Genomic DNA, 70987 nt, shown 5'->3' with positions numbered 1-70987 from the left:
TGTAGATTGCTTTGATCATGTTTATGTATGGGCCTTGAATTCCTGATCTTTCCAAGACTTTTATCATGAATGGGTGTTGGATTTTGTCAAATGCTTTCTCAGCATCTAACGAGATGATCATGTGGTTTTTGTCTTTGAGTTTGTTTATATACTGGATTACGTTGATGGATTTCCGTATATTGAACCATCCCTGCTTCCCTGGGATGAAATCTACTTGGTCAGGATGGATGATTGTTTTGATGTGTTCTTGGATTCAGTTAGCAAGAATTTTATTGAGGATTTTTGCATCGATATTCATAAGGGAAATTGGTCTGAAGTTCTGTATCTTTGTGGGGTCTTTTTGTGGTTTAGGTATCAGAGTAATTGTGGCTTCATAGAATGAGTTGGGTAGAGTGCCTTCCACTTCTATTTTGTGGAATGGTTTGTGAAGAACTGGGATTAGATCTTCTTTGAAGGTCTGATAGAACTCTGCACTAAACCCATCTGGTCCTGGGCTTTTTTTGGTTGTGAGACTATTAATGACTGCTTCTATTTCTTTAGGGGATATAGGACTGTTTAGATCATTAGGCTGATCTTGATTTAACTTTGGTACCTCGTATCTGTCTAGAAACTTGTCCATTTCATCCAGGTTTTCCAGTTTTGTTGAGTATAGCCTTTTGTAGAAAGATCTGATGGTGTTTTGGATTTCTTCAGGATCCTTTGTTATGTCTCCCTTTTCATTTCTGATTTTGTTAATTAGGATGCTTTCCCTGGGCCCTCTAGTGAGTCTGGCTAAGGGTTTATCTATCCTGTTGATTTTCTCAAAGAACCAGATACTCGTTTGTTTGATTCTTTGAATAGTTCTTCTTGTTTCCACTTGGTTTATTTCGCCCCTGAGTTTGATTATTTCCTCCCTTCTACTCCTTTTGGGTGAATTTGCTTCCTTTTGTTCTAGAGCTTTTAGGTGTGTTGTCAAGCTGCTAATGTGTGCTCTCTCTAGTTTCTTTTTGGAGGCACTCAGAGCTGTGAGTTTTCCTCTTAGAAATGCTTTCATTGTTTCCCATAAGTTTGGGTATGTTGTGGCTTCATTTTCATTAAACTCCAAAAAGTCCTTAATTTCTTTCTTTATTCCTTCCTTGACCAAGGTATCATTGAGAAGAGTGTTGTTCAGTTTCCATGTGAATGTTGGCTTTCCATTATTTATTTTGTTATTGAAGATCAGCCTTAGTCCATGGTGGTCTGATAGGATGCATGGGACAATTTCAATATTTTTGTATCTGTTGAGGCTTGTTTTTTGACCAGTTATGTGGTCAATTTTGGAGAAGGTATCATGAGGTGCTGAAAAGAAGGTATATCCTTTTGTTTTAGCATAAAATGTTCTGTAGATATCTGTTAAGTCCATTTGTTTCATAACTTCTGTTAGTTTCACTGTGTCCCTGTTTAGTTTCTTTTCCATGATCTGTCCATTGGTGAAAGTGGTGTGTTGAAGTCTCCCACTATTATTGTGTGAGGTGCAATGTGTGCTTTGAGCTTTACTAAAGTTTCTTTAATGAATGTGGCTGCCTTTGTATTTGGAGCATAGATATTCAGAATTTGAGTTCCTCTTGGAAGATTTTACCTTTGATGAGTATGAAGTGCCCCTCCTTGTCTTTTTTGATAACTTTGGGTTGGAAGTCGATTTTATTCGATATTAGAATGTCTAGTCCAGCTTGTTTCTTCAGACCATTTGCTTGGAAAATTGTTTTCCAGCCTTTCACTCTGAGGTAGTGTCTATCTTTTTCCCTGAGATGGGTTTCTTGTAAGCATCAAAATGTTGGGTCCTATTTGTGTAGCCAGTCTGTTAGTCTATGTCTTTTTATTGGGGAGTTGAGTCCATTGATATTAAGAGATATTAAGGAAAAGAAGTTGTTGCTTCCTATTATTTTTGTTGTTAATGTTGGCATTCTGTTCTTGTGGCTATCTTCTTTTAGGTTTGTTGAGGGATTACCTTCTTGCTTTTTCTAGGACGTGGTTTCCGTTCTTATATTTGTTTTTTCTGTTATTATCCTTTGAAGGTTGGGATTTGTGGAAAGATAATGTGTGAATTTGGTTCTGTCGTGGAATACTTTTGTTTCTACATCTAAGGTAATTGAAAGTTTGGCTGGGTATAGTAGCCTGGGTTGGCATTTGTGTTCTCTTAGTGTCTGTATAACATCTGTCCAGGATCTTCTGGCTTTCATAGTCTCTGGTGAAAAATCTGGTGTAATTCTGATAGGCTTGCCTTTATATATTACTTGACCTTTTTCCCTTACTGCTTTTAGTATTCTATCTTTATTTAGTGCATTTGTTGTTCTGATTATTATGTGTCAGGAGGAATTTCTTTTCTGGTCCACTTTATTTGGAGTTCTGTAGGCTTCTTGTATGTTCATGGGCATTTCTTTCTTTAGGTTTGGGAAGTTTTCTTCTATAATTTTGTTGAAGATATTTGCTGGCCGTTTGAGTTGAAAATCTTCATTCTCATCTACTCCTATTATCTGTAGGTTTGGTCTTCTCATTGTGTCCTGGATTTCCTGGATGTTTTGACTTATAATCTTTTTGCATTTTGCATTTTCTTTGATTGTTGTGCCGGTGTTCTTTATGGAATCTTCTGCACCTGAAATTCTCTCTTCCATCTCTTGTATTCTGTTGCTGATTCTTGCATCTATGGTTCCAGATTTCTTTCCTAGGGTTTCTATCTCCAGCGTTGCCTGACTTTGGGTTTTCTTTATTGTGTCTACTTCCCTTTTTAGGTCTCGGATGGTTTTATTCAATTCCATCACCTGTTTGGTTGTGTTTTCCTGCAATTCTTTAGTGGATTTTTGTGCTTCCTCTTTAAGGTCTTCTACCTGTTTAGCAGTGTTCTCCTGTATTTCTTTGAGTGAGTTATTAATGTCCTTCTTGATGTCCTCTACCATTATCATGAGATATGCTTTTAAATCCAAGTCTATCTTTTCAGGTGTGTTGGGGTGCCCTGGACTGGGCAAGGTGGGATTGCTGGGTTCTGATGATGGTGAGTGGTCTTGGTTTCTGTTAGTAAGATTCTTACGTTTACTTTTTGCCATCTGGTAATCTCTGGAGTTAGTTGATTTAGTTGTCTCTGGTTAGAGATTGTTCCTCTTATGATTCTGTTAGCCTCTATCAGGAGACCTGGGAGACTAGCTTTTTCCTCTGAGTTTCAGTGGTCAGAGCACTCTCTGCAGGCAAGCTCTCCTTTTACAGGGAAAGTGCACAGATATCTGGTGTTCAGACCTCCCTCCTGGCCGAAGACGAAGGCCCACAATAGGACCCGTCCCAGAATCTGTGTTGCTTTGGCCCATCACAGAAGCTGTTAGCTTCTGTAGTCCACACTCTCACCTGTGCAGACTACTTTCGGTGGAGTCCCGGAACCAAGATGTATGCTGCCGATGCTGAGGCAAAGCCCTCCAGGGCGGGGAGGACACCTGTCCTCTGGCTGGGAAGGTGCCTGGATGTCTGGAGCCTGAAAAGGGGGCTGCCTCAGAAGCTCTGTGGCTCCCGCCTGTCCCAGAAGATGTTAGCTTCTGTAGTCCACACTCTCACCTATGCAGAATACTCTCGGCGGAGTCCCGGAACCAAGATGTCTCAGGAGGGAGATTTTTAATGACTGTTTCTATTTCTTTAGGGGTTATGGAACTGTTAAGATGGTTTATCTGATCCCAATTTAACTTTGGTACTTCATATCTGTCTAGAAAATCGTCCTTTTCATCCAGATTTTCCAGTTTTGTTGAGAATAAACTTTTGTACTAGGATTTGATGATTTTTTGATTTCCTCAGTTTCTGTTCTTATATCTCCCTTTTCATTTCTGGTTTTGTTAATTTGGTTATTATGTCCTCTGATTAGTCTGGCTATGGGTTGATCTATCTTGTTGATTTTCTCACAGAACCATCTCCTGGTTTGGTTGATTCTTTGTATAGTTCTTTTTGTTTCTGCTTGGTTGATTTCAGCCCTGAGTTTGATTATTTGCTGACTCTGCTCCTCTTGGGTGTATTTGCTTCTTTTTGTTTTCGAGCTTTCTGATGTGCTGTCAAGTTGCTAGTGTATGCTCTCTCCAGTTTCTTTTTGGAGGTACTTAGAGCTATGAGTTTTCCCCCTAGCACAGCTTTCATTGTGTCCCATAAGTTTGGGTATGGTGTGCCTTCATTTCATTAAATTCTATAATTTCTTTAATTTTTTTGACATCTTTATCATTGAGTAGAACGTTATCCATCTTCCATGTGTATGTGGGCTTTCAATTGGTTTTGTTGTTATTGAAGATCAGCTTTAGTCTGTGGAGATTTGATAAAATGCATGGGATTATTTCAGTCTTCTTGTATCTGTTGAGGCCTGTTTTGTCACCAAGTATATGGTCAATTTTAGAGAAGGTTCCATGAGGTACTGAGAAGAAAGTATATTCTTTTGTTTTAGGATGAAATGTTCTATAGGTAACTGTAAAGTCCATTTGGTTCATAACTTTGGTCAGTTTCACTGTGTCTCTGTTTAGTTACTCTTTCCATGATCTGTTAGTTGCTGAAAGTTGGATATTGAAGTCTTCCACTATTATTGTGTGAGATTCAATGTGTGCTTTGAACTTGAGTAAAGTTTCTTTTTATGAATGTGAGTGCCCTTGCATTTGGACCATAGACATTCATAATTGAGAGTTAATCTTGGTAGATTTTTTTTGATGAGTATGAAATGTCCTTCCTTATCTTTTTAAGTAACTTTTGGTTGAAAGTCAATTTTATTTGATATTAGAATGGCTACTCTAGCTTTGTTTCTTGTGACCATTTGCTTGGAAATTTTTTTTCAGCCTTTTACTCTGAGGTAGTGTCTGTCTTTGTTATTGAGGTTTCCTGTATGCAGCAAAATGTCAGGTCCTGTTTGCATATCCAATCTGTTAGCCTATGTCTTTTTATCGGGGAATTGAGTCCATTGATGTTAAGAGATATTAAGGCAAAGTGATTGTTGCTTCCTGACCCATCCCACCATCCTCATTCTTTTTAACCTCTTAATTGAAATAACAAGAAATGTGCCCCCACAGGTTACACTGACACCATTAACCTCATTATCCAGTATTATGTTTGCTAGAATGGTCTTGTGATAACTGAAAATTCCCACACTCTATCCTGAAAAATACCTTCAAGTGTGGGTGCTTATACATTTTTTAAAAGAAACATACCAAGACAATATGCCATGCTTGTTTATGCCCATCTGGTTTTTCTCCAGTCTAAGTTCAATCAGTCAAGACTCAAAATGATAAAAAGGCTTTCTCATAGTTTCATCATAGAGGGAGTTTCTATCATAAACAAATCATTTTATGATGAAGGAAAGTTCGAGTAGAGAGTCTTCCCATATTGATGGTATCCACAAGGTATAGAAAGTTGTTGATGCTAAGACAAAATATCAGACAAGGACAATTATAAAAATGCTTATTTTATCTTGGTTTTAAGAAGACCAGTTCATTGTAATGGGGAAGGATTAACGACAAATGCTGGAGATCTGACAGTTTTGTCCTTTCTTGAGTTTTATTCAGTCTAGACCCCAATTCTGAGATGGCACAATGAAATACAAAGCAGGTCTTTCCTCATCAGCTAAATATCCCTAGATAAGCCTCAGAGACTTTCCCATAAGTGATTTTCTTAGGTGATTACAAATCCAGCCAGACTGACAGTAAAAATCAGTCACCACCAAGTCTACCTCTTGTTAAACTGACTTCCAGAAGCACCCTTTTAAATTATAATGTTCTATCCCTGGCCCTAAAAGGTTTGTGGTCACCCCATAAAAGAAAAATAATTCATTCTAATTTCAAAAGTCCCCAATGTCTTAGTACTTTAAACATTTTAAAACTTCAAAGTCTCTTCTGAGACTGAAGACAATCTTGGAACTATGAGCTCTTAGGGGAAAGAAGTTTTAAAACTTAAAATACAATGATATATATTAAACATTTACATTCCAACCTAGGAATAGAGTATGGACAGACTGTGCCAAAAGCAAAGCCAAAACCTAGAAGAACAATCACCAAATCCTGAAGATCTGTGTCAGCACCTAGGACTATTGGTGAGATTCATTAGCCTTGTGTAAACCCACTCCTCCATTTCTATTGCTGGTTCTACTTCCTGACTCCTCAGTAGACCAGCTATGGTCCTGACATCTCCCAGAGTGTTTGCTGCCACACAGGGCTCATATTCACAGCTTCCCAGCAACAATAATGGGGCTTCCTTTTGGGGAATGTGTATGTGCTATACATTGCCTTCCTTGTAGAAGGCAATTTAAATTGTATCAACATATCACCTGGCCTTACTGGGCTTGGAACAAGCCTCCATTACTAAGGACTTGCATTTGCATACTTGCAAAACCAGCACCATATGAAGGATTATGTCACATTCTGCTGCTTAACTTAACATGTAGACTGGGCAGAACTATAATAGCCTGTGTGTCCTGGTAGTTGAACCAGGAAAAAAATGCTTCCCTGGGCAATTATTTTAAGCAAGATATCACTTCAGACTCTCTTTTCACAGAACTTCATATATTTACAAGTTGGAGTCTTCAATGGGTAGGTTCTATCCTCAATATCCTTCCTATTGACCCAGTGCAAAATTCATGGTTTATTCTTAATTATGCTAGCCTTTTAAACAATTACAGTGTCCTCCACCATGGTGCATTCTTTTTCTTCAACATTAACCTGCTACATGGTTTTCTCAACAGACTGTACATTTTTTCACCTCTCTCTCTCTCTTTCTGTCTCTCCCACTCTGTCTCTCTCTGTCTATTTCTCTTTCTCTCCATCTCTGTCCCTCTCTCTCTCTGCAAGACCAGGTAAGAGTGGAGAGCAATAATCATGATACACTGAATTCAAATTTCCTTGTTCTAATAAAAATATGTCCTTTAATTCAACCTCACATAAATTCTTTGGACATGGGCAGAACTCTAGTTTAGTTCTTCATAGAGAACTCATCCCTTTCTGAAATATAATGGGCAGAGTCTTTATTTTATGGATTTCTATGGGCATTGTAACCTCCCATCCTGGGAAAAAAATGGCCAGCTAAGCTCTGTTTATAGCACTGTAGATCTTATCTAGATCACAGTCATACTCTTCTACACAGGGTGAATTCGTTCATGTCTTTGCAAGGAGCTGCACTGCAAGAAGGCTTTCCCACATTGCCTGCATCTATAAGGTTTCTCTCCACCGCGAATCTTTCCTGGTACCAAGGTGAACTATGGTAAGTGAAGGCCTTACCACATTGCTTGCATACATATGGTTTCTCTCCACTATGATCCCTCTCATGGTCCCGAAGGGAACTATGGAGAGTAAAGGCTTTACCACACTGACTACACACAAAGGCTTTAACTTCACTATGTTTCTGCTCATGTCTCTGAACCTGATCCATAGAAGGAAAGGCTTTCCCACACTGCGTACATACATAGGGTTTCTCTCCACTCTGAATCCTTGCATGATGTTGAAGGGAACTGGAAAAAGTAAACACTTTCCCACATGGCTTACATACATAAGGTTTCTCTCCATTGTGACTTCTTCCATTGTATTGAAGAGAACTGTAAAAAGTAAATACTTTTCCACATTACTTACATACACAAGGTTTCTCTCCATTGTGAATATTTTCATGGTATTGAAGGTAACTGTTTTTAGAGAAAGCTTTGTTTACATACAAATAGTTTTTTTCCAGAGTGAGTTTGTTCATGCCTTTGAATCTCACTCGAGCATGAAGAGAGTTTCCCACAATGCTTACATCCACGGGATTTCTCCCTACTATGGATCTGTTCATGTCTTTGTAAGGATCTGCACAATGTAAAGGCTTTCCCACACTGTTTACATCCATAGGGTTTCTCTCCAGTGTGGGTCTTTTCATGATAATAAAGAGAATTCTGTGTTGTGAAGGCTTTACCACATTGCTTACATACATAGGGTTTCTCTCTACTGTGCGTCCTTTCATGGTGATGAAGGGAATTGTGTGTAGTAAAGGCTTTACCACATTGTTTACATACATAGGGCTTTTCTTCACTGTGAATCCTTTCATGGCATCTCAAGCAATTGGAATGAGTGAATGCTTTTCCACAGTGTTTACAGTCATAGGGTTTCTCTCCACTATGGATCCTTTCATGATACCGAAGAACACCATGAACATAAAAAACTTTACAACATTGCTTACACTCATAGGGTTTTCTGTCCACTGTTCATGTCTTTGCAGATATCTGTACAACATGAAGGGTTTCCCACATTGCTTACATTCATATGGTTTTTCTCCTATATGAATTTTCTCATGGAATCAGAGGGAAGTGCGTGTAGTGAAGTCTTTTCCACACTGCTTACATTCATATGGCTTCTCTCCAGTATGAATCCTTTCATGACATCTCAAGAAACCAGAAAGAGTAAATGTTTTCTCACAGTACTTACAGACATAGGGTCTCTCTTCATGATGCATCTTTTCATGGCATTCCAGGTCAGCAGAATTAGTAAAGTCTTTATCACATTGTTTACACACAAACAACTTCTCTCCAATATAAGAACTTGGATGAATTAAAAAGTGAAGTGGAATAGGGAAGTCTTTGGAACATTCCTTACACTTACACGAACCATCCCCCTCGTGTGTCCTCATTGGTCTTTCAACACCTGCAATGTTCCTGAATTCTTTCCTATGCTGTTTGCACACATCCAGGTCCTCTGACGCATGAGTTCTTTCATGAATCTGGAAGAAGTGCTCACTAAAAGCTTCTGCACACTGCTTACTTTCATAACATTTATCTTCAGTTTGTGTTTTTATATGCCTCAGAAGACACTGGGGAAAACTCAAGTTGTCTCTACAGTCCTTACATTCATACAGTCACTTTGCAAGTTCCTGATATTCATATGGTTTGTGTCCATTTTGAACCCTGATAAGTACATTTAAGGATGAATTGAAGACATTTCTACAAATATCTCTTTCACATGGCTTGAATTCATGAGGATTATCTTTATACATAAAAGGATTGAGAACCCAGCTGAAATTTTTACACATTGACTATCTTCTTTGTGTTCACAAAGACTCTTTTCCACTTGACTTCTGAAAAAATACAAAGTTTTATTATTATTTTCCAATAGGATAATATTTTTAAACATGAATATATGAACATTCTACAGTATGGCTTCATATACTTATTATCAATAGTGATAGTCCTACAGAGTTTTTCTTTTTCCTTTTGTTTTGTTTTTTTAAGGTACATAGGTCTTTTGAGACACAATATTAATCTGTGCCCCAGTGGTAGACAAGCCTATCCTTTTCCAATCTTTGGGCGGTGAAGGCAGAAGAATCAAAAAGTTAAAGCCCAGGTCAGGTTCATAACCAGTTTGAGGCTAACCTAGGCAACACAAAAAACTATCACTAAATAAATAAATAAATAAATAAATAAATAAATAAATAAATGGGATAGACAGGTAGATCAGCACTTGGGAGCATATACTGCTCTCCCCTGAGACCTGAATTCAGTTCCTAGCATTCATGTCAGGCTGTTCAAAATCACCTGCAACCCCAGGCCCAAGAAAACCTGACATTACTGGCCTCTGTGAACTCACATGGATATATTCATGAATATATGTGTAATTTAAAATAAAACAAACCTGACATTCCTGGCCTCTGTGAACTCACATGGATATATTCATGAATATATGTGTAATTTAAAATAAAACAAACATGGTGGTGGTGCACACCTTTAATCCCAGCACTTGTGAGGAGAGGCAGGAGAATCTCTGGGTTCAAGGCCAGACTGGTCTTCAGAGCAAGTTTCAGGACAGCCAGGGCTACACAAAGAAACCCTGTCTCAAAATAAATTAATAAATATATAGATAGATGATACATAAATACATACACAGATAATACATGAATAAATAAAAATAAAATTAATGTTTAAAAAGGTAAATATCACAGAAACACTTTAATGCTATAGACATTTAAAATACAAGAATATGTTGAGTTGGAGGATTTTCTGAATATGAGCCTATGTGAATTTTTGGAGACAGTTTTCTAAGACTACATTAATTGGGGTTCAGACTATATCTTTTTTTCTTAAATTCCTTCTCATTTAAAGAGGAATATGACTTCAGTGTTTATTTGAGGACAACTTACTTTAGATTTCTCAAGGAACAAACGTTGTTTTGAAAGTTCTGATATAGCTGTCTCTTGTGAGGCTATGCCAGGGCCTAGCAAACACAGAAGTGGAGTCTCACAGTCAGCTATTGGATGGGTCACATGGCCCCCAATGGAGGAGCTAGAGAAAGTACCCAAGGAGCTAAAGGGATCTGCAACCCTATAGGTGGAACAACAATATGAACTAACCAGTACCCCCAGAGCTCATGCCTCTAGCTGCATATGTATCAGAAGATGGCCTAGTCGGCCATCAGTGGAAAGAGAGGCCCATTGGTCTTGCAAACTTTATATGCCTCAGTACAGGGGAACACCAGGACCAATAAGTGGGAGTGGGTGGGTAGGGGAGTGGGGGGTATGGGGGACTTTTGGGATAGCATTTGAAATGTAAATGAAGAAAATACCTAATTAAAATAAAATAAAATAAAATAAAATAAAATAAAATAAGAAAGTTCTGGTCTTCCTGTTCCATTCAGACCCAGAAAAATAATTGACTTTGTATGGAGTCATACAAATGTATGAAACTCTAGGTAATTTAATAACAAAACACGGAATATGGTATATTGGCCAAATTTCTGTTTGTACATTTCACAACATATGGGTGTGAACTGGTGAGCAAATCATACTTGGTTACATCGTAGGTGACCTCCTACCTCTGGCAGCCAAGTTCCTCAATGTTTCCTGCATCCCATCTTTGTCGAGCTTCTTTTGAGAAGGACTCAGCAGTGCCCACTCCTCCATACTGAACTTTACAGCCACATCCTCAAAGGTCATGGATTCCTAAAACATGCCACATATTTCCAAGAGAAGGGGAAGTGACAACAACGGTGATCAAAACTGAGATCATAAATCACATGATGCTGGCAACTGCCACACAAAACTTCTCACATTAGATGGAACCATATGGGACAAGGACAGCCAAATAGGATCACTTACTATGTTGCTAGATAACCCCAGGAAATACAAACTGGGCCTGCTGTGTTGCTTCTTTTTAAAAACAACAACAACAACAAAACATTTAATTGCAACTGGTGGTAGTAGTACATTCATTTCATCCAGTACTTATGAGGCAGAGACAGATGGATATCTGTGAGTTCGAGGTCAGCCTGGTCAACAGAGTGAGTTCCAGTACAGCCAGGGCTACAGACACACACACACACACACACACACACACACACACACACACACCACACACACACACACAAACTTGTCTTGAGAAAACAAATTGATTAATTAATAATTAAATATTTATTTGTAATTATGTGTTTGTGCCTCTACTTGGGTATGTGCAGATGAGAAGCCACACACATCAGATTCACAAGGACTTCAAAGTGGTTGTGAGTAACCCATCAGGTGTGCTTCAAACTGAAGTCTGGCCATCTGGAAAAGAAGGATGAGTTGTTAAGCTCTGAACCATCTCTCCAGGCCCTGTTAGATAACTCTTAACCAAGTCCCACTACTCACCACTTAACATACACAAGAATCAACACCAAGTAGCCTCAAACTGTCTTTCTTATACATTCTTTTTATTCAAAAAATAAAAACTAAAGTATCTGTTGGTTTATTCTGGAGTTTGGGGTACATATGCCATAGTGTTTGTGCAGAGGTCTGAGAGCTAGCTATTTTTCCACAATGTGTGTTATCAGAGGCAGGTACCCTTACCACTGAGTCATCTCATCAGCCTTTTTCTTATAAATTCTTGAGAAAAAAAACCTCAAAACTAAGGCAGAATCTGGTGCTTCTACTAGAATGGACTGAATGAGGCCATGAAAGCAGCCTTCTCCTCCAACTTGAGTTAACAACATATTTTTGTTTGATGCCTGCTTTCTCTCTAGATATTTGCAAGTTTTGAACATACCTAGCAAAAGGATGACAAAATAATCTCAAGATGATGAATCCCTAAAGATCTGCTCTGAACGATAATGCTTAACATTTCTTGAAGCAACTTTGTGCGGAGGAAAACAAAGGCGCTGTGAAAACGCAGAGAAACGACTTTAGTAAGTCTGTATCTAAAATCTCAATTGTCAGCCATGTGTTAAAGACCACAAAGTGGAATATGAATGAGAATTTGCTATTCAAATAGAAAAACATTAGAGCTCTTGTTGGAAAATGTAAAGGGCCAAGGAATAATGAGAATATTTTTAGCAAGAGCTCACTGTTCCCAACAAATTATCTCTTACATATACTCATAAAATTATTTCCCAAAGCACAACTTTGTCTTGTAAATCAAACCAAATTCGTTATTTTAATCAAACAAAAGAAAACCTTTTGGGGCTGGGGATGCATCTCAGTGAAGCACTTGTGTGATGTGTAGAGCTATGGGTTCAATCCTCAATACAAACAGAAAATAACATGTTTAGGGAAATGTTCTATACGGACTCAAGGTCAGCTAAAAGTCAGCAAAAATTAATAAGCATTGTGCCACAAATGAAAGGAATAGTGCTTTCCCACTAGAAACAAAGATAGAACATATAAAACACATAAGTTATTTGCAGAACCTGCCCCTGAGGCCAGTAACAAAATCTCAGCCAAACAGCAAAGTTTTCATTTTAATCAAGAATAGTTTTGAAAATACACGTTCATTGAATTAACTGCATATTTTAATCACATTGCATGCACCCAGGAATCTAACTCACTTAAATGAAATTAAAACCAGCTGCGATGGCACTGCCCTGTAATGCCAGCAAACAGAGATGACATTTCAGACAGGCAGACATTCACTGGAGATATGCAACACACATGCCTACGAACCCCACTTAGGGTACCCAAAAGTATGGATACCACTGAAGTTCAACCTGCATACCTCTCAGCTGCCCAAAATCTGCATCTCCCAGAGCATATAGAGTCCACTGAAGCATCTTGGACTATGGAACCTCAGAGCCATCTTACCAGGCTTTTGAGAGGAATCTGTTATGATGCTGATGCTGGACTGGAATTTCCTGGTTTCTGTCTTTGCCTCCTGAGTTTCTGGGACTGCAGACAAACAACCTCATGCCTAGCTGGTGCACAACTTTAATAGGAGTACTTTAGGGTAAAATTGTTCTCACTCCTTTTCATTGATGGTTGGTTGGTTGGTTGGTTGGTTGGTTGGTTGGTTTTGAACCAGGGTCTTTGCAGCTTGAACTAGACTCAAACTGAGGAGGAACTTGAAGTCCAGATTTTCTGCCTCCCCATCTTGGGGCTGGAATTACAGGAATGTGTCAACACACTCAGCCATTTTGTTTTGTCTTGTTCAATAGAGTTTCGCTATGAAGATGAAGCTGGTTTCTTGTGCTTACTTTGTGGCTCAGGTAGTATCAAACTTAGCATTCTCCTGCCTCTTGTATAGCAGTTTCCTCCTAGATTGAAACGTTCCATCCTGCAGGGAAGCTCCTTAAGCCCAAAGCAACTCAAATAACTCCAGGGAGTCCATGAAGCTGTTCAGATTCACCAAGCCCCTGCTTCCCAGGAGTTAAGCAATAAGACCTCAGAGAATTATTCTCAGACAAGCCAAAATGAAGACTTTAATACCAGGCTAGGCAGCCACCAGGAAGGAGCGGAAACTAGTGGTGCTACCTGGAAGAGATTTAGACCAACAGAGTCATGTGGAAGGCAGGAGTATTCTCCAACCTGGTGAGCTGCCCACAGGCTACATAGTGTGCCCAGGTTCCCAGTTTTTGTGAGTTCTCATCCATGCTGTGGTGGCCTGTGGTTCTGCAGCTGTCTTTGAATCATATCTACTCTGATCTTATAAGACACAGACCAAGTGAGACACAGGTGGCAGACAACCTGACACCTAGAACAGCAGCCACAGGTTACAGACCATAGGCCACCTTCTCACTTTTGCCTTGGACACCTTGGACAGACCCCATGCTCGGATTGGCTGTAAATCTTGGATCCACAGTCTCCAAATGACAAGATACCTAATCTGGGAGAGATGAGAAAACTTTGAAAACATTCATAGCTGCTCCTACTGTCAAGATGACTCATACTCAAACCCGGTGGTGCTGTTACCTCTTCCTTAGCTCAACTTCTGAGCCCAATAGGACACAAAGATCTACTGAGCAATTTAGGGTCTCTGCACAATAACAACAAAAGGAAGTGATTCTAACTGTTTTTAGAAGGTTTTTTCTGGGCCTCCTGAAAGCCCAGTTCTCTTGAACTAGAGGCTTGGTAGCCTGGGACCCAAATAGCAGCTCACTGGCTAAGCTCTGAAGGAGGAGAAGGAGGAGGAGGAGAAGGAGGAGGAGGAGGAGGAGGAAGAGGAGGAAGAAGAGGTAGAAGAGGAAGAAGAACAAAATGTGGAAGAGCAGGACGTGGTGGAGCACGCCTTTAATCCCAGCAGAGGCAGGCAGATTTCTGAGTTCCAGGCCAGCTTGGTCTACAAAGTGAGTTCCAGGACAGCCAGGGCTAGACAGAGAAACTCTGCCTCAAAAACAAAAACAAAAAATATGGAAGAAGAAAAGGAAGAGGAGGAAGTAGAGGAGGAAAGCCGTTTCTTAAACGGTGTGCTTTTGAAATGAGATTCCAGCCATAAGCCCTTCACAACCCAGCTCCCATACCTGGCGAGAAGAGGGGAGGGTTCTAAGAGACAATGGTTTTCCTATTGCAAGAACATATTGGCAATGAATATCATGCAGTCACACCATGCAACAAGCCTCATACAAAAGATTTACTGGGGTTAGTCTGCCACTGACCAGGAAGAGACAGCAGAGGGCTGGACAGAAAGGAAGACTTTTATAGGGTTTTTAGAGCATGTTCCGTGAGCTTGATGGGAAAGTATGGAAGATTAGGAAATATCATTTGTTCAATAAACTTGAGCTAAGGGTGGTAATAGTGATTTCCAAGCCTCTGAACTTGAGGTCAAGCCAGGGGCACAATGTTTTTCTTTTGAGCTTGAGATCACAGGTCAGGGTGTTCCTTCCCTGGCCCTTTTACTCTACAATGGTGGCTTGGGGAGGTGAGAAATGTGGTCTCACATAGCCCAAGATGGACTCTTATCATCTATGATCCTCCTGCATCCACACTCCAAGTGCTAGAACAGTTGTGCATTAAAATGTCTAAGCAGCAAAAATAGGTTCCTTGGTTCCACTGTTACTAATGGTGTCTGTGCCAGGCTAATTAGGTCCTTGGCACCTTGCTCAAAGAATTTAAGAAGGACTACAGCTTGAGTCTGGGGAGATGGCTCAAGGGTTAAGAGGGCTTACTGCTCTTTCTTGAGAACCGCCTTCGATTCCCAGCACCCAGGTCCGGAGGCTGACAAACTGCCTGTAACTCCAACTCCAGAGGATCAGTCAGCTTCTGCAGGCATCCACACACAAATGACATATAGTCACTAGATAACAGGAAAAGTGTCTAATAAAAAAGGCCTGGAGCTGTGAGCATGAACGACACAAAAGCAGAAAATGGGATAGCTTTAGCGATGGCAGAGAAGCAGCAAGCTCTAAATTCATGCTGTTACTCCTGCCATCCTTTGGTCCAGCACCCATTATTACAATCCAGTCGAGCTCTGCTCTTTAGCTATGTAGTGAGTGACCTAGTTCAGCAGTCAGGTGACGCTCCATGGAGGCGGAGGCGGCCCGTGGTTCCAAGCGCGCTGCGGCGGTTGAATTCCGAATTCTAAACAGAGGGACAAGGGCTTCTGGGAGTTGTGGCCAGTGGCCGGCCAGTGCGCACAAGCTGGTTAGTGGTGCGGTTGCAACTGTCCTACACCTTGGGTCTCAGCCTTGCAAGCTGAGACTCACTCCTCCCGGAGAGGGGGAAGTAGCTGCAGGATCCCAAGTCGGACAGGGAATGGTGTAGGACCATAGCCAGCCACGTAAGATTTGGGTGGGTCTGTTATGAGGAGTTTCTGTTGACTACTGTGAGGTCATTTCACAGAGCACCCTGTGGTGATTGTGGCATAACATTAAACTGGGTTTGAATTTGAAAGACTGGTAAGGAATCACAAAGACCTTTTTTCAGTTGCCAAATGGGATACCGGATGTACAACTATCTACGCTGTGAAAGGACCTTCTAGTACTACAGCTATTAAAGAATAGTGAAGATGTAGATGAAAGTTAAGTTTCCTGGTAGACGTCGATTTCCACACTGGTAAGTCTTCTCGTTAGAAAATTTAGGACATGAAATGGCTCAAAGAATGTCCAGATAAAACAGTTAACAATCAAGTTGAGCTGTTAAGGACCACCTACTTTTAAACCAGATCATCTGAAATGAACTAAAAAAAAAAAAAAAAAAAAAACACTCAACGTTCTTTAGAAATGCAGGTTGAGGCTTCACCCACCCACCCCAAATAATTGCATCATATTCATTGAAAATTAGAACGAAAGGAAAAAATAAATCTCGGTTTCAGATATCTCTGTATTTTGGATAGTTACTAAGTAACTTCTTTTATCTATCAGTAAGAAGCAGAAACTACCCTTTACTGAGTAGAACCTTTAAAAATCTGCCCCAATACATATATTTCTCTGTTACTAGGTAAGACTGGAGGCTTCATTTGAGTCATGGCGTTTACCAATTACAGCACTCTCAACCGGGCTCAACTAACCTTTGACTATCTACACACAAATTCAACTACCCATGCATTTTTGTTTGGTGCTCTTGCTGAACTGATTGATAATGCGAGGGATGCTGATGCCACCCGGATAGATATTTACGCTGAAAAGCGAGAGGACCTTCAAGGAGGATTCATGCTTTGTTTTCTGGATAATGGAGTCGGAATGGATCCAAACGATGTCATCAATGTGATCCAGTTTGGGAAATCAGCCAAACGAACACCAGAGTCCACACAGATTGGGCGGTACGGGAATGGACTAAAATCAGGCTCAATGCGTATTGGGAAGGATTTTATCCTCTTCACTAAGAAAGAAAACACCATGAGTTGCCTCTTCCTGTCTCGAACCTTTCATGAGGAAGAAGGCATTGATGAGGTGATAGTCCCTTTGCCTACTTGGAATAGTCAGACACGAGAACCTGTCACAGATAACATGGAGAAGTTTGCCATTGAGACAGAGCTCATCTACAAGTATTCTCCCTTCCACACTGAGGAAGAAGTGATGACCCAGTTTACAAAGATTTCTGGGACTAGTGGAACCCTGGTCGTCATTTTCAATCTCAAACTCACGGACAACGGAGAACCCGAACTAGACGTAACCTCAAATCCAAAAGATATCCGGATGGCAGAGATCTCCCAAGAAGGCGTGAAGCCAGAGCGGCACTCCTTCTGTGCCTACGCTGCTGTGCTGTATATCGATCCTCGGATGAGGATTTTTATTCACGGGCACAAGGTGCAGACCAAAAAGCTCTGCTGCTGCCTGTATAAACCCAGGAAGTACACCTTCACGTCACACCGTTTTAAGACCAGGGCAGAACAAGAGGTGAAGAAGGCAGACCAGGTAGCACAGCTCGCGGAAGAGAAGGCCCGGGAAGCAGAGAGCAAAGCCCGTACATTAGAAATACACATGGGTGGAGACATCACCCGGGACTCCAGGGTGATGTTGCGTCAGGTCCAGAATACAGCCATCACTCTCCGAAGAGAAGCTGATGTCAAGAAAAGGATCAGAGACGCCAAGCAGCAAGCACTCAAAGAACCTAAGGAGCTGACTTTTGTTTTTGGTGTCAACATTGAACACCGTGACCATGATGGCATGTTTATCTACAACTGTAGCCGCCTGATCAAAATGTATGAGAAAGTGGGCCCACAGCTGGAAAAGGGCATGGTATGTGGTGGGGTTGTTGGAGTCATTGATGTGCCCTACTTGGTCCTGGAACCTACACATAACAAGCAAGACTTTGCTGATGCCAAGGAGTACCGCCACCTTCTGCGGGCAATGGGGGAGCACCTGGCACAGTACTGGAAGGACATAGAAATTGCCCAGCATGGAATTATTAAGTTCTGGGATGAGTTTGGCTACCTTTCAGCTAACTGGAACAGACCCCCATCTGATGAGTTGCATTTCAAACGCAAGAGGGCTATGCAAGTCCCAACCACTATACAGTGTGATTTATGTCTAAAGTGGAGGACCCTCCCCTTCCAGTTAAGTGCTGTAGAAGAAGGTTACCCCATCAACTGGGTTTGTTCCATGAACCCTGATCCTGAACAGGACCAGTGTGAGGCTTTTGAACTGAAGCAGAAGATTCCTCTGGGGATATTAAAAAAGGCCCCGAAGACACAGGAAGAAAGACAGAAGCAGCTGACAGAGAAAATTCAACAGGAGCAGAGGAAGCTTAAGGCCCTCAAGAAAATCAAGCCTATCCATTCACAAAGCGACCTAAAAAAATTACCCTTGGAAGTGACTTCCAGACCTTTCTCCAAATATCCTGCTCATATATTTCAGGGTCCTCAGTCGTCTTTCCATGTAGTAAAAACGAATGCCCGACGAAGACCTCAGTCCAGGCATGCTCCATTCAGACAGCTCCAAAGGTCTTCTATCATCTGCACCAATCCAAAACCTCCTTTTCTGGTAGACAAAACAGAGGCTGTGCTGCTCCAGCCACCCGAGACACCCCAAAAGTCAGTGAGCCTCCTGGTCAAAACTATACCCCAACCCCCACCTCTGGTACAATCCCTGTCACCATCTGTAGTCCCCAAGTCCAACAACCCTTGGAAGGTCGAAACTCCCCAAATCATGAACACTCCAGTGGCCGAGATGCCATATGTACCTGTTAATCCTTCACTGGTGATTTGTGATCATAAGCGGAGTCCTGAGGTCTCTGATGAAATAGAAGATGAAGACAGGAGGAAGAGGATGTGCAAGCGGGGCAGGTTTACTGTGAAAAAAGAAAAGATTCAAGCAAGTGAGCTCTCAGACAGCTCTGGGGAAGAGAATCCAGTTGACCTCAAGACAGCTCAGAAAGATAAAGGGCTGTATGTGGAGGTACGTATGATGGGAGAGTGCTACAAGGGCCATGTCACAGCTGTGGAGGTGGGTGATAATGTGGTATGGTGGAAGGTCAAGTTTGAGGATATGCCCAAGGATAGCACACCAAGAGACTGCTGGGTGGAAAAGGGCAGTGAAAATGTATGGCTAGTGAAGCCATCTCCAGAGTACCAGAGCACTGATGAACAGCAAGAGGATAGAAAGGGGGAGGAGGACACTGTGGTCCAGCAGGCTTTGGCACTGCAGCAGACCTCCACCTCTGAATGCTTCTGCACTGAACCCGACACTACTGCCTCAACAGCCAACCACAAGACCATTGACCTCTTGGTCCAAATTCTCTGGAACTGCCTACATTATTTCATGCCTCTGAGTTTTCCCATATCCAAGAAGGAGCTAGGTGCCATGAATTCAGAAGAATTACTGTCTCTCCCTCTGAAAGAGTGCTTCAAGCAATATGAAGTCGGACTCCAGAATCTCTGCCGCTCCTACCAAAGATGTGCTGACTCACAAGCCAAGGTCTCTGAGGAAAGCCTGCGCATCTCCCAGAAAAAACTCCAGGAAACAGAGGAGAAACTCCAGAAGCTGAGGACCAACATTCAGACGCTCCTGCAAATGGCTCAGCAGGGCATAAACATCAGGGCAGATGATGAGCTAGATGCCTACATTGAGGATCTTGTCAGCAGTGATGACTGAGGGACATCAAAAGAGATCAGCTCTCCTCCTCAAAACTTCCACAGTCTCTGTGGAGGGAAGTTTCATTCATGTGTTTTGGGAGGGGGACTCTGGTCCTTTGAATCTTCCTCCCTGAATTTATAAATATTTTTAAAGATTTATTTTGCTTTTCATTATTTATGTGTGCATGTCTATCCTTAAAGCACTGGCCTCACAGGCCAAAGAACTAAAGTTATGAGAGGTCCTGAGCTGCCTGGTGTAGGTGCAGGTCCTCTCTGATAACAATAATCACTTTTTAAAAAAAAAAGATTTATTTTATTTGAGTACACACTTGCTGTTCTTCAGATACACAAGAAGAGGGCATCAGATCTTGTTATAGATGGTTGTGAGCCACCATGTGGTTGCTGGGAATTGGACTCAGGACCTCTGGAAGAGCAGTCAATGCTCTTAACCTCTGAGCCATCTCTCTAACCCCAACAATAATCACTCTTAACTACTAAACCATTTCTCCTGCCCCCAGATATTTGCTGTTTTGTTTTGTTGTTTAAAAAGACCATACTTCTTTTATGTGACCTAAGCAAATGCCAAAAACCTTTGCACTTTTTTGGTTGTGAAATCTGAACCATTCAGCTCTCAAAGTGATATGAAGTTGGAGGGAAAGTGTGGTTTTTCTCCTAGAGGGTCAACAGTGGGACATTTGATATATGGAAGTGGTAAAAGGCCCAGACCTGCCAGGCTCTAGGGGCTCAGACCTGGTGGGGGAGCATCTAAGGGTGTTGAAGCAGGCAGAAAGACTCTCCCCAATGTCCTGTTCTTTGATCAGGAGTCTACAGGCTACCCAGGTAGCTACCAGGGTCCAGACAGCTTGAGGAATGACAGCAGGTTCTTGCCATTCTAACATCTCATGCATCACTCAATTTCCCATTAAAGAAGTGATTTCCTGAGGCTACTATGGACTCTAGGTTCAGAGCAAGACAACTCTTGACCATCTAGGTCACTGGCTTGGGTGGCACTGCAAGAGCTTTCCTGAAAAGGTTCAACTGTGAAGGAGCCCTGTAGAGGAGGAGGCCACATTTATGGCCACCTCAGTGAGGCTCCTCCCATTGAAAGCCATTGCTGCTGCCTTTCTATATCTTTCTCTGTTAGGCCCCCCAGGGCTCTAACACACCCCTGCTCGGCCTGGGAAGCCTATCAGCCCTCCACTCCCTGCCTAGGCACAACCTCAGCTAACCAGGGTCAAAGCAAAGGCAAAAGCACCTGAGGTTTGTCTAGTGGTTCCAACCTCTCAACTTGTCTCATTCCTATTCAAAGCTACTAAAGACATGGATGTGACTTGAAAATGGGGACATAGTGATGGGGGGACCCTGACCTCAGAAGCCATAGGTGTTTCCCTACTTATGCACACATGGCTTAAAAATGCCTGTTGAGTTCTGGGCTTTGGCTGTATGTGGGGGGGCGGGGGAGGGAGAAGGAGGGAGACTACACGCAGTGGGCTTTTTGAGATACCACTGAGAAGTAGTCTTTTCTCAAGTGTTCTCCAAAAGAAGGGTTTTCCTGAGTTTATGGACATGTTCTGCTCCCCAAATCTAGCCCTTTGTTGATCCCACTAGGCAGGGTGTGGTGGTCTGTTTTTGTTATGAGACAATCTACATTTTAAAAGATTTCTATATCCCTCTCCCTCTCCCTCTCCCCCTCCCCCACCCCTCCCCCCTCTCCCCTTCTCCCCCTTTCCCTCCCCCTCTCCCTCTTCCCCCCTCCCCCCTCCCCCCTCCCCCTCCCTCCTCCCCCTCTCCCTCTTCCCCCCTCCCCCTCCCCCTCTCCCTCCCCCTCTCCCTCTGTCTTTCTCCCTCTCTCTCTTCCTCTCTTTCTCTCTCCTTCTCTCTCTTTTTTGTTTTTTTTTTTAAATTAGGTATTTCATTTACATTTCCAATGCTATCCCAGAAGTCCCCAACCTGCACCCCCACCCACTCCCACTTCTTGGCCCTGGCGATCCCCTGTACTGAGGCAGATAGTTTGCACGACCAATGGGCCTCTCTTTCCACTGATGGCTGACTAGGCCATCTTCTGATACATATGCAGCTAGAGACAGGAGCTCCGGGGTACTGGTTAGTTCATATTGTTGTTCCACCTATAGGGTTGCAGTTCCCTTTAGCACCTTGGGTAATATCTCTAGCTCCTCCATTGGGGGCCGTGTGACCCATCCAATAGCTGACTGTGATCCTCCACTTCTGTATTTGCTAGGCCCCGGCATAATCTCACAAGAGAGAGCTATATCTGGGTCCTTTCAGCAAAATTTTGCTAGTGTGTGCAATGGTGTCAGCGTTTGGAAGCTGATTATGGGATGGATCCCTGCATATGGCAATCACTAGATGGTCCATCTTTTTGTCACAGCTCCAAATTTTGTCTCTGTAACTCCTTCCATGGGTGTTTTGTTCCCATTTCTAGGAAGGGGTAAAGTGTCCACACTTTGGTCTTCCTTCTTCTTGAATTTCATGCATTTAGCCAGTTGTATCTTATATCTTGGGTATCCTAAGTTTCAGGGCTAATATCCACTTATCAGTGAGTACATATTGTGTGAGTTCCTTTGTGCTTGGGTTACCTCACTCAGGATGATGCCCTCCAGGCCCATCCATTTGCCTAGGAATTTCATAAATTCATTTTTTTAATAGCTGAGTAGTATTCCATTGTGTAAATGTACCACATTTTCTGTATCCATTCCTCTGTTGAGGGGCATCTGGGTTCTTTCCAGCTTCTGGCTATTATAAATAAGGCTGCTATGAACATAGTGGAGCATGTGTCTTTCTTACCAGTTGGGACATCCTCTGGGTATATGCCCAGGAGAAGTATTGCTGGATCTTCCTGTAGTATTATGTCCAATTTTCTGAAAAACCGCCAGACTGATTTCCAGAGTGGTTGTACAAGCTTGCAATCCCACCAACAATGGAGGAGTGTTCCTCTTTCTCCACATCCTTGCCAGCATCTGCTGTCACCTGAATTTTTGATCTTAGCCATTCTGACTGGAGTGAAGTGGAATCTCAGGGTTGTTTTGATTTGCATTTCCCTGATGATTAAGGATGTTGAACATTTTTTCAGGTGCTTCTCTGCCATTCGGTATTCCTCAGGTGAGAATTCTTTGTTCAGCTTTGAGCCCCATTTTTTAATGGGGTTATTTGATTTTCTGGAGTCTACCTTCTTGAGTTCTTTATATATATTGGATATTAGTCCCCTATCTGATTTGGGATAGGTAAAGAACCTTTCCCAATCTGTTGGTGGCCTTTTTGTCTTATTGACGGTGTCTTTTGCTTTGCAGAAGCTTTGCAATTTTATGAGGTCCCATTTATCGATTCTCGATCTTACAGCACAAGCCATTGCTGTTCTATTCAGGAATTTTCCCCCTGTACCCATGTCTTCGAGGCTTTTCCCTACTTTCTCCTCTATAAGTTTCAGTGTCTCTGGTTTTATGTGGAGTTCCTTAATCCACTTAGATTTGACCTTAGTACAAGGAGATAGAAATGGATCAATTTGCATTCTTCTACATGATAACAGCCAGTTGTGCCAGCACCATTTGTTGAAAATGCTGTCTTTTTTCCACTGGATGGTTTTAGCTCCCTTGTCAAAGATCAAGTGACCATAGGTGTGTGGGTTCATCTCTGGGTCTTCAATTCTGTTCCATTGGTCTACTTGTCTGTCACTATACCAGTACCATGCAGTTTTTATCACAATCGCTCTGTAGTACAGTTTTAGGTCCGGCATGGTGATTCCACCAGAGGTTCTTTTATCCTTGAGAAGAGTTTTTGCTATCCTAGGTTTTTTGTTATTCCAAATGAATCTGCAGATTGCCCTTTCTAATTCGTTGAAGAATTGAGTTGGAATTTTGATGGGGATTGCATTGAATCTGTGGATTGCTTTTGACAAGATAGCCATTTTTACAATGTTGATCCTGCCAATCCATGAGCATGGGAGATCTTTCCATCTTCTGAGATCTTCTTTAATTTCTTTCTTCAGAGACTTGAAGTTATTATCATAAAGATCTTTCACTTCCTTAGTTATAGTCATGCCAAGGTATTTTATATTATTTGTGACTATTGAGAAGGGTGTTGTTTCCCTAATTTCTTTCTCAGCCTGTTTATCCTTTGTGTACAGAAAGGCCATTGACTTGTTTGAGTTAATTTTATATCCGGCTACTTCATTGAAGCTGTTTATCAGGCTTAGGAGTTCTCTGGTGGAATTTTTAGGGTCACTTATATATACTATCATATCATCTGCAAAAAGTGATATTTTGACTTCTTCCTTTCCAATTTGTATCCCCTTGATCTCCTTTTGTTGTCTAATTGCTCTGGCTAGGACTTCAAGTACAATGTTGAATAGGTAGGGAGAAACTGGGAAGCCTTGTCTAGTCCCTGATTTTAGTGGGATTGCTTCCAGCTTCTCACCATTTACTTTGATGTTGGCTATTGGTTTGCTGTAGATTGTTTTTATCATGTTCAGGTATGGGCCTTGAATTCCTGATCTTTCCAAGACTTTTATCATGAATGGGTGTTGGATTTTGTCAAATGCTTTCTCAGCATCTAATGAGATGATCATGTGGTTTTGTCTTTGAGTTTGTTTATATAATGGATTACGTTGATGGATTTCCGTATATTGAACCATCCCTGCATCCCTGGGATGAAACTTACTTGGTCAGGATGGATGATTGTTTTGATGTGTTCTTGGATTCGGTTAGCAAGAACTTTATTGAGAATTTTTGCATCAATATTCATAAGGGAAATTTGTCTGAAGTTCTCTATCTTTGTTGGGTCTTTTTGTGGTTTAAGTATCAGAGTAATTTTGGCTTCGTAGAATGAGTTGGGTAGAGTACCTTCTGCTTCTGTTTTGTGGAATAGTTTGTGAAGAACTGGGATTAGATCGTCTTTGAAGGTCTGATAGAACTCTGCACTAAACCTATCTGGTCCTGGGCTTTTTTGGGTTCAGAGACTATTAATGACTGCATCTATTTGTTTGGGGTTATGGGACTGTTTAGATCATTAACCTGATCTTGATTTAACTTTGGTACCTGGTATCTGTCTAGAAACTTGTACATTTCATCCAGATTCTCCAGTTTTGTTGAGTATAACCTTTTGTAGAAGGATCTGATGGTGTTATGGATTTCTTCAGGATCTGTTGTTATGTCTCCCTTTTCATTTCTGATTTTGTTAATTAGGATGCTTTCCCTGTGCCCTCTAGTGAGTCTGGCTAAGGGTTTATCTATCTTGTTGATTCTCTCAAAGAACCAGCTCCTCATTTGGTTGATTCTTTGAATAGTTCTTCTTGTTTCCACTTGGTTGATTTTGCCCCTGAGTTTGATTATTTCCTGCCCTCTACTCCTCTTGGGTGAATTTGCTTCCTTTTGTTCTAGAGCTTTTAGGTGTGTTGTCAAGCTGCTAGTGTGTGCTCTCTCCAGTTTTTTGTTTTTTGTTTTTTGTTTTTTGGAGGCACTCAGAGGTATGAGTTTCCCTCTTAGAAATGATTTCATTGTGTCCCCTAAGTTTGGGTATGTTGTGGCTTCATTTTCATTAAAAAGTCCTTAATTTCTTTCTTTATTCCTTCCTTGTCCAAGGTATCATTGAGAAGAGTGTTATTCAGTTTCCACCTGAATGTTGACTTTCTATTATTTATTTTGTTTTTGAAGATCAGCCTTAATCCATGGTGATCTGATAGGATGCATGGGACAATTTCAATATTTTTGTATATGTTGAGCCTTGTTTTGTGATCAATTATGTGGTCAATTTTGGAAAGGTAGCATGAGGTGCTGAGAAGAAGTTATATCTTTTTGTTTTAGGATAAAATGTTCTGTAGATATCTGTTAGATCCATTTGTTTCATAACTTCTGTTAGTTTCACTGTGTCACCGTTTAGTTTCTGTTTCCATGATGTGTCCATTGGTGAAAGTGGTGTGTTGAAGTCTCCCACTATTATTGTGTGAGGTGCAATGTGTGCTTTGAGCTTTACTAAAGTTTCTTTAATGAATGTGGCAGCCTTTGTATTTGGAGCATAGATATTCAGAATTGAGAGTTCCTCTTGGAAGATTTTACCTTGATGAGTATGAAGTGCCCCTCCTTGTGTTTTTTGATGACTTTGGGTTGGAAGTCGATTTTATTTGATATTAGAATGGCTACTCCAGCTTGTTTCTTCAGACCATTTGCTTGGAAAATTGTTTTCCAGCCTTTCATTCTGAGGTAGTGTCTGTCTTTTTCCCTGAGATAGGTTTTCTGAAAGCAGCAAAATGTTGGGTCCTGTTTGTGTAGCCAGTCTGTTAGTCTATGTCTTTTTATTGGTGAATTGAGTCAATTGATATTAAGAGATATTAAGGAAAAGTAATTGTTGCTTCCTATTATTTTGTTGTTAACGTTGGCATTCTGTTCTTGTGGATGTCTTCTTTTAGGTTAGTTGAAGGATTACCTTCTTGTTTTTTTCTAGGACGTGGTTTCCATCCTTGTATTGGTTTTTTTTTTTTCTGTTATTATCCTTTGAAGGGCTGGATTGGTGGAAAGATAATATATGAATTTGGTTTGATCGTGGAATACTTTGGTTTCTCCCTCTATAGTAGTTGAAAGTTTTGCTGGGTATAGTAGCCTGGGTTGGCATTTGTGTTCTCTTAGTGTCTGTATAACATCTGTCCAGGCTCTTCTGGCTTTCATAGTCTCTGGTGAAAAATCTGGTGTAATTCTGATAGGATTGCCTTTATATGTTACTTGACCTTGTTCCCTTACTGCTTTTAATATTCTATCTTTATTTAGTGCATTTGTTGTTCTGATTATTATGTCGGGAGGAATTTCTTTTCTGGTCCAGTCTATTTGGAGTTCTGTAGGCTTCTTGTATGTTCATGGGCATGTCTTTCTTTAGGTTTGGGAAGTTTTCTTCTATAATTTTGTTGAAGATATTTGCTGGTCCTTTGAGTTGAAAATCTTATACTCATCTACTCCTATTATCCGTAGGTTTGGTCTTCTCATTGTGTCCTGGATTTCTTGGATGTTTTGAGTTAGGATCTTTTTGCATTTAGTATTTTCTTTGATTGTTGTGCTGATGTTCTCTATGGAATCTTCTGCACCTGAGATTCTCTCTTCCATCTCTTTTATTCTGTTTCTGATGCTCGCATCTATGGTTCCAGATTTCTTTCCTAGGGTTTCTATCTCCAGCATTGCCTCACTTTGGGTTTTCTTTATTGTGTCTACTTCCCTTTTTAGGTCTAGTATGGTTTTGTTCATTTCCATCATTGTTTGGATATGTTTTCCTGTTTTTCTATAAGGACTTGCAACTCTTTAGCAGTGTTCTCCTGTGTTTCTTTAAGTGAGTTATTAAAGACCTTCTTGATGTCTTCTACCATCATCATGAGATATGCCTTTAAATCCAGGTCTAGGTTTTCGGGTGTGTTTGGGTGCCCTGGACTGGCTGAGGTGGAAGTACTGGGTTCTGATGATGGTGAGTGGTCTTGGTTTTTGTTAGTAAGACTCTTACGGCTGCCTTTCGCCATCTGGTAAACTCTGGAGTCAGTTGTTATAGTTGTCTCTGGTTAGAGCTTATTCCTTTCGTGATTCTGTTATTCTCTACCAGCAGATTGGAGAGAGTAGCTCTCTCCTGAGTTTCAGTGGTCAGAGCAGTCTCTGCAGGCAGGCTCTCCTCTTTCAGGGAAGATGCACAGATATCTGGCATTCAGACTTGCCTCCTGGCAGAAGATGAAGGCCCGAAACAGGACCTGTCCCAGAAGCTGTTAGCTTCTGTAGTCCACACTCTCACCTGTGCAGAGTAGTCTCGGTGGTGTCTGGGATCCAAGACGTCTCCTACAGATGCTCAGGCAAAGCCCTCCTGGGCCGGGCGGGCACCTATCCTCTGGCAGGGAAGGTGCCCGGATGTCTGGAGCCCGAAAAGGGGGCTGCCTCAGAAGCTCTGTGGCTCCTGCCTGTCCCAGATGTGGTTAGCTTCTGTAGTCCACACTCTCACCTGTGCCTCCTTCTCTCTATCTCTTTCTCCCCGTCTCTCTCTCTCTCTCTCTCTCTCTCTCTCTCTCTCTCTCTGTGTGTGTGTGTGTGTGTGTGTGTGCGTGCGTGCGTGTGTGTGTGTGTGTGTGTGTGTGTGTGCATCCTGTCTACAAGAAATGCTGTCACAGGGAATGGAACAGAAACTGCAGGCTAACCAATAGCCAGCCCAACTTGAGACTCATGACATGGGTGAGCAGCAATCCCTGACACTATTAATGATAATATTATTATGCTTGCAGACAAAATCAAGTTGTCCTTTGAGAGGCTCCACCAAATAGCTTACTCAAACAGATATAGACACCCACAGTCAGACAGTGGATGGAGCTTGGGGACTCTTATGGAAGAATAGAAAGAATTGCAGGGTCAAAGGGGATAGGAACTTCTCAGGAGACCAACTGAGTCAACCAACTTGGACTCTTGGTGCTCTCAGAATCTGAACCTCCAACCAAAGAATATATGGGGACTGGATCTAAGACAACCCCACCCCTAGTACATATGTAGCAGATGTACAGCTTGGTCTTCATGAACATCCCTCAACAACTGGATCAGGGTCTGTCCCTAAATCTGTTGCCTGCTTGTGGATCCTGTTCCCCTAACTAGGCTGCCTTTTCTGTCCTCAGTGGTAGAAGAAGTGCCTAGCCTTGCAGAGATGGTGGAGGTATTCCTAGGGGTACCCCTACCTGCTCAGAGGAGAAGGAGAAAAGTAATGGGGGAAGAATTGTGGGACTGGGTGACCTGGAGGAGGGCAGTGAGCTGGATGTAAAGTAAATAAGTAAAACACAAACAAAAATGAAAAACAACAACAACAACAACAACAACAACAAAAAAACCAGTCTGCTCAGAGAGGGTATTATAATGTTCCGTTGGTTACTTTCCACTGTTCATCTGTTCTCCACTAACAGTTTTTTCTCATATGCTTATTTTGGAGTCTTAGCAATGATTTCTGGACCTTGCTTTGTACTTTATTCTCCTGCTGCACCTTGTTGTTTGTTGTTTTGTTTCTCACCTTTGCCTTTAAAAATAAAATAATGATTAAGGGAGGACCTGACCTTGTTTGAAAGCATGCTAATAGTGCAAAGCGCTTGCTTTGGGGCTGGAGAAATGACTCAGCTGCTTCCAGAGGACTCTGGTTGGAGTCCCAGCACCTACATGGAGTCTCAAAACTGTAGCTCCTATTCCAGGAGTTCCAACAGCCTCACACAGACACACAGGCAGGCAGAACTTCAGAACTGCTGTGGCCCCAGTGCTGCACCCACTCAGTGACTCACAATCAGTGTGAATCATCCTTAAGTGCAGCACCAGGAGCTCCTTTATCCCATAAGGCTGTCTGGCTGTCAATTATGCATGATACACACACTGACACGCAGACCAAACACTCCTAAGCATAAAAATTCATAAACCTTTTTATTTATGCATGCTATTATTTTTAAGGAGCTCTGTGTGTTCTGCCAGGTCAGAGATTGCAGGCCTGAAGGGAGGAAGGAAACTAAAGGAAAGCTGACTTCGTAGGAGATCTGTTTCGGCTGATAAGTTGAGCCTATCATTTTGAGGCAGAAAGCAGGAACTTGGAGAGTGTGTAGATGGTCTTGTAGGTGAGAAAATGGGAAAGCATTTCAGTATATGAGAGGATGTTTTGGTGTACTAGGCTAGTTTCTAGATCATGAGGATTGTGAGGTATTACTGGAGTTGTTAAGCTAAGAGCATAGGTTTTGGCATCCCATCCTCAGTAGGCCTAGTGAGAGACATCTCAATAGCCTAAAAGTGCATCTTTGGTTGTTTAAGCCAGATCTGAATCCATACAAATGAGGTGACACATAATGCCTCCTCCAGGTACTTTCAAGACGGAGAATACTGTACAGAGCAAACACGCTTTGAATTGGATGAGGCAGGAGGATTGCCAGAGTTTGAAGTTAGTCTGGGTTACAGAGTGAATACCAGGTCAGCCAGGGTACATAAGTTTAATATAACAAAAGCTTTAGTTTATTATGCTGAGGATCATCACACAATGTTCACACTCTAAATTGCTAACTACTCTCCTAAGCCTATCTCCCTAAAGGTGCTCACCTGAGTTAAGTATCTTAGCTGAAGGTTAGATCCAGTCTCTAACAGAAGTCTCTGATTCAAAGGTCAAGATCCTGGGGGAGACTCCAGCTGCAGGGCAGATCAAGATGGAGTTTCTCTAGATGTGCCAAGCAGAGCATTGTTCTTGGTCTCTGCTTATATGCTGTCCACTAGACGCTATAGGGTTGTTTCTAGGACTGTGTCTGGTTGTTTGGAGTAAGTGACATCACCACGTTCTTGTTAATCAGGAGCAGCCTTGGATGTAGTAAGTATCCTAAGTTATTTTTACATGTCTAAAAGGCATTTTTACTATGCTCGTTACAATAGAATGAGCTTTAGTAGTGTGGAGAATGTAGCTCACTTGGTAGAGTGCTTGCCCAGTTTACTATAGGATATCGGTTCACTCATTAGCACTAAACAGGATTGGTGGTGAACAGGACTGCAATCCTAACATTCTAGTCATGGAAACAGCAGAAAATTTAGTTTAAAGTCATCTTCATCTTGCCTCCTGGCTGAATTGGGTTATATAAGATCCAGTCTCCAAACACCAGGGTACATCGCAAAAGTATGTGGGAGCCAGACATAGTGGTATATCCTTGTCTAGATGTACATTTCTAGAGCAAGGTGTTAAATTAAATTTCATCTTTTATGTATAGGTGATCCTATAATAAAATATGCCTGCATGTATGTCTGTGCACCGTGCCTGGTGTCTACAAGCACTAGAAGAGGGTATGTGATCCCCTACAACTGGAAGTAGATGGTTGTGGGCCAACACATGGATGCTGGGTATTGAACCCAGCAAGGACAGCAAATGCTCTTAACTGCCAAGCCAACTTTCCAGCCTGACCCCTGTAATTTTAACACTGGGTAGAGGAGGCCAGAGGATTAGGAGTTACAGGTCATCCATGGCTGCATAGTGAGTTAGAGCCAAACACTACTGTCTCAGACCTTTAATCCCAGCATTTGGCAGGCAGAAGCAGTTGGATTTCTGTGAGTTAGAGGCCAACCTAGTCTAAATTAATGATTTGGATGTCCAGACCTGTTAGGACAATACAGTGAGACCCTGTCTAACAAAAATATCTCTCTCTCTCTCTCTCTCTCTCACACACACACACACACACACACACACACACACACACACACACACACACACACACACATTGCATCACAAACAAATGAAAACAACCACAAAAAAAAAATTTACCTAGCCAGGCTTGTATTTAAAGACAGGCTCACGCTCTGGCCAAAACTGATCTCTAATTTCTGTAAATCCTCTCAGCTTCTGAGACTCTGGGATTACTGGCCTAGGGTTCAAATAAAATTTTTAAATTTTATTCATTCTTAGTGGGTATATGTGTACACACACTACAGTTTACATGGAAGTCAGAAGACCACTTTTGTAGAGTCATTTCTATCACCTATTATGTGGGATCTGAGGATTAAACTCTATTAAACATATGTAGCAAGCAAACACTTTTACCCAAAGCTGTAACAGCCCTTTGTGTGGAGTGAGATGTGTGTAGCTGCAGAAGTGGCCATGGGGGTGGATTCAGTTGTGTTCAGAAGTGAGATACAGGTGCAGTGTTGAGTCTCACCTGTAGCCTCACACTTGAGACCCTCCTACCTTACAAGTCTGTAGCTTAGTATCCACTTGGCTGGGACGTCACTGTGCTACTCCTAGGCTGCCTCAGAGGTATCAATCTAGCGACTATGCTCAATGACTGGTTGTGATTGCTGATGAGTGTCTGGAATTCCCTAAGTGAAGTATATAGGAGAGTTGTAAGCATGGTACATTTGCATCTCACAAAACTCCGTGTTGTTTCCAAAGGTGCAGGTGAACTGGGTCTCCAGGGTGCCTAGTGGCTTTTTCTTGGGGAATGGTTTTTGTTTGGACTCTTGTGCTACAAGGTAGAAGTCCACACTCTTTCTCTGCCTCACTGGTGCACCCTAGAGACACTCAAACATTTTTTAAATTTTACTTTTTATTCTCTTTAATTTTTTGTATTGTATTACATGAGGGCAGGCATTCACAGAGGCTCTGGCCTGGAGCTGGGGTGACAAGCAGTGTGAGCCACCTGATACAGTTGTTGGGGATTAAACTCCAGTCCTCTAAAGAAGCAGCCCATGTTCTTAACTGCCCCTCAAACATTTTTCAGTCTTTCATGCTATGTGAAATAATATCTTTTTCTGCTGCATAAATAATGTGTTTCATTTTTAAATCCTGTTTACTATGACTTATGTACCTCAAAATAATAGATTTTATGTTTTTAAATGTTTTGCCTGCATGTATGTCTATGAGCCACATGTATGCTGTGACCTTGGAAGTCAGAAGAGGTCATTGGATCCCCTGGAACTAGAGTTATGGATGGTTGTTGGCTGCTATGTAGGTTCAAGGAACCAAACCCAGGTCCTCTGGAAGAGCAGCATGAACTTCTACTTCCGTGCTATTGCTCCAGTCCCATGTACTTCATCAGACAAGAGTCTCATGTATCACAGACTGGTTTCAATAGGTAGCTTGGGATGAATGTGAACTTCTGACCTTTCTGCATCCATTTCCAGAGTGTTGGAATTGTAAATGTGCACCACCATACCAGGTTTCATGTAGTGCTGGGGATCTAGCCCAACATGCTGGACATGTTAGACAAACACTCTACCAAGTGAACTAGAGTTCCAACTTAGCAAACACTATAGCTAGGCTGTGTACCCATGATAATCGAAAAGCCTTGGTTTTCTCCATGTTTAGATTACACACTTGGATTACAGGTACACGCCATCACATCCAATGCTAATATCTTTGGGGTTTTATTCCATTTTAATTTAGTTTGTGTGCATATGTGTGTGCATACACCCCAATGCAGCACATGTAGAAGTCAGGAGACAGCTTGCAAGAGTCAGTTTTCTCCTCCCACTGTGTTCATTCTGGGGATTGAATTTGGGTCCTCAGACTTGATAATTGAACGTCTTTACCAACTGAGCTATCCTCCTGGCCCTGATACCTTTAATTTATCCAAACACTTCTTTATGGCTACCCATGCCTCAACAAGACTTTGGATTATGATTTCCCAAAGGCTTTGAATGTGAAGTTCTCATTTAAACATGTAGTAAATAATTATGCTTGGCAAAGATAGTTGTATCTATGTGTTTAGAGAGAGAACATTTGCCATTGCCCCATGTGTGCACAATGTTGCCAACTCTCACCTGTCTTTCTTTTGTTCTTCCCTGCTGTTTCTCTTTCTTAGCAGAGCTGGAGTTTATTAAGATGTATCTTAATATAAATTTTAAACACAGGGATTAGAGAAAGGTCTTGATGGGGTAGGTAAATGTGGGTGTGGGCTTCTTAAGGAGAGGTGCTTTATGTCTTTGATATTGCCTCCTGACACAATGAAGCCTACTTCTCCTGCTTGAGTCTATTTGTTTATTTCTCCAGTAATAATAGAGACACGAAATAGAGTCAATTAAAGTTTAGGTATTACTCAACTGTATACCACCACTTATACTATTATTATAGTATAATATACTATAATATTATAATTATACTATACTATAATATTATATTATACTATAATTATATAACTATTATACTATAATTATATTATTATAGTATGTTATACTATAATAATAGTGTGTGGTTTAAATATGTTTGGCCTATGGGAAGTAGTACTATTTGGAGGTGTGCCCTTGCTGGAGTAGGTATGGCCTTGAGAGAGGACTGTGCATCACTGCGGGGGTGGACATTGAGGTCTTAGGTTCAAGCTCTGCCCAGTGTGGAAGAGACCTCTTCTTGGCTGCCTGTAGAAAGGAGTCTCTCCTGGTTGCCTCCAATCAAGCTGTAGGACACTTGGCTCTCAAACACCAAATCTGCCTGCATGATGCCTTGCTTCCCACCATGATGATAATGGACTGAAGCTCTGAAACTGTAAGCCAGTATCAATTAACGTTTACCTTTATTCAAGTTGCCTTGGCCATAGTGTCTATTCACAGCAACAACATCCTAACTAAGACAACTATATACTATACTTATTACTACTATACTTTTATATTATACTAAAAGTAATAAGATCACTTAGTGTATCTAGTAGTAGGCCCATTAGAGAATTATTATCCAGGGGGAGCTTTTGAAACTTTTAATTATATGTGTGTGTATGCATGCATGTGAGTGCAGGTTCCCCTGAAAGTCAGAAAAAGATTAAATGCCCAAGAGCTGGTATCACCTTTATGAGGACATCTATCTGTGGGCCTGTGTACTGGAGGCTTTCCATGGAGATCTCTGGCCCGGCCAGCTGCAAAGGTTCAAGCAAATGGGAGAGAGAGCGAGCAGGGAGGGGGAGCCGCCTCCGTTGCTACAGCTGCCTCCACCTCAGTCTCCACCTATACCACCTCATTTGCTCCAAGAGACTGCACCTGTCACCCTGCACGGAGTCGTGCCGGGCTGAGCTGATGAGAGGCCGACTATCCAGCAAGTAGTGCGGGGAGAGCTTCTGGAGGTGTTTCAGGTGTTCCCAAGTGGCAGTGCTACAGCTCTTATGACAGAAGCTCTCAGACAACAGAATAGTTCTCACACACCTTTATTCCTTCTGGATAGGATTCTTATATACAACTTTGGGGTGGGTCAGGGTCTGACAACAAGTACTTCCCGTTGGCTTGGTCTGAGAGCTTGGAGAAACCTTATCTGCATGTGGGAGGGCTTGGAATGCTGCTACTACTCGACTGATCGCCACAGACCTCTCTATGGAGGAGTGGGGTGGGTACTGAGGGAGTCTGTAGCTATGTGACAGGAGCCAGGGCCCCAGGAGTGTGGCCAAACCCTACTGTTCCTTGCAGGGTTATCCCCTGCAGGGTCACCTGAGGGGTCACTGGGGTTTCAAGCCTGAGCTCGACCAGGAAGGAACCAGGCTGTTTATCACAGCCCAGCCCAGCCCACACTTAACCTGGGTCCTGTGATTTGAACTCAAAGGTCCTCTGCAAGCACAATATGCACTGTTAACTATTGGCTGTATCTACTCAGCATGTACATACTCAGTAGGAAAAAAAATACAAGCTTTCAAGGGGGAAATAGGGGTGAAGCAAATGATACACTGTTTATATGTACATAAGATGTTGTTACAAATCTGATCCTGATGGGCAAGCAGATAAGATCCTTCTCAATACTAGCTGCCATTTGCCTAAGAATTTCAGAAACTCATTGTTTTTGATTGCTGAGTAGTACTCCATTGTGTAAATGTACCACATTTTCTGTATCCATTCCTCTGTTGAGGGACATCTGGGTTCTTTCCGGCTTCTGCTTATTATAAATAAGGCTGCTATGAACATAGTGGAGCATGTGTCCTTCTTACCGGTTGGAACATCTTCTGGATATATGCGCAGGAGAGGTATTACTGGATCTTCCTGTAGCACTATGTCCAATTCTCTGAGGAACCGCCAGACTGATTTCCAGAGTGGTTATATCAGCTTGCAATCCCACCAACAATAGAGGAGTGTTCCTCTTTCTCCACATCCTCGCCAGCATCTGCTGTCACCTGAATTTTTGATCTTAGCCATTCTGACTAGTGTGAGGTAGAATCTCGGGGTTGTTTCATTTGCATTTCCCTGATGATTAAGGATGTTGAACAATTTTTCAGGTGCTTCTTAGCCATTCAGTATTCCTCAGTTGAGAACTCTTTGTTTAGCTCTGTACCCCATTTTTAATAGGGTTATTTGAATTTCTGGAGTCCATCTTCTTGAGTTCCTTATATATATCCCCTATCTGATTTAGGATTGGTAAAAATCCTTTCCCAATCTGTTGGTGGCCTTTTTGTCTTATTGACAGTGTCTTTTGCCTTACAAAAGCTTTGCTATTCTATGAGGTCCCATTTGTCAATTCTCGATCTTACAGCACAAGCCATTGCTGCTCTGTTCAGGAATTTTTCCCCTGTGCCCATATCTTCAAGGCTTTCCCCCATTTTCTCCTCTGTATGTTTCAGAGTCTCTGGTTTTATGTAGTTTCTTGTCCACTTAGACTTGAACTTTGTACAACGAAATAAGAATGGATCAATTCACATTCTTCTACATGCTAACCACCAGTTGACCCAGCACCATTTGTTGAAGATGCTGTCTTCTTTACACTGGATGGTTTTAGCTCCTTTGTCAAACAAAGATCAACTGACCATAGGTTTGTGGGTTCATTTCTGGGTCTTCAATTCTATTCCATTGATCTACCTGTATATCTTTGTACCAGTACCATGCAGTTTTTATCACAATTGCTCTGTAATACAGCTTGAGGTCGGGTATGGTGATTCCACCAGAGAGAGGTTCTTTTATTGTTGAGAACAGTTTTTGCTATCCTAGGTTTTTTGTTATTCCAGATGAATTTGCAAATTGCCCTTTCTAACTTTGTGAAGAATTGAGTTGGAATTTTGATGGGGATTGCACTGAATCTGTAGATTGCTTTCGGCAAGATAGCCATTTTGACTATGTTAATCCTGCCAATCCATGAGCACGGGAGATCTTTCCATCTTCTGAGATCTTCTTTGATTTCTTTCTTCAGAGACTTGAAGTTCTTATCATACAGATCTTTCACTTCCTTAGTTAGAGTCACACCAAGGTATTTTATATTATTTGTGACTATTGAGAAGGGTGTTGTTTCCCTAATTTCTTTCTCAGTCCCTTTATCCTTTGTGAGAGAAAGGCCACTGATTTGTTTGAGTTAATTTTATATCCAGCTACTTCACTGAAGCTGTTTATCAGGTTTAGGAGTCCCCTGGTGGAATTTTTGGGTCACTTATATATATTATCATATCATCTGCAAATAGTGATATTTGGCTTCTTCCTTTCCAATTTGTATCCCCTTGATTTCCTTTCATTGTCTAATTGCTCTGGCTAGGACTTCTAGTACTTATATTAAATATGTAGGGAGAAAGTGGGCAACCTTGTCTAGTCCCTGATTTTAGTGGGATTGCTTCAAGTTTCTCTCCATTTAGTTTGATGTTGGCTACTGGTTTGCAGTATATTATGATTATGATTAGGTATGGGCCTTGAATTCCTGATCTTTCCAAGACTTTTATTATGAATGGGTGTTGGATTTTGTCAAATGCTTTCTCAGCATCTAAGGAGATGATCGTGTGGTTTTTGTCTTTGAGTTTATTTATATAGTGGATTATGTTGATAGATTTCCATATATTAAACCATTCCTGCATCCCTGGTTCTTTCTCTTTTTTAAAACTGAATCCAGTGACCCAAGTGGGGCGATGCATGCCTTTAATCTCAGCGTTCAAAAAGGAGAAATAGAAAGATCTGTGAAAGCCGGATGTGGTGGCGCACTCGAGAGCCGAACGTGGTGGCGCACGCCTTTAGTCCCAGCACTTGGGAGGCAGAGGCAGGCGGATTTCTGAGTTTGAGGCCAGCCTGGTCTACAAAGTGAGTTCCAGGACAGCCAGGGCTATACAGAGAAACCCTGTCTCAAAAAACCAAATCAAAAAAAAAAAAACAAAAAACAAAAAACAAAAAACAAACAAACAAAAAAAAACAAAACAAAACAAAAAAATCTGAGAGCTCATAGCCTACATAGAGAAATAGAAAGATCTCTGAGAGCCTGATCTACATAGTAAGTTCCAGGTCAGCCAGGGCTACAAAGTGAGATTCTTTCTCAAAAGCAGAACTGTCACAAGCAAGAAGAGAGATAGATATGCGTAGTAAGTGTAACAAATGTTATATTTTATTATGCTGAGAGTCATCATACAATTTTCACTAAATTCCTAACTACAGTCCTAAGTCTATCTCCCCATGGCTGCTCACCTATGGAACAAATCTTACCTGAAGGCCAGGTCCAGTTTCTAACAGAAATTACGATTTGAGGGTCAGGATCCTGGGAGAGACTCTCCAGCTCCAGGACAGATTAAGGTGCCATCTCCCCAGCTGTGCAGAGCCAAGCACTGTTCTTAGTCTTTGCTTATATAATGTCCAGTGGGCATCACTGGGTCTTAGATTGTGTCTGGTTATTTTGAATGAGTGATGTCACTGAGTTTTGCTTATCAGATTCAGTCTTGGGTGTAGCTATTTGATTAAGCTATTTTTACATGTCTAAAAGACCTTTTTCTATTCTCATTACAAAATCAAACCAAAACACTGAGGTCAATTAATGCTGCTCAGAAGTGCATGGGTGTGGGGCCATTCACTGGAGAGAGTATGGCCAACCTACCAGAGGTTACACTCTTGAAAAATAACTGACTCATCTTTCTGTACTAGCCCTCCACTTACAATAACTCCTAGAGGTGGATGAGCCTCATGTGCCCCTCCCCCATACATGTTAGAAAGTCAACTGGCTTGATCTTGTGCAGGTAACCACAGTTGCTGAGTGTTCATGAGTGCAGTGGTCATGAAATAGTGTTTTGTCCTGGTTATTAGCATTCTTTTTTTTCCTCTTTCTTTTCTTTTCTTTTTTTTTTTCTTTTTTTTTTTTGGTTTTTGGTTTTTGGTTTTTTGAGACAGGGTTTCTCTGTATAGCCTTGGGTGTCCTAGAACTCACTCTGTAGATCAGGCTGGCCTCGAACTCAGAAATCAGCCTGTCTCTGCCTCCCAAGTGCTGGGATTAAAGGTGTGAACCGCCACTGCCCAGTGGTTATTAGCATTCTTAATAGATCCCAGTTAATAATTCTTATCAGAACTATAACAGACAGATTTCTTCCCATTCTGCATCCTGCCTCTCTAAATTGCTTATTGTTTCCTTTGCTATACAGACACTTTTTAATTTCATGAATTCCCTTTGTCAAATTTGGACATTATCTCCCATACTGTTGAAATCCTATTTAGAAAATCCTTGGTTGGGCTAGAGAAATAGCTCAGTGGTTAAGTGCCTGTACTGTTCTTTCCCAGTACCCACTCATAACTATCTGTAACTCATTTCTGTCCTTTCCTGGCACATGTGCACTTGCCCACTGTGGTGGTTTGAATAGGTATGGTCCCCATAGACTCATGTGTTTGAATACTTGGCCACAGGGAGTGGCATTACTAGGAGGGGTAGCCTTATTGGAAGAGGTATGGTCTTGTTAGAAAAAGTGTGTCACTGTGGAATTGGGGCTTCGAAGTCTTAAATGCTTAAGCTACACGCAGTGTGAAACACATTCCTCCTGGCTGCCTTAGGATCAAGATATAGAACTCTCACCTCCTTCTACAGCACCATGTCTGCCTGGATGCTGCCTTGCTTCCCTGACATGATGATAATGGACTAAACCTCTGAAACTGCAAACCAGCCCCAATTAAATATTTTTCTTTATAAGAGTTGCCTTGGTCATAGTGTCTCTTCTTCACAGCAATAAAACCCTAACAAGACACCCACAAACAGACATAAACACACAACTTAGAATAATAAAAATAAATCTTAAAAAAAGATAAAGTGGTTGATTGGACCTATATCTAGAAGGACTTTGCCTACGTTTTGCTATTGGAGTTTCAGAATTTCTGGTCTTATATTATTAAAGTTTCTGATGCATTTTGAGTTAATTTTTATGCAGATTGAGAGAGATAAGCATAACTTATTTTTCTACATGTACCTATTGAATTATCTCAACACTGGTTTTTTTTTAAGGCTATCTGTTTTCCAATGTATGTTTTGAAAAAAACTTTGTTGGGGCTGGAAAACTAATTCACTGGTTAAGAGTACTTACTGCTTTTGCAGAGGCCCTGAATGTGCTTCCCAGACTCAAATTGGATGGCCTAAAACTACCTGTATGTAACTCTAGTTCCGGGGGATCTAATATTATCTTCTGGACTCCCTGGGAACCTGTACTCATGTATACATATACATACATATATCTATGAATAAAAATAATCCAAAGAGAAACCCAATGAGCCCTTTACATGGGTACTGTGATCAGTCATTATGATTGTGGAACAAGCATTTCTAACCAGCAGGACATCTCTCCATGCCCCTCCCACTCTGTTAGAGATCAAACCCATTTGCACATACCAAGCAACTTCTTCAGCACTGAGCCATACCTCCAGCCCTTTATCAACTGCTAATGGAGCAAATCTAGGTCTCTAGTGTGATTCTTACCCTTCCTCTTAGAAATGTATGTGGGATATTTTAGGAGTCAGTAGATTTAGTGCCTATGAACTTCACCCTGAAAGAGTGAGCTGTGCTGGATCCTCCCCGTAAGAAATTCTATAGAGAAGTGATTCAGGGAACCTTCAGAAACTTGACTTTTACAGGTGAGAATGAGTTGCCTAGTATCTTCATAGTTAATCATTTGCAAAGGTTCTCTGTGATGCCCAGTGATTTGAAACATGGAAAAAACAACATTTTAGTGAATATTTCAGGAATGATCACTTTATGCTATGAATGCAGAGAAAATATATGGGTTTTCTGTAATGTAATAATTTGTGCCTTCTGAATCTTCACTTTAGGAAAAATTCTGGAAGTCTTGACCATTGAAGATAAATACAAAATTGTCTGGAAAAATCCAAGGTAATTTGCACTTAAAAGAGAAAGCAATGTTCTCCAATAAATCTGGTGTGACAGGAAACTTGAAAAATAAGCAAGAGATCGTAATAAGCCCAGGTGAGGGGCAGGGCCAGCTTTCCCAAGTGTGATGGCCTGGCAAGGGGGTGGACCAGCTCAGCACTGTGCCTCAAGTGGCAGTCCACACCAAGGACATCTGCCTCAAGTTTGGTGGTAACGCAGACCTGGGACATCAACATAAACCCCAGCTGCCATAGGATTACAGACCTAAGGCATGACCCTCAGCAGCAGCAAGGGCCCCGATGTCCCCATGGCCTCAGGTGGCAGCACTGGTCACTCAGATGAATATGTCCCCGAGGGAGCTCAGATCTCAGACATCTGTTGATTTATTATTATATTAATATAGACTCATAAAATTAATATGGCAGCAGTTATTCCTTAACCAGCTTATTCCTCAATAACCATATAGAAAGACTAAGATTTATTAAAATGCCCAACTTGAGACCCATCCCATGGGCAAGCACTAATCCCTGTCACTATTAATGATACTTCGTTATTTTTGCAGACAGGAGCCAAATACTGAACAATTATTATGCCATTCTATACCTTCACGCTAGTCAGGCTTCCTCCCAGACAATATTCTCAAATTATTTGCATTTTTCATCCTTCTTGAACCAGCTCTGTTCTCCTCATGCTGCCTCAACCTCTCCTTGTGGCTCCCTCTTCCCCTTCCTAGAATTGGAAGTCTCACCTTATTCTCCCTAAAGCTCTGAATTGGCTCTTTGGCTTTTATTGCTAAGGCAGAGAATGAACAAACGACAATGTTTATAAAAGCTTAAGAAAGGAGCATTTAAGAATAAACATAACACAGGACAGCCAGGGCTACACAGAGAAACCTTGTCTGGAAAAAAAAAAACCATAAATAAATAAATAAATAAATAAAACAAAGTTACGTCTAGATTGCAACAAAATATGAATACAAGAAATCAGCTTTTCAGTAACACAAGGATAGGGCATTTCCAGGACGAGACAGAGACCTCAGATAAAGGAAGCACCCAAGAACCAATGGAGGTGACCTTAGCTGTGACCAACTATATTGGGGATATAGAACCTGAAGAGGCCACCTCTTATAGCCAGGCAGAAACCCCAGTAGAGCAATAGAGGCACCAACACACCTACAAAGCTTTTAACCCCAAATTTATCCTGTCTACGAGAAATACAGGCACAGGGGATGGAACACAGACTGAATGAATGGCCAACCAATAACAGGCCCAACTTGAGACCCTTCCATGGGCGAGCACCCATCCCTGTCACTATTAATGATACTTTGTTATGTTTGCAGACAGGAACAAGTTGTCCTTTAAGAGGACCCACCCAACAGCTGACTCAGACAGATACAGACACCCACAGCCAAACAGTGGATGGAGCTTGGGGACTCTTACAGAAGAACAAGAGGAAGGATTTCAGCCTCTAAGGAATAAGACCGCCACAAGAAGACCAATAGAGTCAACTGACCTGGACTCTTGGGGTTCTCAGAGTCTGAACCACCAACCAAAGAACATACATGGGCTGGACCTAGGCTTCCCCACACATAATGTACCAGTTATGCACCTTGGTCTTACATGTGGGTCCCAAACAACTAGAGCAGGGGCTATTCCAAAAGCTGCTGCCTATATGTGGGATACGATCCTCTAACTGGGATGCCTTGTCTGGCCTCAAAGGGAGAGGAAGTGCCTAGCCTTGCAGAGACTTGAAATGCCAGGGCTAGGGGGATATCCAGGGGACTCCACCCACTCACAGGAAAAGGGGAGGGAAATGGTGGAAGGATTGTTGGAGGGGGTGACCAGAAGGGGGCAGTGAGCAGGATGTAAAGTGAATAAGTATAAACAAACAAACAAGCAAACAAATAAATAATAAAGTTAAATAAAAAATAAAACAAAGGATAACCTTTACACAGTGCATAAAATCATTATGCCTACAGACATCTACATGGTGTCCAGCAGCAGCCCAGACCACAGACATCCACTTGGCCTTTGGTGGTAACAGACATTGACACAGATACCAGTTGCAGCAGCATCAGAGACTCAGATACAGCCCTTGGTGGCAGCCCTAGGGTCAGAACCTCCTCCTATCTGTCTGTTCCTTGCTGCTGTGTGTCTCTAGTTACACCTTTCTCCACATTGTATGAACTTCTAGGCTTCACTTTCTCTTCTGCATCTCCACTGGATTCTCCATTCTTCCCATCTTTCTATCACACATTCATCCATTGTAGCACCCATGGCAGGTGCCTTTCTTCCATCCCAGGCAGGTGTCTTTCTGGAGGCTGCTGTGGCTGGGGTGGCCACTTGGGTCCTTTCCTAGTTTTTAAATTTTAATTTTTAAAGATTTATGCATGTATGTATGTACGCATGTATGTATATGTGCACGTGATACCCAAGAAGCCAGAATAGGGAATCAGATTCCTTCCCAGAGTGGTGGTGAGTTGCCCAATGTGGGTGCTGAGAATCTATCTCTGCTCTTCTGTATAAGACCAACTAGTGCTCTTAATTCTCTGAGCCATCTCTCCAGTTCCCTTTTGTGTTTTAAAGTTTTATATCTCTTCGTTTTTCATTTATACTTCCTGCAAGCACACTTAGTACATGTGCTTTACACTTAAAACACACACACAGAGATAACCTTTACACAGTGCATAAAAACATTATGCCTACAGACATCTGCATGGTGTCCAGCTATGTGATGTCTGGCTTAGGTATGATTCAGATGGCTCAGAGTGAGAGCCTGGTGGAGATGTTATTGAACAGTACAGAAGCTAGTTCATATGGAACATGATGAAGCCACAGTACCAGGAGAAGTAGCCATTCGCTATTGAGGAATATAACCCATAGAGACCCTGAATAACAGAAGCTGTGGTGTATGGTAAAGGGAAACAGACCCGCCACCATCCATCTTTTGAGGCAGCTGAATAGCTCAATTTAGTTTCCTATTGTCTGCTTTCTAAGTGGCATCTCTCATGAGAAGAAGTGTTTCAAAGTGTGTGGGAGCACCTGCATCTTTTTTATATTATTCCACAGCTCAGTGAACTCATTCATACCTTTTTGCTTTAAGATGTGCCAGGTTTCCTAGCACTGAACAAGTTTATCAGAAGGTCCAGCTACAGCAAAAGTCATTAGAAAACCCTAAGGGGATGGTGGAGACTGGGGGGAGGGAATGTAGAAGGGGGCACTGGGAAGAGGGGGACTGCAATTGGAATATAATATGAATAAATTAATGGTAAAAAAAAAGAAAACCCTAAACCTGAAGTAACTATTATACAAGAAACGTGGAATGTTGGTGATGCTTGCTTTCATGAGTGTGGTAGCATATGCATCTAATCCCAGCAAAGGAGACAGAGGTAGATACAGGCAGGCGTTTATGAGTTGGAGCCCAGCCTGGTCTGCATGAGTTCCAGGCCAGGTAGAGCTACAAAGTGAGACCCTATCTCAAAAATAAACAGATGAATAAATATTAATAAATGCTTAAGGATGACCATGATATACTTATTTAATAAGTAGACACTGACCACAAGTGGTGGTATTTTTGTTTCTTCATAGGCTTCTATCCTAACAATTTACCTAAACATACTGACCTCATATGGTGTGGAACCAAAAGAGAGGCCATTGTTGTTACAGACCCATACTGTCACTGTTACTAAGTCTCCATACCGTACAAGAATACGTTTCTGATCTTTAAGCCTAATGTAAGAAGCTACATTGTCATAACTGTTATGTTTTCATATCCTATAAGAATATGTTTGTTTTCTAAGCCTCTGGCAATTTATGCTTTTCAACCAATGAATATGTAACCCCATGATGTAAACCCACCCTTTGCCCTACTCTGAACTCCCGAACCTGTGATAATGACTGCCCTTTTGCCTTATGAAGATGTCTTCCCAGATACCTCGGTGACTCCCCTTCCATATGGTGTAGTCTTTCAGTATGCTTATTGCCTCCTTCCTAAAAACCAACTGTCCTGGCAGCTGTTCTGCATGGCATTTATTCACCTCACAGGCAGCCTCGAGCCCTAAGTCCTCCACTCTTCTGTCCAGGCAGGGACAGCCAATTATCTTGGCAGTTCTTTTCTATCAACCCTAACCCTTCCCCATAAAAGGGACCCCCCAAACCAGTGAGAAGGTGCTCTCTGAAATCCCAGCTTTGGGAGAGGTAGCCAGCTGGTCAGTTCCAAATTTGGCTTGCTTTAGTCAGACAGTTGTGCAATTTTTTTTTTCAGGTCTAACAACAGACTTAAAAATTGTTGGCCGGGCATGGTGGCGCACGCCTTTAATCCCAGCACTCGGGAGGCAGAGGCAGGCGGATTTCTGAGTTCGAGGCCAGCCTGGTCTACAGAGTGAGTTCCAGGACAGCCAAGGCTACACAGAGAAACCCTGTCTCGAAAAACCAAAAAAAAAAAAAATTGTTATAGTAATACTAAGAAGTAAATGAATACTCTATTTAGGAGTATTTTAACAGAAAGAAGGATGATCAGTGACTCACACTAGTCTTTGTTTATGGAGGTTTTTTATTTTAAGTGGTTGGGAAACAAAAATCACTGATCAGAAAATGCTATCAAGGGGCTGGAGAGATGGCTCACTGCTTACGAGTGCATTTTTTGGAGTTTCCTTTCTGTTGCAATAAAATACAGACCAAAACCAACAACAAAAACTTGGGAGTGGAAAAGACTTAAGATATTTCATACCAAAACAGAAAATAAACCAATACACCATTGTTGCTGAGGACCCAGATTGAGTTCCTAACACATCAGGTGACTCACAACTGCCATGGTGATCAGGAGATCCAACCATGTCTTCTGATCTCTGCTGCCACAAACTCATGTGCGCAACAGACACATACACATTAAAAAAAAATAAGAAAATGCTATTGACTTTCAAAGGGCGATCTTAAACTGGATATCAATATGCAATGTACTTTTGGATGATCTTGATGCATACAAATCAGACAGAGCACAGCTCATCTTAATGAGCATAATATTGCCATCACATCATACAGCAGCATGAAACACTCAGGTAATTAAGCTATTTAATGTGTCATTATCAAACAGGTGATTTTGTCCAACAGGTGTTATGGAAATGAGCTTGTCACTGCAGGTAGGAAGACAGTTTCACAGCATGCTGTCACCAAGCAAAAGTGGGATTCATGGCTTTGATGAAAAAAAAAAAATTTCAGGCTGAGCCAGTGTAGATTTGGAGATTAAAATAGAAAGGTGCTCAAGGGAAGGAAATAATTTCTTTAAAGGTTGTTTAAACCCCCTTCATCCCTCCCCCCGCCCCCACAATTAACAAACCCTTTAAAAAACACTCTTAGAGAGTACAGTCTGTGACAAAAGTTAAACGCTAAGGAATTGTTTGACAAAGGTGGAGTGAGGCAGATTTCTGTGGGCAATTGTACAGATGTAGGAATGAGAGGCAAGTGCTAGAAATATGTCATTTTAGTCTTAAAAAAGAAAAGTTGTTTTCTTCTTCTTCCTTCTTTCGTGTTCTTCCATTTATGGCACAGGGTCTCACTGTGCAGACTAGACTGGTCTTGAACATAGAGAATCTCCCAAGTGCTAGGGGGTTAAAGGTATGATCACCATGGCAGGCTTTTCAATTTGGGTTTAATCAATGGTATCGCAAGTTTCCTGCTTTTATTAGCAAAGAGAACCAGAGACTGTATGGGGGGGCGGGGGGAGGCAGTGTTTTGTTTTCCATAATTTTCTCCTTTTGGCATGCTTCAATTTGAAGAGTTTCAAATTTAGCCTCAACTTAGCATTGAAGTTCAGTAATTTTCAATTTCAATTTATGGGCTCATTTCATTGTGAGTTTATAAAAGCAAATATTACCAAATTTGAAGAACATTTGTATTTACTGGAGGACTGTTCGGTATATCATTGGAAATACTTGAGTATCTAAGTTATAAAAGTTTAAACTAGTCCAGATGACTGGAATTAGCCATACACTCATAGGAACAGCATATTTTATGATGAGAAATGTTAACACATTATGTGCAAAATATATAATTCTGGTCTGGGGCAACAGCTGTAGATAAAGGACTTGCCCAGTGAGACGACATGAGTTAAAACTCCTAAAACCCAGATGCAGCAATCGCATACCTGTAATCCCATATTTCTATGACAAGATAGGAGATGGAAGCAGGATCCCCCAAGTTCACAGGCCAGCTAGCAGATGCAGCAGAAACAAGAGAGACCCTGCCTCAGCAAGATGGAAGGTGGCAACTGACACTCAAAGCTGCCTTCTGACCTGCACACATGTTCTGCAGCACATACATGTTTACACACAGAAACTTTTAAAAAGTAGGTAGTTCTTAAGTAGTAGTATGGATCCAGATCAAATAACAAAACAAAACAAAACAAAACAAACAAACCCCCAAACATTCTGTACATGTCTTTGAAATTTGTAAAATTGATTAAATTTTGCAAAAGCTGAAAAAGAGCAAAATTTCTCTCTTTCAATTAATCAGATCATATTAGGGTTTTCCAGAATCGAACCAAGAAAGTTATTAAAGAAGATATTTACTAGATTGTCACATATGATAGGGGCTGGTGATCCAACAATGCTTGGTTGTACCAGAGAAGTAGAGATCTTGGTAGCTGCCCACTCTGAAAAGCTAAATGCCTTAGGGGGCCCAATCTGAGGCCAAATACTGGAAGCTCCTGAAGAGTCACTAGAACTGAGTCCAAGTTAAGAGGAAAAAGACAGCAGAGGTTCGTAGTAGCATCAATAGATACACTCAGACAGAAAGGAAGGGAGGTATGTGCCTGCTGCTTTTCCTGAGACTTCATCTAGGACCATGTTGGGAGTTGCTACCCACATTGAATCTGTGTTTTCCCCTCCAAGTCACTGCCCTACATATCATTCCTTCTATGGAAATTTCCTCACCAATATACAGGTGCGTTTCATCAGTCAGGTGAACCTATGTTATACACAATTTCTAAATAAAGACGCTAACAAAGTTATTTCACCTAACATGATTTTCATGTACAAATGAAAACATTGTTTCCACAGAATAGGTGCCAAAGTCCCTTGAGGAAAACTTATTCACTTATTATACCATAATTAAATATGACAATACATAGCAATACCCAGCATTATTAAATCAATAAATATATTACATGGTAAAAGAAGGGATAAAAGAAAACATGAATATCTATTTTATATGTGTGTATATTCCTTAGTTTCATTTCCTGTTGTGACAAAATGTCCTGGTAAAAGCAACATAAAGGAAAGGGGGGTTATTTGGCTTATAATTCCATCACTGTGGGAAGTCAATATGGCAGTAACTTGAGCAGCTCTCACACCCATAGTCAAAAGCAGAGAACAGTGAGTTAACGCTTGTGCGCTTGTGCTCAGACAGTTAATGCTCCACTTTTATATGCTCATAGACTCCAGTCAGGAACTGGCACTTCCAACAGTGGGTGAATCTTCCCACCTCATTTATGCAATCAAGATAACTGTCCACAGGTATTCTCAGGGGCCCATCTCACAGGTGATTCTAGATTTGTCACATTGGCAATCAACACTATCAAGTATAAAAATAAACATATTCTTTTGTTTGTTTGTTTGTTTGTTTGTTTTTGAGTCTAAGCATCCCTGGCTGTTCTGAAACTCACTATGTCAACCAAGTTGGTCTTGAACTAACAGACACATTTGCCTTTGCCTCCTGAGCGCTGGCATTAAAGGAATACGCCATCACACCCAGCCCAACATATATACTCTTAATAAAATAAGACCCGATAAAATCAGAATTCTCACTTCTGTAACTGGACCCACAGGCACGCCATATTTATAAGTACCTTCTGATGTCATTTTGTATTTCTTCCTCTTTCAGCAAGTGCTAAGCATCTTCATTTTTATAATTTAAAATAAATTTTGGTATAAAAAAACTTATAAGTAAATAAAAACATCATCATACACCCAAATCAACTGGTTCTTTACCCTGAGAAGCCATTCAAACTTGCATTCTGGAGTATCTGAGCCATTTATTACCCTGTTTGGACTGCGTTGTAGCTTCCCATGGGTTTTAATCAACAGACATGGCAATAATAAGGAAATCCAGGAATAGACTTCCTCTCCTTGTATTCTAGTTTGAATTGTTATTGTTGTTGTTGTTGCTAAAACACTGACCAAAATCAACTTGAGGAAAAAGGATTTGTTTTAATTACACTTTACATTCCAACCCCAAGAGAAGCCAGGGTAGGAGAATCTCAAGGCAGGAACTTAGAACTTGGAAGTAGGATCTGAAGAAGAGACCAAGGAGGAAGACTTGAGTCTTGGCTTGCTCCTCATGGCTCACTCAGCCTGCTTTCTTATACAGCACCTACCCAGGAGTTGCACTACCCACAGTAGCCCTGTCCCATTAAAGGAATATATATACATACATACATCATTAATCAAACAAATGCCCCCACAGACTTGCCTACAGGCCAATCTAATGGCAATTTCTCTTACAGGTAACTCTAGCTTATGTAAAGTAAACAAAAAATAATCAGAACATCTCCATTGCTGAATGGCAGTCTCATTCCCCACTGGTCAAGTGGAACTGTCACTCCAGTAACAATAACAATTTTTAGTTAACTCAAGGACACAAGGAATCCAGAGTAAATGGGTGTGGTGTTAGGTATGTGTGGGTGTCTTAGCTTCCAGTTCAAAGGAATGGCTGGGTGTTCCTCCTGGTGGAACCATAATATCTACAGAACACGAAAATAAAATTTGCTGGTAAGTTATAGGGATGATTCCCATGCCCTCAAGTCCCGGACCCATAGGAGAAACAGTGCTGTATGAGATGCCAATTTAGAGCACATCCATCATCCTGGAGAATCTTGTCCTAGCACCGTGAGCTAGTGCCAACTCATTTGTTGTTAAGATATTTGCTGTAACTACATCTCAAAAGGCCATTTCACTATTCAAACAACCAAAAGTCTTCAGAATGGTAGGGAACAGGGAAAAAAAAAAAGATACTCTCTTGCTCCACTGCTTAAGCAAACTTCATAGAATTATGTCATGCCACCATTTATTTACAAGAGTTAGACTTAGAAACAAATAGTTCAGATATCTATTTTAGTAATAAACTAATCAGTGTGATATAATTTTAGAAATTTTTCCTTCAGGTTATGTAATTTTTGGAGCATTCTACATAAATTACTTTGTATTGAACCTTTCATAATGTGCATTTATGGTTCCCTACTACCTGAGGAATCTCATAGAATTTTAAAACAATTTCTTACAGTCAACTTTCTGAGCAAGTTTTGATATTGGGTGCATTTTTAGTTTGTTCTTTTGTTTGTTAATTGAAAAATATGACTAGTGGCAACCCTCATAACTTTATATTGATACTTGTTTGCTTCACTAAACATTGTAACAACTTTTTATAGAAAGGGCATGCAATAAGGAGTCCTTCCCACATTTTATGCTTAGGAATTCTCTCTAGCATGGGTCTTTTCATGTATTCTAAGGGAACCACAACGAGTGAAGGCTTTCCCACACTGCTTACATATGTAGGGCTTCTCACCGGTGTGAATTTGCTCATGTCTCTGACAGTCACCCAAAGCAGGAAAGGCTTTCCCACACTGCTTGCATGCATAGGGCCTTTCTCCACTGTGAATCCTTTCATGGCGCCGAAGGGAACTGTACCCACTGAAAGCTTTCCCACACTCCTTACAGTCATAGGGTTTTTCCCTAGTATGAATCCTTTCATGGCGCTGAAGAGAACTCTGTATAGTGAAGGCTTTACCACATTCCTTACATCTATAGGGCTTCTCTCCGGTGTGAATTCGTTCATGGATCCGAAAGGTACCAGAAGAGATGAAACCTTTCCCACACTGTTCACAGACATAGGGTTTCTCACCGCTGTGAATTCTTTCATGATTTCGAAGGGAAGTACGAGTAGTGACAGCTTTATTACACAGGTTACAAACATAGAGTTTCTCTCCAGTGTGAGTCCGTTCGTGTACTCGACAGGTACTTGAAGAAATGAAACATTTGCCACAGTATTTGCATACATAGGGTTTCTCTCCACTGTGAATTCTTTCATGGCGTGGAAGTGAACTTTGACCAGTGAAAGCTTTCCCACAATACTTACATACAAAGGGTTTCTCTCCGCTGTGAATCCTGTCATGACGTCGAAGGGAACCACGACTAGGGAAGGCTTTCCCACAGTGGTTACATATGTAGGGTTTCTCACCGGTATGAGTTCTTTCATGTCTTCGAACCTTACTTGAAGAAGAAAAGGCTTTCCCACATTGATGACATTTATACGGTTTCTCAATGGTGTGGGTATTTCCATGTTTCAGATAGCACTCAGGATACATGAAGGTTTTCCCACACTCCCTAAATTTATAGAGACTGTCTTCATATACCTCATATTCATATCGTTTATGTCCTGGTTGAAGAGGAATATGCATATTTAGGGGTGGAAGACCAATAAGTATGTCTTCACATAAATTACTTTCACACCGTTTTACTCCATGAGAGGTTTTCTTGTTCATAACAGTATCTGGAAACTCACTGAAGATTCCGTCACATTGTCTGCCTTCACTGGGTTTATACAATAATTCCACCAGTCCACGTCTGTAAAAAGTAGAAGGCATAGCACTCAGATTTCACTTATAAGTTACCAGTCAGAACCATTGTTCATAGTTTACATGGCTAGAATTCTTTAACATGAATGTGCTAAATGTCCCACAGGATTTCTAGAGAACATATGTGAAGATTCTGGTATTCATATAGATGTTAACACTTTTACCAAGTAAAATATTCTGCAAACACTGAATGCCCATGCCATTATGCTTGCTTATTCACTTGTTTATTTTTCATTATTCATTTGTTCTGGAGTCTTGCTTCTTGCTGTGCTGCTTAAGTTTGAACTAACTACCATCTATTGCTAGAACTGTCATTAGTCAGTACTAAAGGTGCCTCTCTATGACACATATTCTTTAAACAAAATGCTTCTACAAAAATGCTTTCAGATTTTAAAATACTTGCATATATTCAGTAAATTTTGAAGATGATAACCAGTGGAAAGAAAACATTCCTTCAAGCTTTTAAATTATTATTACTGGGTAAGTAGAGGAGACTGTATAAAGGTCTTAGAGGAAAACTTGGTGGAGTCAATACACTCTTCATTAAAAGAAAAAAAATCTCATACTCAAAGCCTGAAGATGATGTCATACATTTTCTACTTTTATTATTTAATCTTTAAAACAGTATTTATTTGTATTTTTAAAAAACTGTAAAGATTTGTTTTATTTTTATGTGTGTATGTGTGTGTGTGTGTCCATAAGTGTGGTACCTGTACTGTACACTGTCTAAAACTGGAGTACAGTTTGCGAGCTGCTCCAAAATGGATGCAGGAGACCCTACTCAGGGTCTCTGAAGAATGGTATTTGTGAGCTCAGTCCTCAGCCGGCTACATTTCATTGAGTGTGTGTGTGTGTGTGTGTGTGTGTGTGTGTGTGTGTGTGATGGGTGAGTACAGATGTGCCACTACCTCAATATAGATATCAGAGGACAACATGTAAGAGTTGGTTCTCTTGATTCACCATGCATGTTCTGGGATGGAACCTCACTCATAAGACTTAGTGGAAAGCACCTTTCCCTCCTGAGCCATCCTCACTAGTCCTGACTGTCTGGGGTGTGGTGTCTGCATGTGGTGGTCAAATGAGAATACCAGGGATCCTCTTCCATCACTTTCCATGTCAACTGCTTGAGACAGGGATCTTTTATTGGATCTGGAAGTCATGCTACCCTTCTCACCCTTTCAGCTTGGCTGATAGCCAGAAAACCCTAGAAATAGCTAAATCTTGCCTTTAAAAAACCCGTGAGTGCTGGGGATCCCCAAACTCAAGTACTAATGCTCACACAGCACATGTTCGTACCCCCGACACACTATTGTCCAGCCCATATCATTTTGTTTTGTTTTGTTTTGTTTTGTTTTGTTTTGTTTTCTTCCCAGATCATTTTTTAATTTATTTATTCCCTTTACATACTGATCACTACTTCCACTCCTGGTCCCCTCCTTCCACAGTCTCTTCCCCATCCCCCTTCTCCTTCTCCTCTGAGAGGGTAGGAGACCCCCTGGGTACCCCCTGACCTTGGCACTTCAAGTCTCTACATAGCCCATATCATTTTAAAATAATTTTGTACATGAAACAAAATTTGTATATACTTGATGATCAGAAGATCAACTGTATCATCTTGTTAGTATATTCTTAATTCTCTATGAATTTTATAAAAATTATTGGAGATTAAATTATTTTAAAGTTGGGTTTATTTTAAAATTTCTACATTCTTAAAAAATTCCTATTTACTTATCTATCTATCTATCTACCTATCTATCTATCTATCTATTTATTTATATGTGTATAGGTGTTTTGCTTGCATGAATGTCTGTGCAACACCTGCATGCAGTGCCTAAAGAGGTCAGAAGTGCATGTCCAATCTCCTAGGACTGGAGTAATAGATGGTGGGTGCTGGAATCTAATCCTGGTTCTCTGAAAGAACAATGTTATTAACTACTAAGCCATCTATCTACCTTTCATTCCCAAATTATTAAGCAACATTCCTCTTATTTGGAGGGGACAAATTTTACCTTAGGTTTCTCCTAGAATCTTCATCAACATCTTTACTCCTCTGGACTTCCTCAATTTGTCCTAAAATGCAGAGCCAGAAAAATTATTATGAAACCTACCTATACTAACTTCTGTAAGTTCATAGTATAACAAGGAAATGCTTGGAATATTTATCACATTTACCCTTTATATTTTAAATCATTGAACAGCATTGGCAAGCAAAACAGCTCTCTCATTGTTGAGCAAGGAAATGACCTTATCGTTACCTATAGCAATTAGGTTTTTGAAGGTTTCCTGCATCACATCTGTGTAGAGCTGCTTCTGGGAAGGATCCAGTAAATCCCACTCCTCCAAGGTGAAGTTCACAGCCACATCCTCGAAAGTTAGACAGTCCTAAAATATGCCATATCAGGGAGAAGAATAGAGAGTCACAGCGCTGTAAAGTAGATACCTTCTCCAAGCAGTTCACAGGGTATGTGTTTCTCCAAAGGCCATGACACTCTTATTCACCATGCACACCCTGTACCTCTTACACAGCAATTCCTGTATTAGATTGGAACTCTTTGTTAAAGAAATAAGAAATAAGAGGACAGGAATAACAACTATGCTGCTGGGTCTTGCAATCCAGCAAGATTTTTTTTTTTTTTTTTTTTTTTTGGTATACAGTTTAACACTTCAGCTACTTAGTGCACACACAGCTAACACCAGCTATCCATCGTCCACATAGTCTTAGAAATGACTCAATCCAAAGTGTGATTTTTGCTTTTGTCTATATATTGCTCTTGGAATGGACCTCAACAGACTGATAGCAAGGGGTGGGGACCTGTGTTTTTGTACACAATATGTTAGTTGCTTAAGTCCTGCTTTCCCTTTAAATGCTTAAAAGTTCTTAACATGATCACGAGAGGGAGAGCACTTGAGCATTCGCAAGCTGTTATGCGAATGATGGGCCTTTACTGAACTGCTCTGAGAGTAATTCTCACTTTTTGTCACAGTTTATTATCGTTCGATATATTTATTATGCCTGCACTAAGAGAAAACGTCTGGAAGATACTGGGTTTCTTATGAAGTAACCTCAGGCATTCTGGAGAGTAATTTACTAAGCTAATTTAAAAAAATTACTTTTTAAAAATAAATTAGAAAATGTCGAAGAACAATGAAATGATAGGAATGATGTCACAATTTTAGATGCAACACAATGAGTTCAAGATAGCACCCCCTCGAAAGTTTTGTTTTTTATTTTTTATTCAAGTAACTGCAAATAGAAACCAGGCTAGAACAAATACCAGCCATCCTTCCCCATAGAACAAGGGGAGAAGGTGGTCCCTATACCCCTTTCCCACTAAAATAGACCCTCCCCTCCCCCCCTCCCCCCCCCCCCCCCCGCTTTCCAAGTAGTGCTCAAAACTGCCCTATCAAAGTGGCAGAGCCCCATCTTCTCTGGGGTGGAGTATTAACCAACCTGCTGCCCCCCAGCCCTGCTTTCCTGAGTGTCTTGGAAGGGAGAAAGCATTCAGAAGGGAGGATGAACACTTGGCGCTAGCAGTAGCAGCAATGGTAGGTGTCTAAGAATGAGCACTGAACAAAAAAACAACACAACTATCAAAGATTTCTGAACAACAACAACAAAAAAAAATGGAACCAGAACCTTGGGGTTGGGGGACAGGGCGGCACAAAAGAAGTGGGCAAAGCTAGTTCCTTAATGCCCCGTTGGAGGAATGAAAAGAGCCCAGAGTACAACCAGAAGAAGTGAGTTAGCACCCCATCTGCCATAGGTGGAGAGAAGTCAGAGAATAGGGCCTTACCCTGGAGATAGGTGGTAACTCCCATCTGCCACCTCATTAGGTACTACCACAGGAGAGCAAAGTGGGTGGGGCTAGCATCTGTCTTATTTCTTGTAGTCCAAGGAGCTTACCCAACCTAGTAAAGGATCTAGGTAAGGTGAAACAAAAATGACTGAGCGTCTCATCTGGGGACAACTTGGTGGGGTGCATGCTAGGATCTAAGTATCCCCTGCACTGACCACATCTGGTACTGTAAGCTCAGCCATGAAGCTTGTCAGAATAAGATGGGGCTAGGACCCCTTAAGGCCAGGGAATACTTCCAGGACCCTCTACAACAGCAGTTCTTAACCTGTGGGTCATACATCAGATATTCTATATAATCAAATATTTACATTAAGGTTCATAGCAGTAGCAAAATTATAGTTAGGAAATAGCAATAAAAATGATTTTATGAGTGGAAGTCACCAAAACATGAGAACTGTATTAAAGGGTTGCAGTATTAGGAAAGTTGAGAAACACTGTATTATGGGATCTTTCTATCTGTTGAGTGTAAGGTCACAAGGTCTCACGGAAAAAAAAGAAAAAAAGATGCATCCCTTGGATAAACAGCTTTAATAAAGCTCGTACTGGGACTACGCTTAGGAAGCTTGAGTCAAAGGAAGTTCACTGAATTGTCAGCGTGCCATAGTCAGTGTCCATCCTGAGAAGAGACCTATCACTAGCCCTTCTCTACAGAGCAGTCAATCCACTCTCAGCTCATCTTAGGGGACTGGTATACATCTATCCACATGCGGTGCTACACGAAACAGCTGGAGGTAGCAACTCTGACACAAACATCCTGAAAAGCGAATTCTGAATGGAGCGTGGGTTGTAACGAGGGAAACTCAGGAATACAGTGATCCTGCCCTTTATCATATGAAGCAATACCAGATGTATGCTTTTTTTTTTTCAATGTTTTTCAAGGCATTGAGGACAGACCTAGAGACTGACCAGGATTGGGGTGTAGAAGAATAATCTAGTACATAATTAGGTGCTTCAGTTGCACTGTGCAGTGTTCTAGCAACCCAGTGGGGTTTGGATTCTTCCCACCATTTTTTGGCAATAGTTAAAAAAAAAAAAAGTCTAGAGCAATTACTACTTCGATCTGTCTTGGGTTCCTCTTCTGGGGGTAGGTAGATATGTGTATGTTGCATCTCCACAGGAAAAGTCTCTATACAACAATGACACAATCCTGTCTGACATGAGAGATGAGCATAATAATTAATAATAATAATAAAGGTGGTTGTCTTCTTATGTGGAGGACATGTTCTAGGACATGCCTCAGTGTCTGTCAGAAACAGTGAACAGTAGATAAACACATATGACAAAAAACAGTACCATGCACCTTGCTATAAAAACTTCAAGGAGCATCTTGTGCAGGAAGTGGAGAGGAGGGAGCTGATGTTGAAGGAGCACTTTTAGAAAGCTGCCCAGTAAATTTCCAGATGTAATAACTGAGTCTCTGATGGAAAGCTGAAACCAGTCTAGTACTATAGGCACTAGCTACCTAGTATATACACTCACCTGGCCTGTTACTCAGTATGCTGACCTGTATACTCATGAGAGATGCTCTGGTGGCCTGGCCTGTGACTTCTGAGTGCTATAGCTCAGAGGAAGATTAGAAGAAACCATCAAAGAGAAGATTAAAGGCAATGCATATACTCTAGCTAACACTGATACTAAAGATACAGAATCTCGCCCTATGCTCCAGGTTTTAAAATTAGGATTTATACCCTGCTACAGTGCCTCAGTGGTTCTGGCAACTTGTTCTGTCTGTTGCTCATGACCAATATGAGCAAAACATTCACTTTGACTGTAGTTTTTCTTATCAGTTCTACCAATCTCACAGGATTCCTGAAATATCCATGTGTAGTTTGTTTGTTTGTTTGTTTGTTTGTTTGTTTGTTTGAACAACATCTTCCACAACATTTCTCCCTCTTTTGAGGGTGCTACCCATTTCTCCTCTGGCCACAGAAGGCTATTTAAGGCAGAATCAAGTTTATAGAATCAAAGCATAAGAAGGAACTGAGGACAATTAAAGGCCATTTCAGGCAGATCCATATGTAGTGATAACACAGTAGAGTATGGTTAATATGTGGCAATGATGTTTAACTCAATGTCTTAACTCAAAATACAATAACAACTACATGGGCCAAGTGGCACCCCCAAGAGAACATTACTTCCCAAGACCGACACATTAGCTGTAGGATTCCTACTGATGGGCATTCTTACTCTTAAGATGATGCTAATCACACCATGAAAAGCCAATTCTGTGCACTCATGCAACTCCAGTAAATGCTATTAGACAGATAAAGTTCAACAATAGCTGTATCTAGGATGATAGACAGAGTGATACTGACAACAATAGCTGTATCTAGGATGATAGACAGAGGGATGCTGACAACAATAGCTGTATCTAGGATGATAGACAGAGGGATGCTGAAGATGTCATTTCCATAAAGAAAAAGAACCCCAAGGGAAATAATTATAATTATGTAAACTAAGAAGATAGTAACTATGAAGGTGAAAACAGAATTTAACAAGTATAGTTTCTTCCAAATGAGGATAATGTGTATGGAGACCTGCCCTTCCCAACCCCCAACACACACACACACACACACACACACACTCAAGACAAGTACACTCTTCAACAGAAGCTACCAAGTAGCAACTCTATTACTATTTTCCTACATATTATACATTATGTTAAATGATTATTCCCTGCAGTAAACACAGCAAAACCTCAGAAGCAGAGAAGAGGGCTCTAAGTATATCATTTTTATAAGCAATTTCATTTAATTTCCCTAGCAATATCATTAATTTATGTCTGAGAACTACTTATCTTTTAGAAATGTATGTCCACATGTAACTTACTGCTTAAATTTAGGTTCTTACAACAAGCGAAGAAAAAAATTCCCTTAAAACAAAAAATATCAAGTCTTTGGTAAGACAGTCAATCAGATGATCACACGGTAACCAGAGTTCACTCCTCACCTCCCCCCCATTCCCAATTTCCTTTTTTACTAAACCCACATGTCCAATTCTGGGATCAAAATTGTTAAGCTTTACTTCATTGAGGCATACACACACACACACGCACACACACACACATACACACACTCACACCAGAATAGTTTGAAGAGTCAACAATAGACTCATGTGTTTGAACACTTGATCTTACACTATTGACATTGTCGGGAAAGGTTGTGAAGCCTTGAGGAGGTGAAGTGGCCTAGGGGAAGGCCTTGTGGTTTTATAGTTGGCTCCACTTCTTGCTTCTTGTCTGCTTCCTGAGGACAGAGAGTGGCCACCTGCCACTGTGCCTTTCCTGCTTTGCTGTATTCAATCTGAATGTAAACCAATGTAAGACCTTCTTCCCTTAATGTATTTCTTCTCAGGTATTTTCTCACAGAAATAAGAAACATAACTAATATAATGGGCAATGCAAAGAGTGTTGCTCATACTAATCCAGTGAACTTTAATATCATAAGATTTAATGAAGTTCTGTGCATAAATATAATATTACATGAAATAAAATGACCCCTAGAAAGCAACTACTGATAAAACCACAAGAAGACAAAGAATATATATAGGGCTGTATGTATTTTTAAAAACTGAAGTAGTATGAAGTATGTGTCCCAAACAGGAGAGACAAAGCATGGTTTCATTGGTTTATACTAATATTTCATGAAAATGGTTATCATTCACCTACAATCTCTTCCAAGATATAGAATAAAAATCTAGACTCAATGGAAGACTTTAGTACGGTTATGCAGCATTATCTTAATACATGTATGAATACAAAACAATAAGAAAAACAGGTGAAAGAGAAATACGGAAAGACAGAGACTCATAAAACATGAAGAATTACATAAAAATGTTCAATGTCAAAGATAATCAGTACAAATAACATACAATCATAAATTATGCTTGCTATTACATTTAATGCTAAATAATAAACTAGATTATCTGAAGTGTTATTAAATTACACAATAAATATACATCTATAAAAATGCAAAATTTCTTGCTAAATTTGACTTTACCCATAGTTGAAAAGTCACCTACATTTTCCCATTGTGAACCTGGGGACAAAATAATATTATGACCATCACCAAACAAAGCAGCAACAAAATAAACAAAATAAATACAGAACAATTCCAATTAACAATTCCAAATAGTGAAGCCAATTTCCAACAAGCAGAGAAATGAGACAAGGCTGGTCTTACTACAAATTTAGTTACCAATACCAATATAATTGCTAGAGACTAGGACAAAGAAACCACACTGTTTAAAACAATATTAACTGCATTCAAAATTCAAAGGTGATGAAACGTCACTTAGTGATAAACAATTTATAAAATTGTGAAAAGGAAAACCAGGAAAGAGAAAAGTAAAGGAGAAAGCCTCTATGTAAGGAGCTAAATAAAATCAAAGCGAGCCTCTGGAAGTGCCATGGCCTATCTGTTCACCAACAGCGGAACTGCATTGGAATACACATGCTGTCATTGAAAGTGATTGCTAACAAATACCTTATTTTAAGGATTCCTTGGGTTAGCAAGATGGTTCAGCAGACAGAAATGTTTGCCATGAAAACCTGATAATCTGGGTTTAATCTCGGTAAAGGTGGGAGGGAAGAACTGCCTCCATAAACATCTCTGTGATTCCTTTCCTTCCTCAGACCTCACAGTCAATCTAGTCAGGAGCTGACCAGGAACAAACATCACCAACATTCTATGTTTTATTAGTCTTTGGGTTGGAGAGAGTACTGAGCCTGGGTCTCACTCTGGGGCACTTGTTGACCCTGACTTTACCATCTGGAGCAAGTTGTCCTCAATCTCATGACGACATTCCTGCCTCAGATTCCTGAAGGCACGCTTTGCAAGTGTGTACCCATACAGAGAATTGAAATATCACCACTTTATACTCAAATCACACAAGAAAGTTAGAGTAGTTTTGTAAACTCTTGTTTTATAGAGACACAATTCTGCAAGGGAAACAAAAGGTGAGATCAGAGAAACAGGCTGCTTCACTTTCACATCACAGGGATGAACCCATCTCTGTGCAGAGACCCCATGGTCACTATGTAGGTGCAGGCCAAGAAGGTGCTTCACTTCTGGTAAATCAGGAAATGCTGCGCACCTAGGAAATGCCACTGAAAACTTCAACTTTGCACTGTTTTCAGTTGTCTTAGTCAGGGTTTCTATTCCTGCACAAACATCATGACCAAGAAGCAAGTTGGGGAGGAAAAGGTTTATTCGGCTTACACTTCCATCTTGCTGTTGATCACCAAAGGAAGTCAGGACTGGAACTCAAGCAGGTCAGGAAGCAGAAGCTGATGCAGAAGCCATGGAGGGATGTTCTTCACTGGCTTGCTCCCTTGGCTTGCTCAGCCTGCTCTCTTATAGAACCAAGCCTACCAGCCCAGAGATGTCTTTGGATTTTTTTCCTTTTCTTTACATATTTTAAATTTATTTATTTATTTATTTCTGGGGACAGAGTCCCACAATGTATTCTTGGCTAGCTAGGCTGGAAATCATTACGTAGACCAAGCTCCCACAAGGGGCCTTTCCCCCTTGATCACTAATTGAGAAAATGCCTTACAGTTGGATCTCATGGAGGCATTTCCTCAACTGAAGCTCCTTTCTCTGTGATAACTCCAGCTGTGTCAAGTTGACACAAAACTAGCCAGTACATCAGTGTTAACAGCTTCTTTCCTGTACAAAATCAATTCAAAGTAGTGGCCAAACACCTACAGTTAATTGAGAATCCTCAATTGTGCTGGCCTTTTATGCTATCAGTGCCATTAGCAGATTCTCCAATACCAGTAGGATGTCCTACAATTGAACTCTCACATCTATACTTGGCACAATCCTGAGAAGTTCCAGTCAGTAAGATGGCTCAACAGGTCTAAAGGGGTTTGCCACCAAGCCTACCTAAAGACCTAAGCTGGATCCCTAGAACCCTTGGAGAAGAGAAGAGAAGAGAAGAGAAGAGAAGAGAAGAGAAGAGAAGAGAAGAGAAGAGAAGAGAAGAGAAGAGAAGAGAAGAGAAGGAGGGAGAAGAGAGAGGGAGGGGGAGAGGGGGGAGGAGAGAGGGAGAGTGAGGAGAGGGAGAGATAGGGCTAGGGAGAGAGGGAGAGAGAGAGAGTGAGGGAGCTAGGGTGGCAAGGGGTGCTCCAGAAGAGTACCGGGGTTTGGCTCTCAGAACCCACATAGGGGCCTACAACTATCCATAACTCCAGTTCCAGGAAATCTGATGCCTTTTTCTGGCCATTGTGGGCAACGGCCACGCATGAGCTATATACACACATATATGCATACAAAGAGTTATACTCATACAAGTAAATGAACCTTTAAACAAATAAATCCTGACAGTTTTAAGGCTCAGTCCCACTCTACTGTCTCACTGCAGATGCCAGCCCAAGGATCTGCATACTCTATCTGGTCACTTCTCTCTGTCCTAAAATGACAGAAGGGTAGCACTCTAAATGCCTAATTAGCCTGAGGTCAAATGTTGCCTGTAAGAAGAGAAGATGCATGCATGCTTTTAATCCCTGTACTCAAGAGGCAGAAGTAGGCAGACTGCTGAATTCCAGATGAGCTTGGTCTACATAATGATTTCCAGCCTAGCTAGCCAAGAATACATTGTGGGACTCTGTCCCCAAAAATAAATAAATAAATAAATTTAAAATATATAAAGAAAAGGAAAAAATCCAAAGACATTCCTATTGTTCAGCAAAGTCAAAGGTCATCTGTCCTAGGCAAAATCTTGGACATTGACCAGCTTTTAAGATTATACCAAAATAATCTGGGAAAATGATAAATACTTTTCTTGAGGTAAGTTCTCCTCAGACTGCCCAATACACGCATTCTCAGACCATATATATATATATATATATATATATATATATATATCTCCACACGCTTGCTCTCTCTCTCTCTCTGGCTGGTAGCAAGCCTTGTATCTCACAATGCTTTCTATACCTGAGAAACAATTTCACCCTTACCCTTAGATGATGTTACTTCCAGGCCTGTCCCTTTAAATCTATGACCAACCCAGACACAAACTTGATAAATGCCCATTTGCCACAGGCTGGAGAGATGGGTCAGTGGTTAAGAGCACCGGCTGATCTTCCAGAGGAACTAAGTTTGACTCCCAGCACCCACAAGGCAGCTAGCTCATAGCCATCTGTAACTCCAATCCCAGAAGAAAGAGGATCTTCTGGTCTCTGAGGTCACCAGGTATGCATGCAGTGCACACACATGCGCACAGGGAAACTACCCATACATATAAAATAAAATTATAAAAAAGAAAAAAAAATCCAAATGCCCATTAAGTCCCAAAACTGTATGGCTGAATCGAACAGTGAAAAAATACTAAGCGAACTTCTGAATGGTCTGTTCTTCCTCCAATATGCTGCTCCTTTCACACCTGCCGTCTCTGACCCGCTCGCAGTAAAATCAGCACACAATCTTTCCGTTATAGTCACCCAAAGATCAGGATGCCTTCAGGCCAAAGTCCCCTCCCTTTTGTTTTCTTTCTCTACACTAGTTACTTGGGGTGGAATATATAAGTGTTAGGCCCTTTTCTGCCTAATTCCTGGACTGCATGAAGGCCTTAAGAGTTGGGGCTTATCGCTATTGCAATGCTTTTCGCATTCAAGTCTTCCTCCAATTAGTATGCAATCTTAAAATCATCATGAATGAATGACCTGTCAAAGGACAGTAACAAAGACGTCAGAGCGAAGCACACTTGTCCTCCTCACACAGCTCAGTTACATATGGATTCTTTCTAATGAGTTGGGCAGTGTGAGGAGGCGCCTGGATACATTAAGATTTCTTTTCCACTCTATACATCACTAGACTGCAGCCGTAAGCTGCAGACGAGCCTCCTCAATAATTTGAAAGGTTCCCAGGAAAACAACTGCCGCAGAAAGCAGAGACGCAAACCTAACCCCACAGCAGCTCCAGTCCACAGTCCTACATTAAAGGCGAAAGCCCCACAGGATCACCACAACGTGAGGGGACCTGGCATAGCGAGGGCGGAGCTGCCGACAGGAAACCGGGTGAAAGAGCGATGGAGTCCCACAGCCCAGGGAGCAGAAGGATTCTCTCAAGCCCCACCAGCACCCGGGGGAGGGGGCGGTGTCAGCCTCAGATGTTGACTTACGGGAGGTCCGCCCACTTCACACACCCGACTCAAGCTCACCATGTCTGTGTCCGGAGCCTCCTGCAGCCTCACCCCCGCTCCTGAGGTCGAAGGTCTTCTGGCCACGGTGCCTGAGCCCCCAAGACTTTCTCAGCTGACAGGATCGCTGCACTAGTATGGCGCGCCAGTAAGAAAGATGGCGGGCAAAGAACTTCCGCCCCGCCCATCCATGTTCCTGAACTGATAGTTCCCACATCTTATACCTGCTTCCAAGGCTTCTAGCTAGCCTGGGGCCTGTTTCTTCTTGACCACAAGAACTAAATGGCTGGACTCTATTGCTGAAAACAACACACCCTTTGATTGCAGGAAACAGAAAAATCAAGCCAGAACCTTGCAGCAGAGATGAAAGTGTCCTAGCCAGCTGTGAACCCTGTAATCCGCAATATCAATCAGCCGGTTGGTATAAAAGTGGCATGGAAGTTATGGTGGTGACGAACAATTATCTGATTGTATTTGAGGCCCTCCCTCCAGAAGGGAACTCCAAAGCCCTTGGGTGGAAAGGTCATAGGCCCTAACCTATCGTTGTTTTGCTCTATGGACCCGATGTCAAGCTGTCTTATAAATATTAATGTTTATACTGATAGATTAGTGCTGCTGTCAAGAAGATTAGTGCTGGCCAAAGAGGTTTCTCTGTGCAGTGGGTGATGTTTAATACAGAAATTCATAAACAGTCCAAGTCCTGAATATAAGTAACTCTTGAATACTTGCCCCTGTCACCCAATCCAAGGCATGGAGAACATCATAAAAGAAGAAAAGAGAAAATACAAACATTGGAGGATGGGAAGCAATGTTGTGAGTGCTGTGTTCTGGACATGATACAGCTGTTGAGCTTGTGAACTCCAAGCAGCTATAGTTGCCTGCACAATGGGGCCTCCCCAACATCCCGTTGTCAGGCCCCACTGTTCCTGAGGAACTATTTAGAGGTCAATGGCTTGCTGGAGAAGAGTCAGTGTTTTCAGAAGTGTAGCCACTGATAAACTGGCCATGCTTCAGTAAATAACTCTCAGCCACGTTCACTAAGGTAACCATGATTAGCATCCTAAGGTCACAAATGAACAAAGCAGTGACGGCAGGAGGGGAGCTGAGGTGAGAGCAGGTTCTGCAGAAGGGGGTGGGGTAACCAAGTACAACAGCAGGTGGGAAAGATCAAAATACATGTCCACAAGTGTGTATAAAAAGGAAGAAAAGAAGCGCAGAACTCATCAGTATCTGAAGGAGGTATGTTTCAAGACCTGTAGTGGAAGACTAAAATAGTGGCAAGTAGTTAGCCTAACCACTATGGTTTTCCCTATACAGACATGTGAGAAATGTTAATTTGCTAACTAGACACAAGAAGGTATTTACAACAACATATAATGGTGAACTCGAACTATAATCGCAATATATAATGAGTCAGTTTCTGTCTCAATGCCATGGTGCACCACACTCACCTTTCTTCGTGGGCTGATGTGAAGTCACATAGCTGCTATATGATGAGATTATATGAGGTGAATGATGCACTAGCAGAGCTGCATATGTCATGATGTTACTCAGATCTACCCACAATTTAAAGTTACAAATATTTACGTCTAGAAGACTTCATTTAATGTTTTCAAACACCTGTTAAACTGAAACTCCAGAATCTATACCGAAAGTAAGTAGTTTGACCAGAAGATACTAGCCATGCTCAAAGCTCACAAAACTTGGGTAGAGTTGTCTAAAACCCTCTGGGAGATGAAGCAAATACTTTAGTTGTCATGTATTGAGCAACTGTCCTTGTGACTGCCACAGAGCTATCCTGTATGCAGGTGACTCTTTATCTGTGAGGTCTTAAGGGTAACCCTTCTTCCATGGACTTTACTGTTAAAGACTGCAGCAGCCTCACTCCCTCAATTTCCCTGGGCTTTTTCTGCTTTGTGGGGTCTGTGATACCTCTGCTCCTACCATACAATTTTGCCTTGGCTTTAGGAGTGCTGGAGAGATTTCTTGGAATATACAGGGGGGAAAAATCTACTCTTCTTTCTATTCTGTGGACCTGGAGTATTAGAACCGTATACTGAGATTTCTTTCTGTCGTCTCATCAGTAGGCAGAAGGGAAACACTGACTCATTTAAGCACAACAGGGTGAAAAGAGATTTACTGTGGCCTTAGTCAGCCTCAAGGTTATTTAGTACCCTGATCTGCCTCCCCTACATTAAATTCTTCTGTATCAAGGGCACGGCATGTTGATGTATTCCTATAACCTTATCACTTAGGAGGCTGAGGAAGGACTGTTACTTTGTGTCCAGCCTGGGCTACATAATGAGATTTTTTGTCTTAAAATAAAACAAACAAAAATATATCACCATAAACAACATGAACAAAATAACCCATGCTTTTGCAAATACAGGAAGGAAAGCTTTGAAGCTCTGCAAACTGCCTTTCAGGTCATTTTCCCACATCTTTCGTGGATATCACCAGGCTTCCTTCTAGCCCATTCTACAGGTAAGGTGGCTTAGTCATCACTTGCTATTCTCCTCAAAGCATACTTTATTATATTTTAGAATGGTTGGGCAGAGTTCTTTTCTGCAGCGATAGACGATAGACTGTAACCTGGACTTGTGAAGTAAATAAACCATATTTTCAAGTTACTTTTTTTTTTTCCTCTTTGAGACAGGGTCTATGTCCTAACTGGCCTTCAATTCGTCATCATGTCGTATGGGCTGGTGTAGTGGTCATGTGTTAACATGCCCATCTACCTGTACTTTACAGGAGGCGTCTCGCTGAGGAGACAGAAGTACAGGATTCTGCAAGAGATGGGGCTGCCCGCCGGGGTCCTGCCACCTAGAGTGCAGAGAAACCCTGAGTCCCGCAGCACCCAAAGCAATGTAGGACTGAGGATGTAGGACTGAGGCATCTACCCGGGGAACACCCGGCGCCCCTTACATTGCCCCGACGTTCGCCTCGTCTGCTCCCGGGCCCTCTTGTAGTTTCAAGAAGGCTCCAGAGGTCAGCTGTCCCGGAGCCAAAGAGGCTTAACCGTACCCGCTGCCCTCTCAGCTGACCAGACCGTGCCAGGAAGAAAGATGGCGGGTGAGGCATATCCGCTTTCTGCCGGCGTTCCTGATTGGACAGCTGGCCGTAAGGACACTTACCATAGCTGAGCCCAAGGCTTGCTGGGGCCTTAGGAATGATCCTGGTGTTGGCAGCCACACAACACGGACCCTGAACGGATACCTGTGACTCCCTCAGCTGGCAGAACTCTATCACCACAATAGTCTGGCAAGTAAGAGAAGGCCGGTGAGGAACGTCCGCTTCACCAATCGGCGCTTCTGATTGGATAGCTCGTGCTGTGCTCCGTGGTACTAATTGGATAAGCGATCAGACACCCCCCCCCCAACCCCCCCACCCCCCCCCCCCCCACACACACACACATTAGAGCTTGGTGGTAAACTCTTAATTTAATAAGTGGGGCACACATGCCATATTGCAGCCAAAGCTCTCATGGCCCGGGCAGAAATCCACTCTTTTTTCTTTTTTTTTTTCTTTTTTTTTTTTGTTTTTTGTTTTGTTTTGTTTTTCGAGACAGGGTTTCTCTGTATAGCCCTGGCTGTCCTGGAACTCACTTTGTAGACCAGACTGGCCTCGAACTCAGAAATCTGCCTGCCTCTGTCTACCAAGTGCTAGGATTAAAGGTGTGCACCACCACGCCCCGCATCCGCTCATCTTGATAACTGCATTTAAAAAGAATTTAGACTTGGTTTTTCCAAAGAAGAGCTTTCCCACTTCCCCCTGGAAACTAAGTCTGGAGTCTGCTTATTTAAAGTCAGATTTAGTTAGTGTACCATGGACAGAACCTTAGAGAAAGGGTACCTAGGCCTGCCACAGAGATAAAGGGATACCCAGCCAGGGCAGGTCCACTGGTCTAATGTCACCCATGAGAAACTTGAGATGATGTAGTCTGCATGATAGCAAAAGCTTTCCCCTTCCTTTTCACTCAGTCCATACATTTTTCAGCCAAGAAAAGAGAAATATACCAAGAGAATATACCAAGAGAAAACAGTTATGAATATGAAAAGTGCGGTTACATAGTAGCAGTCATAAGGTTCTCTAGGGACACAGGAATCAGTTCGTTTGCTCTGCCAATTAAAGCATTTTTATTCAAATTTTAAAGAAAAAATCCCAGGGAAGCAAAGTTGTAAGTCACTGCATCTGCTGGGATAGGGACCATTGCCTGGGAACAGGCACTGCAAGTTCAGCAACATGGAATAGATATATTTACCCCAAAAGATGGGCCTATCAGTTTTCCTGTCTTTGTTCAAACTGAACATCCCTAAGTTAGAAAGACTCTTCAAAGTTTCCGGATCTCTGCCTTTCTGTGTCCCCACCCCCCACCCCACCCCCACCTTCTTGTACATTTGTTTCTTTACTACTAGGAAGAGCTGTTCTTTAGTTGATTCTGCCTGCAGGGTCTGAGATTTCCCCTGTTGCTACCTGTTGCGCTGAGATTTTTTTTTTTTTTTTTTTTTACTCTTAATTCTTTAAGTGGCAGAGAAAACAAACCCTATCAAGATGGTAACAAACACGTATTTAGTAGGTTATGACCACTATCTGAAATTTTTTTAAAAAAAGTTATATCTGTCTCAGTTCATGGGTCAGAAAGGTGAGCTGACCCATCTGAACCTCAGAGAGGCTGATATGGTCTACACTAGGGAGTAGGAATTCGGTTAGGAAAAACAGCATCTTGTTAAAGGGATAATTTTCTGCATACGTCTTTAGCACAACTTAAGGTGAGCCCACCTTCCTAGGAATGTTCCTAACTTTCAGAGGTATGGTCCCCTGGTCAGGTTATTGACAGGCCCAAGTGAATTAACTTTTATATTTTAGATAGCTTGGAATGTTAGGCCAGAGATTTTATTTCATTGACCAGAGGAACTAGGTTTTTTTTTTTTTTTCCTAGTAGTCCTTTATTGCTGCTGTCCAGTTCTAAACAGTAGCCCTAATATTATTTAGGAAATGGGCTGAAATTGGATGTGTTGAGCATTTAGATCTGTAAAGTCCAAAGCTGTTCACCACAAGAGGTTAATGACATCCGGGTGGGAGTTTTCATTTTCACCCTTACATATACTCTTCAAAGTAGGGGGCTCACTTAGGGGAAGGTAAGAAACCAGATTCCCTTCCAGCATTCCTGACTCAAGACCTAAGGACATCACTGATGCTTTGGAACTAGGAGTTGGATAGCTCCTTGGCTGGCAGACAGACAAGGGAACGAGGCTTTAGATAAATTAATAGATTTTTCACTTAAACATTTAAGGTGAATAAATTCCTGACTGGTCTCCCTCTCCAAGACAAAGACTTTAGTGGACTTTTCTCCACCATCTGTGACCAGAACCTCTCCAGCATCCGGAACCTGAGAGGGTGAGGAGAGTTGAATGCCAAGATTAGCATCTTTGTTTCCTTTCCTCTCTTATTATGTATCCTTGGCTGTCCTGGGAGTTCCTTTGTGGAACAGCTTGCCTCAAACTCAGAGAACCACCTGCCTCTGCTTCCTAAATCCTGGGAATAGATATGCACCACCTTGCCCACCTGTTTGTTTTATCCACTGTGACAATGGTCCAGGATTTGTCTGTTTGATACTACCATTAAAAGTACAACTGGGTAGGTAGTGGTATTCTTTGGGCCTCATGCTCAAGGGAATGTCTTGTCTACATCAAATAGACAGAAGAATTTGATAGCAGTAAGGGCATAGAAGAAGTAAAGAACAGCAGAAAAGTAGAGAGCCAGGTTCACTAGTGGCTCTGAGGGAACCACAGTGGGAAAGAACCTATTATCCCACCCAGACTCACATCATTACCCAGAGATGGGTTCAGGTATTTAGCTTTCAGAGAACATTTGGTTTATCTTCCCTTTCCATATTGCTGTGTTGCTGCTTGCATCTCACAGAGATGGGTTCTAAACTTCAAAACCCTTTCCACGCTGGGGTTTTGTCCTGATGATCAAATTGTAAAACTGGACACAAGCAGTGTTTGAAAATGGCAGGAAAGTGCAATGACATCAAGCCTCCTTTATTCCTGGAACTGGAGTGGGTTCCTGAGGGTGTTCCAGGCAGGTCACAGAGGAGAACTTAGGGAAAAGCTGCCACAGTGCCGGCTGGTATCAGAGCCCTGTCTAAATCGACCATTCTCTCCCTGTAGTCCCAGCAGAGCTAGTAGGTGAAAAAGAGAGGGGGGGGTGTGGAGGTTGGTAAAAAAAATTAGAGCAGAGTGCAAAAGGTGGGATACAGCATTGGGTCCCCTGAGTAACCATGTAAGCATTTTTTTTTTTTTTTGGTTTATCGAGTCAGGGTTTCTCTGTATAGCCCTGGCTGTCCTGGAACTCACTTTGTAGACCAGCCTGGCCTCGAACTCAGAAATCTGCCTGCCTCTGCCTCCCGAGTGCTGGGACTAAAGGCGTGTGCCACCACGCCCGCCGCATAGTTGTTTTTACTAGGACCATCACAGCCAGTCCTAATGGACACCATCGTCTCTGGCCATGTGGCATGTATAAGTCAATGTGTCCTTGAAGCATGAGTCTAAGAGGGGAGGAATCTTGGCCCTGCACATTTCCCAGGTTTGACTGGGATTGTCAATCTGTTCAGTCCTCCCAGTTTAAAGTTACAAACTCTCTAGGGCAGCTATGTCAATCTAAGGTGTGGTGGGCCTAACGGTTTGTGGCCAATTCACATGCTTGTTTGCCTTGACTAGATATCCTGTTGTACAGGAGAGAGTTTTCAGTCCTCTTCGCTGCCAAACACCATAAACCCCTGGACACAAGAGGATGACTTAAAGGCTCTTGTGGAAACTTGATAACTATTTTCAAGTGTTCAAGAAAGGAAGGAATACATGCTATAATGGATGCTGTTACTAAGGAAGAAATCTGAAGGCATTCTTATTTGACCTAGCTGGTTGTTATGTTTGCAATTCTGATTTTATAGAGTGTACTCACAGTAATTTCTAGGTTCTTGTCTCCAAGCAATGATTTGGACTGAGACCCCTGGATAATACAGAAGACAGTTTATTCAAGTAGAAATGCAAATGAAGTTGGAAATGTGCCAGTGAGACCTAGGTCCAAGTTCCAAGAGATTGAGTTGGAGACAATCCTTTTATGAATCTCCTACATATGCATTTGGTACACAGGCAGTTTTATTGCATATAGCTAGCAGCCAGAAAGATTACCAGATTCTTGTCTTAATCTTAAAAACTAGATTTGTGTGTTTTTGCCTGCATGTATGCAAATATACCACATATGTGCCTAGCGCTCAAGTGGGTGCTGGACCTGAACTTCAATCCTCTGCAAGAACAGTGCTCTTAGCCACTGAATCTTCTCTCCAGCTCTCTCATGATAATCTTGATGCTTCTGAAATCTCTCCCTACACCCTATCCTTTTACTTCAAATAAGTCACTATAACTGATGCTGTCTCTTCCTAGACTCCTATTTTCCTGGTTAGACCTACAGAGGAAATTCAAAAAATAGTACAACCATACTGAGAAGTGTATTAATACTCTTAACTGGGACAAGGCTGATCATGGATTTCTAGCAATCTTTGTTGGGAGTTTTTCTTGTTAAAATGCTGTGGAACAAATACATTAGACAGGAAATATCTTCTATTTTCTTAATCTGGGGAAGTAATATGTAGTATACTGTGCTGTTGCTGGATGCTACTAGCTAACATCATGAGAAAGTATACTGAGATTCTACCTCACAGCAGTCAGAATGGCTAAGATCAAAAACCCAGGTGACAGAAGATGCTGGCGAGGATGTGGAGAAAGAGGAACACTCCTCCATTATTGGTGGGATTGCAAGCTGGTACAACCACTCTGGAAATCAGTCTGGTGGTTCCTCAGAAAATTGGACATAGTATTACCTGAGGACCCAGCTATACCACTCATGAGCATATACCCAGATGATGTTCCAACGTTGTAATAAGGATACATGCTCCACTATGTTCATAGCAACCTTATTTAGAATATCCAGAAGCTGGAAAGAACCCAAATGTTCTTCAACAGAGGAATGGATTCGAAAAAATGTGGCAAATTTACATGATGGAGCTATTAAAAATGGTGAATTCATGAAAATTTTAGGTAAATGGACGGAACTAGAAAATATCATCCTGAGTGAGGTAACCCAATCATAAAAGGACACACACAGTATGCACTCACTGATAAGTGGATATTAGTCT

The 70987-nt window shown here is 41.5% G+C and overlaps 3 protein-coding genes and 2 long non-coding RNA genes across 11 annotated transcripts; 2 read left to right on the top strand and 3 right to left on the bottom strand.

Annotated features, from left to right (window-relative positions):
- Nucleotides 1-4904: 4904 nt before the first annotated feature.
- Nucleotides 4905-19816, top strand: Morc2b (microrchidia 2B). Of its 5 annotated transcripts, XM_011246444.1 has the most exons (4): nucleotides 4905-6049; nucleotides 7096-7212; nucleotides 11961-12122; nucleotides 16582-19816. In XM_011246444.1, the coding sequence occupies exon 4, from the start codon at nucleotides 16608-16610 to the stop codon at nucleotides 19674-19676; it is 3069 nt and encodes a 1022-aa protein (XP_011244746.1). In that variant the 5' UTR covers nucleotides 4905-6049; nucleotides 7096-7212; nucleotides 11961-12122; nucleotides 16582-16607; the 3' UTR covers nucleotides 19677-19816. The 5 variants fall into 5 exon arrangements, with proteins under 5 accessions (XP_011244746.1, NP_001347132.1, XP_006524320.1 ...); NM_001360203.1 differs by lacking the exon at nucleotides 4905-6049 and having other exon boundaries at nucleotides 6655-7212; nucleotides 16582-19814; XM_006524257.3 differs by lacking the exons at nucleotides 4905-6049; nucleotides 7096-7212; nucleotides 11961-12122 and adding exons at nucleotides 14549-15922; nucleotides 16069-16197.
- On the bottom strand, nucleotides 8830-11251 carry Gm21062 (predicted gene, 21062). Its single transcript, XM_030250200.1, has 2 exons — nucleotides 10760-11251; nucleotides 8830-8986 (listed from the first exon to the last, which is right to left on the bottom strand). Exons 1-2 carry the CDS (start codon nucleotides 10897-10899, stop codon nucleotides 8830-8832), a joined length of 297 nt encoding a protein of 98 aa, XP_030106060.1. The 5' UTR covers nucleotides 10900-11251.
- Gm52288 lies at nucleotides 11366-15373 on the bottom strand. The gene is made up of 3 exons (XR_003952262.1): nucleotides 15312-15373; nucleotides 12929-13680; nucleotides 11366-11505 (listed from the first exon to the last, which is right to left on the bottom strand). It is a non-coding gene; the product is annotated as a predicted gene, 52288 (long non-coding RNA).
- A 17450-nt stretch (nucleotides 19817-37266) lies between the features above and the next one.
- Gm41572 lies at nucleotides 37267-44176 on the top strand. The gene is made up of 2 exons (XR_876756.3): nucleotides 37267-40168; nucleotides 41505-44176. It is a non-coding gene; the product is annotated as a predicted gene, 41572 (long non-coding RNA).
- A 520-nt stretch (nucleotides 44177-44696) lies between these two features.
- On the bottom strand, nucleotides 44697-66037 carry Zfp563 (zinc finger protein 563). Of its 3 annotated transcripts, none has more exons than XM_006524256.2 (4): nucleotides 62812-64303; nucleotides 53047-53173; nucleotides 52801-52861; nucleotides 44697-50780 (listed from the first exon to the last, which is right to left on the bottom strand). In XM_006524256.2, the coding sequence occupies exons 1-4, from the start codon at nucleotides 62812-62814 to the stop codon at nucleotides 49625-49627; spliced, it is 1347 nt and encodes a 448-aa protein (XP_006524319.1). In that variant the 5' UTR covers nucleotides 62815-64303; the 3' UTR covers nucleotides 44697-49624. The 3 variants fall into 3 exon arrangements, with proteins under 3 accessions (XP_006524319.1, XP_006524318.1, NP_001020121.2); NM_001024950.2 differs by lacking the exon at nucleotides 62812-64303 and adding an exon at nucleotides 65925-66037 and having other exon boundaries at nucleotides 44699-50780; XM_006524255.4 differs by lacking the exon at nucleotides 53047-53173 and having other exon boundaries at nucleotides 62812-64531.
- Between the last annotated feature and the right edge of the window lie 4950 nt (nucleotides 66038-70987).

Source organism: Mus musculus, chromosome 17 (assembly GCF_000001635.26).
Source record: "Mus musculus strain C57BL/6J chromosome 17, GRCm38.p6 C57BL/6J".
Taxonomy (NCBI): Eukaryota; Metazoa; Chordata; class Mammalia; order Rodentia; family Muridae; genus Mus; species Mus musculus.
The sequence above is the reverse complement of the archived record's forward strand: the minus strand, read 5'-3'. Positions and strand labels throughout refer to the sequence as shown.

What these genes read in the sequence shown, in the direction of transcription:
- Zfp563 (XM_006524255.4), bottom strand. Translation starts at nt 63,007, where the DNA reads ATGTGGGAACTATCAGTTCAGGAACATGGATGGGCGGGGCGGAAGTTC. An exon ending in AGGCTCCGGACACAGACATG is followed by an intron (nt 52,862 to 62,811) that starts GTGAGCTTGAGT and finishes TCTGCATTTTAG; the next exon opens with GACAAATTGAGGAAGTCCAG. An exon ending in GATTCTAGGAGAAACCTAAG is followed by an intron (nt 50,781 to 52,800) that starts GTAAAATTTGTC and finishes TACTTTTTACAG; the next exon opens with ACGTGGACTGGTGGAATTAT.
- Morc2b (XM_011246444.1), top strand. Translation starts at nt 16,608, where the DNA reads ATGGCGTTTACCAATTACAGCACTCTCAACCGGGCTCAACTAACCTTT.
- Gm21062 (XM_030250200.1), bottom strand. Translation starts at nt 10,899, where the DNA reads ATGACCTTTGAGGATGTGGCTGTAAAGTTCAGTATGGAGGAGTGGGCA. An exon ending in GGTAGGAGGTCACCTACGAT is followed by an intron (nt 8,987 to 10,759) that starts GTAACCAAGTAT and finishes TAAAAATTTCAG; the next exon opens with CTGGGTTCTCAATCCTTTTA.